This window comes from Lytechinus pictus, chromosome 17 (genome assembly GCF_037042905.1).
Source record: "Lytechinus pictus isolate F3 Inbred chromosome 17, Lp3.0, whole genome shotgun sequence".
Taxonomy (NCBI): Eukaryota; Metazoa; Echinodermata; class Echinoidea; order Temnopleuroida; family Toxopneustidae; genus Lytechinus; species Lytechinus pictus.
In genome coordinates, this window is record NC_087261.1 from 24,993,370 (window position 1) to 25,065,458 (window position 72,089).

The window sequence follows — 72,089 nt, forward strand, 5'->3', positions numbered from 1 at the left end:
CACTGACATTAGTCTCAATCAACAGTACATTTAAACTAGGCATGTTAATCGGGTACTTGTCCAGCTCAATCAAAAGTTAAATGGCCTGAAATAAGACTAACCTTAATTTCGGTCATTTCATTGCCAGAAAAACCGAAACTGCATTGTGGATAATAGAAATTAAATGACATACAAAAATGCAGTCTAGCCTCCCCAAAGGCTATAATTATGAGAGTATCAACATGAATTCTTTCATTTATATTTTGATATAAAAACACTTTGTCTGTTTTTAATGAATTATTATAATCAATAAAATCATGTGATCTTTACTTACGCCTGTCGGCATGCTTTGCGCGCGGATGAATTACTCTCATGTGCCCTTTGTTGATGTGCTTGTGTGAATATCATACGCCTATTTGAAGGGTAGGGTGTGTGTGAGGGTGTATGTATGTGTGCGCGCTGTTGATGTATGAATGAGTCCGTGTATGTTTGATGAGCGAGTGTTGTTAATCTTGAGAGAGAGTTCGAACGTCGGCGGGGGATCTATGATTAGCATACATGTCAGGATTTTAGGGGCGGGGACTGAGAAACTGAAACTGAAACTTTATTCTGTCGACCCCTTTCGGTGTATGAGAATATACACAGTTATACATACATCATACATGTACATTCATACATAGTATGCATACGTACATAAATACATACATAACAAAACGTTAATAAATATAAAAAGCTATAACAAGATGGCAAAAAAGGCGAAGAAAGCCTTGAACACATGAATAACAAAAATAGATAGAAAAGGGATATAATAACATATTAATATACAATAATACAGGTATATACATTTGGTACTTATCTGCGGAACTGTGTCATAATAATATTAACAAGAGAGAGATAGAGAGTGCATGAAAGAGAGAGGACGAGGGAGAAGGGGGGGGGGGGGGCGAGAGAAAGGAATTCATGGAAGCCTTCTGCCTTCAGGATCATGTTCACTGTCATGTTGCAAACGTACATGACGTTGATTTTGTTTATACATGTAAGTCTGAATGCTGATCAGATCGCACTGCACTGACTCCATGCATTTTATGTAATGGAATGTAATACATGTAGAAAATCGTTTTCTTCGTTCTATTTTTTCTCTGTCTCTCTCTTACATGCATATCATGTGGAATTTTTCATCATTATATTCATCACTTTTTTGCCATGAAGGAGCATGCATTTCATTGGTATTATAGTGATTAATAACGAGGTAGGCCTACAATTTCTTATTAGTTCTCAAGAAAACGTTCGACTTCGAAAATGAGATCATGATAATGGGGGTTCTAATTTTGTAAGTGCGAAAAACAGAATGTGCATTTGACAGTATGCAAAATTAGTGGTGTAAACCCGGTCCGAGCTGTGGGGGAGATATTTGGTGGTGATAGGTAATTCCTATATCACGATGCTTCTTCGATGGCCGTTTTGATTGTTTCATAAACTGTTGAATTACAGTGCGGCTGACCATACACATTGGAATGCAAGCGAGTGAAGTGAGAAAGTAATTGGAAGTCTGAATGGTGTCCAAAATTATATTGTTTAACTTGTAGGAACATGTCGTTCATTATGCAATTCAAAATGCATTCCATAATGAAAGTCGTTTCAGTTAAATTTCTGCAGCATACATGTAACATGCAACCTCGGCAGAAATACTTCGGTGCTTCAGAAACCTTCCGCATCCCTGTTTCTCCGGGCCATGGTAACAAATTTGTATACAGTGCGTCCCAGAATAAACGAAACCGAGATTAAGCGATGATTTATCATAACTGTCTTAATCACAAATACAATAGACAAATGACCTACCAATGTAAAGCTTAGAATCTCTTATTTCATCTGATATTACTAAGATTATTCTCCATTCACGCATGAGTGAGCAAAAATAATTTGAAAAAAATGATACCAAAAACTCATTTGGCTGGGGGTATCTGAATTTCAAAAACAAAATCACATGCCTAAAAAGTTTAATATCTGCTCTTTTATTTGATACCTTAATCACACAAAAAATGGTCAAGAAGTAAAAAAGTTATGTTTCCTCTAAATCTAATCTTTTTTCATTACCAGTTTCTATTAGTTGGAACCATGTATTTTTTTTTAAGTTGCATTTAATTGTGGATAATATAATTAGACAATTAAGTTTTAAATTTTTGAACAAGATTTTACCCTCAAGAGAAAATTTATTTAAGTGGCATGTAGTAGAAAACAACTCATGTAACATTTGTGGAGAAGTTGATACCACTTTTCATTTCATACTGTATTGTAAATATGTTCGATTTTTTTGGAAAATTATAGAAAGGTTGGTATTTTATATTTTCAAGATTACTATTTCTATAGATGAAAAAAACATTAATCATAGGTTATGATCTGCAAAGTTCCAGCAATGCTATGTGTAATTTATTTTGTGTTATTGCTCAATTTGTTATTTATCGAAATTACATGAAAAGCATATTCAAAGGAAAAAGATATGATGCGAATTCTTTATGGATTGAATTCAAGCTTACTATGATTATTTATTTAGAAAGTTTATGTAAACAAAAAAGCAAGTTCGGAATTTTGAAAAAATGTGATATTCAAAAAATTATTGCATTATTGAAGTGAATTGATTTTTTTTCTCAATTGTTTGTATATATATGTACATGTTATTGTGAATATATACCTCGATTAAGATGATAAAAGAAAAAAAAATGTTTCCTCTAAACAATGCTTGTATTTCCATAATTTCATTAAATAAACGTGTTTTCAAAGACTTAATGCATGGCTGATCGTCAACAAAACGGAGTGTATTATGAGTTTGAACGCTAGCCTGTAGAACCTCTTAATTTTATGAAATTGTTCAAATTCAAGCCTTATTTCAAATAACTATAACTTTGTTATTTTTTTACCATTTTCTGTAATTGAGGTATCAAAGTAAAGAGCAGATATTGAACTTTTAAAAATGTGCTTTTATTTTTGAAACCCAGATACAGCCCGCCAAATGACTTTTTGGTATTCCCTCTTCAAATTGTTTTTGCTCACTCATGCGTGAATGAGAAATAGTCTAAGGAATTTCAGATGAAAGAGGAGATTCTAAGCTTTACAACGGTAGGTCATTTGTCTATTGTATTTGTGATTTAATTATGATAGATCATCGATAAATCTCGGTTTCGTTTTTTTGTGGGACGCACTGTATATACAGTACATCTTCCTCATATCGTATGAATTGCCCTTTAATGGTTGTACTTATTTAGCATACACTTTATATACATGCCTTGAAAGTGATGAGATCATGATCGTGCCCTTCTGACTCCAGGAAAAAAAAAGAAAAGGCATGACGGCCACTTTACTAACTTCCGCAAACATATTGACATGGCAATGATTTGTCTAGATCTACAACTTATTTCCTTATACTTCCACATATTAGAAACATTCACTTCGCTTTGCTTTTGAGCATGCGCAGTGTTTCGAAAGATGACATTCCTTCTCAGATAATATAACTATTGTATGTTTCAAACGCATTATCATCACTATCACTCACTACGTTTCAGTACCCAGATCGCTTAGGCTCTCTAAACATCTTAATTTTTATTTTCCCTGAGCAATTGCTGTCAGATCGAGCGAATGGATTAAGAATATTGGGGACTGTATGTTGGTCACGTGTGACCTGAAGATAAGGGGATTTTTAGGAGAAGGATGTCATTTTTAACAGCTTCTACTGGTTATGTTAAAAAAAGATTCCCGTAGGTAAAAAAATCCTTTTTTCAAAAGGGAAAATGCCTTTTTTTTTTCTAAATGAAATGTGCCCTTTTGGATATTAAATACTCTTTTTTAAGTACAACATAATACATTTCAGGTGAGAAAATTTTTCTTTTTTTGCCTCAATTATTACGTAGTAAGGAACTCACCCTTTTGCTGGTTATAAAAATGCTTAGAATGTCAAGTTTTCTGGTTGGAATATCATAAATTTTAAGCTAGTGCTTCGTGCTCGCATTAATTCTTTGGTTAAAATACATCTTTTTTCATGATAACGAGATCTGTTCGGAATGTTTAATTTTCATTTCTTAATGAAATGTCCAAAAGTTTGAGCTTGCGATTAGCGCTCGCAACATCTCGCGCGGTATGCCCTTTGAACAGTATGGCCTAATTAACCCCAAAAGCTAAATTTAGAATTTCAGATTTGATTTTTTCCAAACCGCGTAAAAAAGCTTAATTATATAATAATAATAATAATAATCATAATTCACTTCAAAAACGCTTTGCTTACCTTACTACATAGTAAAACAACGACATAACACAGATCATAATCTTATGGTGAAAATATCATCAAAAGGCCCATTTTGACATTATGAAGAGCTCAATTGCAAAAGGGGTTAGATCCAATATTCATCAAATTCAATTATTTATGGTCTCAATGTATAGATTTTTAGTCGCTCTGATGATACCAACGATTAGTTGAAACTCCAATCCTAATGTGAATAAAAATGGCAAAGAAAATAACTTTTTATTCAAAAGTGGTTGGATCCATTTCAGTTTGTTTGCAAAAGGCGCTAGATACACCATGGTAATTTTGTTCAAAAAGGAATATTTTATTTTAATGGAAATATTTCTTTTATACCCAATTTTATGTTCACATGATATAGGTGGTTTATCATGAAAATTTACTTCCGCACAAGAATATTGCAATATGGGTCTCGGTGGGACCTCCATAGTGTCACGCGGGAGTGAATTTGAAAAATAAAATATTTACCTACTGCTGCTTGACACAAAAAGGGAATACGTAAAGCAGATAAATGCAGTTATTAAAAAGATTTAATCAAATCTCTTCACATCTTTCTGTTGTCTTATTTTAATTTGTTTTACAACAATTTTACATGCCCAACTCGGCCCTGGTAGTCGGTCCAGTTCCTAGACTTCGCAGCTTGCGATGTCTCTTCCACTCGGCCTCGGCCTCCGCAGACAGTGTTATCCCTTGATGAGTAGCCCCCAAATCAGATAGATGTGGCCTTTACGAATTAGTGGGCGAGATCGAGCCCCCAAGGACATGAATTTTGACTAATCATGTCGGGCGAGAACCCCCTAAGCTAGAATAGACCACATTATGTAGTGTAGGCAGTCGAAGTTAAAGCTGTGGGACAGGGACCTGGGAAGCGGGGGTGCTGGGGGTGCTGAATCCTGGGGGTGCTGCGTGTATTATTTTCCATAGGCAGCACCCCCACGAAATCAGGTTCCCCCTGTATTTTTTAAAATATGTTATAATGTACATAATTATCACATCCGACAACCGCAAATCATTTACATAGTCTTTCACATATTCCAATAACATCCCTCCTATAACGCGACTCAATCAAGCTCCAGCGGGGCAGCGCTCAGATACAGACGTGGTCGCGCACAATACGTGATAACCATACACACTCTTCGGTAGCAGGGATGGACATGGGGTGGTTGGACTTGAAACTTCCAGGTTTTTTGTCGAATCAAGTGAGCGCGCGTCCGACCGCCCGTGTATTGTATACAAAAATTACAAGTCAGACAATAGAAATCATATTTCACAGTCTTTTTCGCCCTGCCCCATGGCCCTACGGGCTGGGAAGTGGGGGTGCTGGGGGTGAAGCACCCCCAAAATTTGGAGGTGCTGCGTGTGTTATTTTCCATTGGCAGCGCACCTCCTGGAAATCTAGTGGTAGGTATGATAAATGACAGAATTGTAATGAAAATGAACGACGTTTTGTAGAACCCCCCCCCCCCCACTTCAGAATTTTCCGACACATTACTTGAAATAGTGTTTAAATTCACCCTCTTTCAGATCGGAATATCAAATATTTTCTGCTCGCGCTTCGCGCTCGCATGATTGATTTTTATAGTAAAAAAATGTATTTAGAATGCCCAGATACTAGGTCTAACTCTAAACACGCGCACGCATGTTTATTCAGATACGCAGCTTGGTTTGGGGGGGGGGGGGTACTCCGGGCTGAAAATATTTATATCAAATACATTTTATCAAAATAAATAAATTTTATCAAAATCTGATAACGATTAGTTAAGTTATTTAATTCTAAAGTTTAGCAATATTTTATGAAAATGGTGATATGCAGTGTCGTCATGAATATTTAATAGGTGGGCTGATGCTGTCACATCCCCACTATCCTAGCTGTTCCTTGTGGAATCAAAATTCTTTCATTTTTTTCATACCAGAATGAATGATATGTCTCCCTTATAATGAAATAAGTTGCAGCAAAGAATATCTAATGGACTAAATCAGTTGTCAACTGTTTTGGTACTTGAAAGGAAAATATTGAATAAACCTAATTGTATATAATAAAATACAAAAGAACAAGTGGGGAATAATGCTAATCTTTAAAATGCAATAACTGTGATATTCCTTGTCTGATTTTGATCAAATCTTTATTCTTATGTTCGTCTGAGTTTTTTTTATCTGTTTAAACCATTTTACATTCAGTGTGGAGTTTCAGATCAGAATATCGAAAATTTTCTGCTCGCGCTTCGCGCTCACATTATTAATTTAAGAATATATCCAAATACCCGTCATTTTCTGGATTTACGAAACATGAATAGAATATCCCGTTTTCAGGTCTGAAATCTCAATTTTGTTTCCGCTCGCGCTTTGCGCTCGCATCAATTGTATAGTTATATACCTATCCTGTTCATGATTAGACAAGTGCATAAGATGTCTCGTTTTTAGGTTTGAAATCTCATTTTTATTTCCGCTCGCGCTTCGCGCTCGCATCAATGGTATAGTTTTATACCTATCCTCATCATGATTAGAAGAGTACTTAGAATCTCTCGTTTTTTTGGTCTGAAATCTCAATTTTGTTTACGCTCGCGCTTTGCGCTCGCATCAATTGTATATATACCTATCCTGTTCATAATTAAAAAATGTGCTTAGAATGTCCAGTATTTAGGTCGGAATGTCAACTTTTTCAGCCCGCGCTTCGCGCGCATTATTTGATTGTTGATATATGTATCATCTTTATGGGTAACTGCAAACAGTCCTTAAAACACGTCCCTTTCGATCAGGCCAGAGCGTATATAAAAAATATCTGCTCGCGCTGATCGCGCTCACAATTATTATTTGTTACATACGCATCTTGGACCACCGTAACATTGCTCAAAATGTTCAATTTTCAGGACAAAATACATGAAATTTCCACAAAAAATAGCTCGCACTTCGCGCTCGAATTATCTAATTATATATTTATGTTCTTTTATAAGAAGAAAGCTAAGAAGTGATTGATATGTATATTTATATATATAAATAATTTATTGGTTGGATTGCTTAACTAAGCTAGTCGTACAGACTGTTTCACCCTAAGGCTCATCAGCGACTGATTAGTATGAAGAACACAATTTTGGGACAGAATAAAGTATACAGAGCATGTGCATTAGGGTATAACATTGGGTTGACAGAGATGAAAGGGGTTACTGAAGGGGTACATGTGTATTGTTTATTACATCAGGGGTACTTAGGGGTCATTACTACATGTGAGGGGGGGGGGGGCTGGTGGGGCTATCCATATCCAGCAAGGAGGAACTTTTTCTTATGTCTACAGGTAGATATGAGTTCAGTTCGAGAGTTCAAATTGTTGTTTCTGTTTGCTGTGATGATGGAGTATTTCTCCCATAGGCAGAGGTTGCAGCGTTTTGTGAGTGGAGAGTAGGGTTGTGCATGGCGTACGATTCTCCAGGTTATCTTGTGGGGTGTGCCCTCATCTTTCAGTTTCCAGATATGCTTACTGAGCTCGGTGCTGTGCCTCTTCTCTTTATCTTTGAATGACGCTTTGTGAGATGCATGTCTGGTTTTGAATGTGGTGGCGGTCAGTCCGATGTAGGATTTTTCGTCGTGGGGGTGGTAACTTTGGCTTCGTAGATCACGTTTTTTGAGATCACGAAAAAGCCCTGAACGAAGCAGGCCACAATGCTACCCTCACCTACAACCCCAAGAACAACACGGATACAAGGCCAAGCCAACAGAAAAGGAAAAGGACGATAACCTGGTTCAACCCGCCATATAGCCAAAATGTCAACACAAACATCGGGAAAAGATTTCTGGCCCTGGTGGACCAACACTTCCCCAAGGAACATGAACTCCATAAAATCTGCAACAGAAACACCCTAAAGATAAGCTACAGCTGCATGGATAACATGGGCAAATCCATAAAGGCACACAACAACAAAGTATCGACAACAGAAAAAAGCCGAGAAACCGAAAAGTGCAACTGCCGGAAAACAGAAGACTGCCCTCTACCAGGAGAATGCACAACAAAAAACGTGATCTACGAAGCCAAAGTTACCACCCCCCACGACGAAAAATCCTACATCGGACTGACCGCCACCACATTCAAAACCAGACATGCATCTCACAAAGCGTCATTCAAAGATAAAGAGAAGAGGCACAGCACCGAGCTCAGTAAGCATATCTGGAAACTGAAAGATGAGGGCACACCCCACAAGATAACCTGGAGAATCGTACGCCATGCACAACCCTACTCTCCACTCACAAAACGCTGCAACCTCTGCCTATGGGAGAAATACTTCATCATCACAGCAAACAGAAACAACAATTTGAACTCTCGAACTGAACTCATATCTACCTGTAGACATAAGAAAAAGTTCCTCCTTGCTGGATATGGATAGCCCCACCAGCCCCCCCCCCCTCACATGTAGTAATGACCCCTAAGTACCCCTGATGTAATAAACAATACACATGTACCCCTTCAGTAACCCCTTTCATCTCTGTCAACCCAATGTTATACCCTAATGCACATGCTCTGTATACTTTATTCTGTCCCAAAATTGTGTTCTTCATACTAATCAGTCGCTGATGAGCCTTAGGGTGAAACAGTCTGTACGACTAGCTTAGTTAAGCAATCCAACCAATAAATTATTTATACTCAGCTCCTACACAGTCGAGCACTATTAGATATTGCAGTATATCACTATATACTTACCTACCTATTTATATATATATATATATATATATATATATATATATATATATATATATATATATATATGGGTGTGTGTGTTTGTGTGTGTATGTGAGGGTATGTGTGGTATGTGCGTGTGTGTGTGTGTGTGTAATTATGGAAAACTGAATTGTGTCTGCCCCCCCCCCCACCTTGAGAAGAGATTTCAGCACCCCCACTGAAAAAATCGTTCCCAGGTCCCTGTTGTGGGACTACGTCGGTGACGAGATAACGACCCTAGCTGCCGCCGGTTCTCCTTCTTTCACATTTCACCCCATATTTCAACTTTCACCTCAACATTTCAATTGTTTAATCTTCATTTTCTCGTAATTTTAAAGAAAAAAACACGCTTTTTTACACAATTTAGTCTTCCAAATACTGAAAGTTTGCTCACTCGCTTCCCTCGCTCTCATATTGATATGCATGTTCATTCCAACTGTAGTTCAGCAATTTATGTCACAATTCAAACTAGCAACGAAAAGAAAATCCTGATATAGCGCTTCACTGCCACCAGCGAATGTGATAGGTGATGACAATGTGTACATACTAATGTACCCCGTAGAACTTGATGCGAGGTTTGCGCAAAAATTGATTTTTCAGCTCAGGATATTGCTATCATCCCCCGACTGCTCGGACCAGATTTCACCATTGATGTTATGTTACAATAATGTACATGTGTTTCAAAAGAAATAGTAACATGACTTTATTTCGTGGCCATCTTGAAGCCATCTTGAATAAATTACTTATGGCCATTTTTTTTTTTTTTGGGGGGGGGGCATCCTGTTTGTGTCTTGTGGACATCTATGATAGTTGATTTGGATTAGTTTTGGGGTGGAAACAAAGGAATAGTGGGTTTCCTGGTGGTAGCTCTCCTTAAAATGCCCGTTGTTATGGTAATTTTGTTACCTATCAACCGGTACTTAGGAAAGTGTTCAAAATTTTGGAAACACCACTAAAAATTATCAGTATGAGGTGAAGAATGATTACGCCAAGTTTTATTCTTATAGCATTTTCTGAGCATTAGTGGGTATTTTTTTGCATCTTCGCCTAAACTATCATAGACAATATGTAGTGGAAGGCCACTTTTGCCCTCGTTAAGATGGCGGACGCCTGTCAATTCCTCACAACATTTTGACGAAGTACACCCTCTAGTGTCAGTATAATACATCTCTGTGGTGTTGGTGCGTTTTTGGGGCTCACATGAGTATATTACAGACCCCCATTCACTCACGTGTTAAAATCATAGCTAATCAAAAAATCATCAAAACTCAATCCCACGATAGATTCTGCTTTAATTCACTGACATTAGTCTCAATTAACAGTACATTTAAACTAGGCATGTTAATCGGGTACTTGTCCAGCTCAATCAAAAGTTAAATGGCCTGAAATAAGACTAACCATAATTTTGGTCATTTCATTGCCAGAAAAAACCGGAACTGCATTGTGGATAATAGAAATTAAAATGACATACAAAAATGCAGTCTAGCCTCCCCAAAGGCTATACTTATGAGAGTATCAACATGATTTCTATCATTTATATTTTGATATAAAAACATTTTGTCTATTTTTAATGAATTATTATAATCAATAAAATCATGTGATCGTTACTTACGCCTGTCGGCATGCTTTGCGCGCGGATGAATTACTCTCATACGCCTATTTGAAGGGTAGGATGTGTGTGAGGGTGTATGTATGTGTGCGCGCTGTTGATGTATGAATGAGTCCGTGTATGTTTGATGAGCGAGTGTTGTAAATCTTGAGAGAGAGTTCGAACGTCGGCGGGGGATCTATGATTAGCATACATGTCAGGATTTTAGGGGCGGGGACTGAGAAACTGAAACTGAAACTTTATTCTGTCGCCCCTTTAGGTGTATGAGAATATACACAGTTATACATACATCATACATTCATACATAGTATGCATGCGTACATAAATACATACATAACAAAACGTTAATAAATATAAAAAGCTATAACAAGATGGCAAAAAAGGTGAAGAAAGCCTTGAACACATGAATAACAAAAATAGATAGAAAAAGGATATAATAACAGATTTACTATACAGGAATATACATTTGGTTCTCAGGCTTATCTACGGAACTGTGTCATAATAATATTAACAAGAGAGAGAAAGAGAGTGCATGAAAGAGAGAGGACGAGGGAGAAGGAGGGGGGTGGGGGAGCGAGATAAAGGAATTCATGGAAGCCTTCTGCCTTCAGGATCATGTTCACTGTCATGTTGCAAACGTACATGACGTTGATTTTTTTTTTATAAGTCTGAATGTTGATCAGATCGCACTGCACTGACTCCATGCATTTTATGTAATGGAATGTAATACATGTAGAAAATCGTTTTCTTCGTTCTATTTTTTCTCTGTCTCTCTCTTACATGAATATCATGTGGAATTTTTCATCATTATATTCATCACTTTTTTGCCATGAAGGAACATGCATCTCATTGGTATAATAGTGATTAATAACGAGGTAGGCCTACAATTTCTTATTAGTTCTCAAGAAAACGTTCGACTTCGAAAATGTGATCATGATAATGGGGGTTCTAATTTTGTAAGTGCTAAAAACAGAATGTGCATTTGACAGTATGCAAAATTAGTGGTGTAAACCCGGTCCGAGCTGTGGGGGAGACATATGGTGGTGATAGGTAATTATTATATCACGATGCTTCTTCGATGGCCGTTTTAATTGTGTCATTAAACTGTTGAATTACAGTGCGGCTGACCATACACATTGGAATGCAAGCGAGATTCCCAGGAATTGGAAGTCTGAATGGTATCCAAAATTATATTGTTTAACTTGTAGGAACATGCAACTCCGGAATAAATACTTGGGTGCTTCAGAAGCCATCAAAATCCCTGTTTCCCCGGGCCATGGTAACAAATTTGTATATATACATCTTCCTCATATCTTATGAATTGCCCTTTAATGGTTGTATTTATTTAGCATACACTTTATATACATGTTTTGAAAGTGATGAGATCATAATGGTGCCCTTCTGACTCAGGAAAAAGAAGAAAATGCACGACAGCCACTTTACTAACTTCCGCAAACATATTGACATAGCAATGATTTGTCTACATCTACGACTTATTTCCTTATACTTCCACATAAGAAACAGTCACTTTGCTTTGCTTTTGAGCATGCGCAGTTTTTCGAAAAATGACATTCCTTCTCAGACAATATAACTATTGCATGTTTGAAACGCATTATCATCATTATCACTCACTACGTTTCAGTACCCAGATCGCTTAGGCTCTATTTCTGGAATATGGGGAGATTACATACAATGTTATGCATTTGTCTCCTGCTCTTCGTGTCAAGAGTGGCGGCCAACACCTTTCCATCGCAGTATAGTAAGTACATAAGATACGAGATTCCTCTTCATCTTTTAGGATAAAGAACGACAATGTTTTAAAATTCAAAGATGTTCTAAAATAGCTGGAACGGAAATATCGGACAAACTTTAATAATGAAGTTCATTTCTTTGATGAGCTAGTGTAATGTTATATAAATCGTCATATCCGCATCATACTTTCATTGACATTAATAGCATGGGGGTTTTGTATGTTTAAACTATTGATGCACAAACCAGTTTGTTCTTTATTAATCAATCTCACAACTTTCCCCATTTTACTCTCTTCTTATCCATTTGTTTTCACTTCCCTCTTTTTTTATTTTCTTTTATTTTACCTCTTCTCCTTTCCTGATCTTTCTTTACTTATAATATTTCTCCGCCTTCCTTCCCATTTTCCTCTCCTTGTTCTTTAGTTCACTATATTTATTCATATTCCTCTTAGGTCATGTACCGACTTATCTTATCAGCACAGTCAACTTAATATATACAAATGTATTAATTTCAATAAGATTGGGTTATATCTGTAGTGAGATTAACCCAACAATCGTGGTTATAAGCATATGCATACATACTGAAGGTATGCTATATGTTTTTAAATATGCATTTGATTATATAGATTATAAAAAAAACAAATTTTTTTATTACCTGGTAAAAATTATGATTATTATACTTTCGATTTTATTCATGTATTTAGATCGGGTGCCTTTTATTTTGCATATTTATTTATGGCACGGCCTCAATGCAAATCAGACATTGCATTTGTTTTTTGTTTTTTACCGTGTGAAAATAAGATTTATCTATCAATCTTATGCATGAATTTTTTTTTATTTATGAAATCAAGGTCGGAGGTGGCGTGTGGCACATTCACACTTTTCAAACACCCAAAGCAAGCCCCAGCTTCATCCATTAAAAATGTCGTCTTTTAATATTTATGTAAGCTACCCGCGGTTTAATCTGATACATGCAATATTTTAAAGGTAATTTATATGTAGAAGCACTCTTTTCCAATATGATTAATGGCCCTTTAAATCTTATTCATACTTGAGGGAGTCGGTGTAGTATTGTGTTAATAACCCACAGTTTTGTGAAAATGAGTTACATGTATTTACACCATCCTGAATCACTGCTCCATAGAAAAATTTCATCTTGATATTCAATCAATGAGTCGGTCTATTGATGCAGGCATGTTTTCCCCCGCCCCCAAAAATACATCTTTAAGCAGGAATATAATGCTAAACCACACTTTTCAAGACAGCTGTTTGTTCAGACATATGTTTTTGCCTTCATGAATCTTAACCTTAGCATTTATCATGTATTAAAAAAAGGTTTGTTAGACCAAGGGCCGGTTTCATAAAGGACTTGCAACTGTTGTAACTTTTGCCATAATGGCAACTAGTGTGGTAACATGGCTCAGCAGCCAATCATAATCAATGTTCCCATGGTAGTTGCCATAATGGCAAAGTTACAACATTTGTAATTCTCAAATGTAACGGGCCCCAAATAATGACTTTGTTGACCTTTTTATGACGAGTAGCTGAATGTTTGGATATATGTTTTCATTATCTTCATGAATCTTTATCTTAGCATTTATCATGTGTGAAAATTTTTCTATGCTGATGATGAAACATGATGAAATGATGATGAAAATCCATATTTTATTGTTCGAAATAAACATGAAATGAAATACTCCGAAAATTGGCTTTGCCCAATTGATCGTGTGCCCGGCAGCCGCTGTGCAGCGCCAAATCGACGAGGCTCTATCTCTTTAATCGTTGAACGCCAAACAGGGTAGCAGAACTCCCATCTTTTTTTAAGTATTTTGGTCTGACGCTGCCGGGGTTTGAACCCCCGACCTCCTGGTTGAGAGACGGACGCTCTACCAACTGAGCCAACACAACAACATGTTGGACATGACTTTGCTTTTTAAAAGTTACATAATCATGCTTGCTTTTAAGATATTTCTTCAAAAAGGAAGTTACCTAAATATTTATAGGAAGTTAAAGGGGGAGTGAACTGTGGGTGGTCTCTCATTGAATGCATGTTATCAATAAATATTCTTAAGATATGCATTTTCAGATAACTACTAATACTACAGAGAATAAATTGACCTATAATTGTATTTGTATAGAGACACTAAAATGTTTTGAGTAACATAATAATTGCGGTATAAATGTATTGAGTAGTTAATTCACATGTTATCATTCAGGTGAGTCTATATTACTAGACTACACTAGCATTATGGGTCAGGAAACTGATCAGGTATGTGTAGTTGAGGACTCGGAATGGCACTATTGGTTCGTATCTGCTTTAAATGATGATACATATTAAAATGTTCTGTGTAATTTCGTCATCAAAATGACTTATTGCCACAAGTGTATTGTTACGAAATTATTTTTCATGATTAATTAGGAGTTAAATGACTGATGAAGCTTGATACTATTAAAAGCATATATTTTTTTCATATGATATTTGTCATCGTAATGGCTTATAGTGACAAGTGTATTGTTTCTAAATGTTTCTTTAATTATCCATGTGTGGTTTGAAAACGTGTGTATGGGTGAAATATAGGTCAGCTAGCATTGATTGGGTATAATTCAGCACATCGTATTGCAGATTTATAAGGGTTCAGACTTCCTTTTGGAATCGGTCTTTGACTTGTATGGATTTTTTTTTAATTCAAAGTTAGTCATTGCCTCGTCTTACACTGTTGCATTTAAAAACAAATCAGGAGGGATGGTATTCTTTGAGATCTGTACAGCATCCACATTATGGGGGAACGTCATGATAAAAAATGATTGGAATAGTGGTGGTTTTGAATTGTTGATACCGTAAACCGGGAAACAAATCTAAATTTATAATATGAAATGCCGACCACAAAATCATTACCTTTGGTTTGATACCCTTTTACGTGATTTTCCAGATTTAGAAACTATCAAAGCTAAACTCGTATCACATGCATGATGCTGATGAATGGGTCATTAACTTGCTTTCATGTAGTCCTCAGGCCAGCTCGGTGTAAAAATGGCAGAGGAAAAAATGGCAGAGGTAATAATGGCAGAGGTAAACATGGCAGAGGTATGAATTGCAGAGGTAATAATGGCAGAGGTAAAATGGTAGGGTTTATAATGGGAGAGGTAAAAATGACAGCTCTCGGTAAAATATGGCCAGTCTTAAACCCCCATGCAATGAATTGTCAAAAAGCCCCCGCATGTACATAGATTAAATTAGAAGTGCATGTCACGGTTAGGCATTTCATCATATCATTATGTCTTCATCGGCCTAACAATGCTATTTCCGAATTCGTTGGAGGTGTACCGTGAAGGCTTTTTATAAAGAAATCAAACGACAGATATTTTTTCATTCAATTTATCAGGAGCAAAATGAAACTGCACTATTCTCATTCATCATTTTATAACATTCCTTTTTGTCTGGCTGGTTTTTTATATCTAAAGTTTTGCTAGGTTTACCAATGCAAAAAGGAGGAAGAGTAGACATAAGAGGTGGAAAGACATAGATGGTTAGGGGGAGGGGAAAACATGATAACATAGCGGGAAAAGCTTAGACGTTGAAATTGTCATGAATGATTGTGGTTAAATATTATGTCCTTATTTTTAATGTCGTCTGTAATATTCTTTTTAAATATTTGAATGACAATAAGCATGCGTTCCCAGGCTTGGCACTGAATATGTAACTGATTGTGAAAATCAATAATAATCTTGTTTTGACTGGTAAACCAATTTGGGATCGATCGAGGGGGACCGTCTGGTTCAGATTCTTTGCATAAACGAAGACCCTGAACCTTTACCACTGCATCCAATATGATTTAAACGCCTTGATGGTCATAACCCTTCGAAGCGGAGGTGCTGTTGGGTATTTTTTACACCATAAGCAGCACCCTCTTGGTAATTAGCTTGGTATGCTAAAATGTAGAGATTTGATACAAATCTCTGTTATTTTTCAAACATAAGAAAAAACATTGTTTATTATATAATTATTATTTTTGTTGTAATTCTTTTTTCTGACCTAAAAGAACTTCATTTAGTCGAAATAATTTTTATGTCATTTTCCCCCTCAACCAAATCCCCTTTCATTTTGGAGTGAAAACTTTTTTTGCTCGGCTTTTTAACAAACCAGCACCCCATATCTCTTTCATTTTTGCCTCTGCCATCTTTACCTTTGCCATTTTCAACTCCACCATTTTTTTACACTGTTAGAAAATTTATACTTAAAAATACAAAATTATTTGTTTTTTTCTGTAAAACCTGTTTTTTAATTTTTCTTCTGTAGAATCTACTGTTTTTTTCTAATAGTGTACCTCAGCTACTTTTACCCCTGCCAGTATCACATCTTCCATTTTTACCTCTTGTCATTTATGCCTCTGCTCTTTTTACCTCTGCCGTTTTTACCTCGGCCATTTTTACCTCTGCCATTATTACCTCTGCCATTATTACCTCTGCCATTTTTTACTTCTGCTATTTTTACCTCTGCCATTTTTACCTCTGCCATTATTATCTCTGCCATTATTACCTCTGCCATTTTTACCTGGCACCCTCAGGCCAACCCCATCAACAAATTATTTGACTTTTTTGTTTTACAGCGATTGCTTTTTTTTCTTTTTAAGACTTTAATCGTTGAATATAATTTCTTTTTTTCAAAATGTCTTTAGGCATACATCATTTATCCTGTGCATATGCGTGCTTGTTTTTTATGCACAGTGATCGACAAAAGAAATTGTTGTATAGAGTTGCAATTTTAGGTCCCAAAGAGGCTAAATTCAAATCTAACATTAATTCTTCATTTTAAGTGAAAAGGCATTGACAATTTTGTGGTGGATTTACTGTGACGGATTTGGCTGCAATAAAGTAATAATCCAGAAATTCAAAATGTAATTAAAAAAAATCCTCTTTTAAATCCACCCAAATGTTGGCTAATATATTTCTTCAACAGACTATTTAATCGCCAGTAGTTAGAGGTTCCTGTAACAAAAATTGCAATTCTTGAATCTTTAACCTGATTTATTGATTTTTTTTTCAAACTTTCAAAAGCGATTATCTCAAAATGAATATTGCGTGGGTTAGCACTATATTGCATCGAACCCCTCAAATGTACCTTTTGAAATATAAAAACCCATTATATTAACAGAAATAGTAAGTTTTCATAATTGGGTCAGATTTGATAAACACGCAGCTTCCTAACCCTTAACCTGATAACCGAAATCCTCTTGTCCGATATGTTTGTTTTCAATTTTATTTTATCACATAATGAAAATGAAATTGACATGCTACTTCTTTTCTACCATCAACCCTATAGCTTATAACCCTCCTAATAAACACGAATTATTGGTTTTTAAATAATTTTCCCTGCTTGCAGAACCTCTCGAAATTCGCTTCAAAGGTAACCGCGAAAGCAAGGGTCCAGTTGAGATCTTCAATGACGATGACATATGGGTGCCATTGTGCGACGACTACCTGACAGACGCGGATATCAAAGTTGTGTGTCGGACCCTCGGCTACGCGGGCGGTGTTCGCCAAGCTTCCGATGCCAGTGTTGCCGAAGCCAGTGGAAGCGGCGCCATCGACCTTGACTTTCCTGATGATAGACGAGTGCCTTCTTTAAAATGCACTGGAAATGAGACGAACCTGGCTTTCTGCCCCTACAAGAATATCGGCATTCACGAGTACTGCGATATATATGAAAGTGTCACAGTCAACTGTAAAGGAAAAGGTAGGATATTTTTTTAATTATTGGTCAGGTAATGATGCTAGTTTATTCAGAACCTGTTTATCTTGCTTAGTTTCAAATGCAAGGTACTGTGTCATAGGTGTTACAGCATTCCAATAACCGTTCCCGTAAAGATGTCTGTTCGGTGTAAGTTTTCTTTCTTTCTATTTCTTTGATCGAATGATTCTTATTATCTGCATTTTAATGAAAACAATGGGCGAGGGGCACTAGCAGCAGGTAGTATCTCATGTGTGAGGGAGGATCTCACTGGCAGACACTGTCTATACAATCTGTTAGGTTGTCCCTATCAATATGTTGCCTACTGGAATCAAGATGACCCCTTTATTAAAACATAATATAACTCAGTTTTGAAGGGTTTATGTACGATATTAACGGTTGGTATATATGAACAGTCATGACATGTTCATCATATATTGTATATGTCATTTATACATTTGTTTCAAATTATCTAAAATATGCACGGCATAATGTAAATTAACATATATGATCTAAATCAATGCCTCCTTTCGCCAGAATCCGACTAAACGGATGCAATGTGTTGTTCCATTTGCTCCTTTCCTGCAGTCCTCATTGTCATGATTGTTTTGCCTATGTTCACTGTAAGGATTAATAGTCAAAGGTTGCTTCCACGGTTGCTGCGGGAAGAAAGCTTATCTGACTTTTGACAAGGTTTCTTGTCTGATCCGACTTTATTTCCTATCCAATATCTACTCAAATCTACCATGAACCTACTATGGATGATCTCGTGAGATCTTATCTTGGATCTTCTTCTTCTTAGCAAACGTTCGCTTGCAGGACGGCAACTCCACAGAGGGAAGGGTCGAGCTGTTCCACAAGGGTTCTTGGGGTACCGTCTGTGTGCATAACTTCGGGATGTCCGAAGCCAACGTCGTTTGCCGAATGCTTGGGTTCGGGTTCGCTGAACGCTACTACGGAGCAGAGAAATTCGGTGCGGGTACCGGAGACATTGTGATTGGTGGTCTAGATTGCTCGGGAGATGAAGTGAACATTGATCGGTGTTCATCGTCTGCATATGGAGTCGAAAACTGCACTCACCAGGATGATGTTGGAGTCAGCTGTGTAGCACGTAAGTATTTCTAAAGTTATAAACACCACAAAAAGCACACTGTAGATATAATATGGGTTAGGGTTATTACTAGGCTATTACTTTGTAACATGAAATTCTATTTCGATTTCGAATCTGAAATACGAGTAATTAATGCAACTCCACAGACCAAGACCGTTGTGAAACCAATTCAGAGACAATTGAATTATGCTGTTTAGTCTCCGAAAGACATAAACAACTCGATGTGGCCTTGACAGAACATAGAAAATGTTAAAAGTGAATCAGAACTTCAGGAGCGTGCCTTGTCAGGGGCCCCATTACATGATACAAACATGGTAAAGAAGGTCCATTTTCCACTTTGATGGATTTAGCATTCAGCACGGACCGTGGCCCAAAGTGTTATGTGGGTTTGACACTCTTAGACCTTGAAGCGCCTTTTGTTTCTACGTCGTACGTATACCGCGGTGGTAGACTGGTAATATATACACTTTATACTGATATATATATATATATATATACATGTATATATATATAAATATACATAATATTGAAACAAATGAGAAATCCGGGGGGGGGGGGGCAGTAAAATTTATTGCTGTACACATGCGTGGCAAAGAAAACAAAAACTCGTTTAAAGGTTTTGGACGCGGACTGCGCGTGCACTCGTTAAGAGTATCGAAAACATCGATTTTTTAAAAGTGGTTTTGAAGGAGTGGTCAATGGTCAACCGCGGGGTCAAACTTATTTAGGGTATTTTTTTCATTTTTTTTTAAAGACTAGCCAAACGTGTTTAGGGTATGTTTTTCCCCAAGCTTTTTCCCCCGGGGCTTTTTTATCCTCGTTTCTGAAAAGTGTTCGGGTTCTTCCCGATTGTAAGCAACGACCCTGGGTACGGGCCTGGGAAAAGGAAAAACGATTATTGTTCAGGGGCCGCGGAAGGGGGGGAGCTTGAACCCCTCCCCCACTCTTTTCCAAAACCATGTACAAAAACGTAAAAATAACCATATGATTGTGATTTTTTGCATGGTCAGCCCCCCCCCCCCCCCACTTTGAAAACCGTTCTGCGGCCCCTGTTGTTAGCAAGAAGACGATACTTGTTTAGGGGTCATATTTTGGCGACAACTTTTTTAGGGCCCAAAATGTGTAAAAGAAGCCCGCGAAAAACTTGTTAAGGGGGTTATTTTACACAGAGAAAAACTCGTTTAGGGGGTGTTTGGAAATAATTTGGTCACGCATGTGTACAGCAATACATTTGACCCCCCGGTGAGAAATGAATGCATGTATTCAGGCTTGTATTAGCTCGGATCCAACTACTGCACGCGGCTAATCATTGTTCATAAACTCATCTGCACCAAGGACAAGATAATCATAAAAAGGTTGGTAATTTGCCTGCCGGTCAGTTGAACTCTGCGTCGCCTAACTCCTGGCACGCCTCCGAGGTCTAGTGCTTAAGGCATTGGCGTTCAGGGCCAACACTCTCTTTCGGATGTATATGTTCCTTTGGAATACTCGTTATTGCTTCAAAAATACGTGAACGCAATGTTCACTCTTTTTAGCCAATGATCACGATCATTCTTGTCATCATTTCAGTTCCTGTTCGCCTTGAAGACGGGTCTTCACCCAATGAGGGTCGCGTTGAGGTGTACTACAACGGTGCATGGGGTACTGTTTGCGACGATGAATGGGATACGGAAAACGCCCAAGTCGTCTGCCGAATGATCGGCTATCAGGGGGTCATCAGGTCGTACAGTAGGGCGTTTTTCGGTGAAGGGCAGGGCGATATCGTCCTCGACAACTCCCAGTGCAGCGGAGATGAAAGGCACATCGCTCTCTGCGGAAATCCGAAATATTTGAGTCATAACTGTGGACATCATGAAGACGCCGGTGTAGTCTGCTCTGGACCAGGTACCTAAATATTTTGATTTCATCATTTTTCGATATATAAAAATATAATTCTAATTATGTTCGACACCATATTGAGTATTGATTTCCAAAGATGAGAAGACATCTAGCGATTAAAAGTTATTGAATGAACAGATGAATAAATTAAACATATAACGGTAAAGAAGTTTACAAGAGCAAACGATGTACACAATAAAACACAAACAGCATGAACAGTTAGTAGATTCTCGGAGAATCATTAAGTAAGTGAATAATAAAATGAAATAGTTAACGCAAAGCAAAACTGTTTCTGTTTATGGTAACTCCCGTAGGAACTCGGCAGGACAGCTTTGCTGATAAACGACAAGCTATACTAACGTTTACACCTATATTAATTGTAATAATGTATTATTCCCGCTTCGGCACAATTTTTTTTAATATTAATTCATATAATTGTATTCATTGAAATTATTTTATTGGCATTGTGAATACTGATTACTTACACATCCGCATTTTTGTCAGAATTCTCCATGTTTGATTGTTCAATTACACCTTCAAAATGATCTTTTAAAGTGTGTGCTCTCTCATTGACTGTGTGTTATAAATATGTAGTCTCAAAATATACGTTTTCAGATATGCACTGATACTACAGAAAATAAATTGACACATAATTGCATTTGTGTAGAGAGAAATTAAAATGTTCTGAGAGGAAAAGTAATTGTTTTGCTACTTGGTAACATAATTATTGCGGTGTAAATTATCGTTCAAGTGGGTCTATATTACTAGACCACACTAGCATTATGGGTCAGAAAACTGGCCAGGTATGAGTAGTTGAGGACTCAATGTGGCGCTATTGGTTCGTATCTGCTTTAATACCATGCTTTGTAAAATCGCCTATGGTATTGAAAAGGTGGGATAGGGAAGGGTGACTGACACCAGGGGCCCGTTGCAGAAAGAGTTGCGTTTAAACGCAAGTCAAAAAATCAATCGCAAGTCCCAAATGCGCGCTGTTTTTTAAAGTTGCGATTGATTGCAACTTTTTTTGCAACGGGCCCCAGTTCAGGGAGAGTTTAGTTTATGACACATACATTGTAACGTTAAAACCACAGCTACAGCGAATATACGACTTGTTGATGGGCCTGATCCTAGCCAGGGTCGTCTCGAACTGTACCTGTTGGGGGCCTGGGGCACTGCCTGCCGGAAAGACTGGACACACATCGACTCTTCCGTGGCGTGTCGCAAGCTTGGCTACTTCGGTGCTGCGGATACCTTATCGCCACCAACTACCTATGGGAATGGGACGGGAATGGTGTTGCTACGGGAACCCCGCTGCAAGGGCAAGGAAGCAGATCTCTTGCAGTGTAATGTTTCTTACCCCATAGGCGTCACCGACTGCACGCATGATGATGATGTTTGGATTAGCTGTCTGCAAAAAGGTAAAACATGCATTTGATCTGTTAACATCCTTAGTCATTTGGCGCAGGGAAATTGAGCAAAGGACCCAAGTTGTCAAAGTACATGCAGCTAGATGTAAAGCCAAAAACTGAAACAAAGTATAAAGATATTTTGGGGCCTGCCTTTTGGGGGTTTTAGTCGCATTTCGGTGTCTTTCGTCGCAGTATCTGTCTGCAAAAAGGTAATACATGTATTTGATCTTTAATGTTGTTTTTGTTCCTTCGGCGCCTAGAAGTTGATGGAAGGACTCAAGATGTCAAATTAGCAATATAGATTTGTTTAAAGACACATGTGGTAGTTCCTTCTGAATTTTTGTTGGGGGTGTTATTCCGATGTCTTTCGCCTCAGTGACAGACGTTCGTGTTTAAGCACTGTCCTTCCAATGCCACAGAAAACCTTGAAGTACGTCTTGTCGGCGGACCTGCTCCTGATGAAGGACGTGTCGAGGTGCAACACCGGGGCCATTGGGGGACCGTTTGTGATGACAACTGGGATATCCTGGACTCGCACGTCGTGTGCAGGATGCTCGGCTTCAGTGCCGCAAGGGACTACTCTTGCTGCGGACGTTACGGTAGGGGTTCAGAGTACATGTACATTCTCTTGGATGAAGTGCAGTGCAGCGGAACAGAAGAGAACCTTGGACACTGCATGCGGCAGGACTACGGGGCCCACGACTGCGACCATTCGGAGGATGTTGGGGTTTCCTGTATAAGTTATGGTTAGTTTTGGTTACCCTGGCGGCATAGAAAGTATTATGATAACTCATGTAACTAGTGGTATAAGAAGTAGTGCAGTACCAAGCAGTATATAGTAGTAGTAGTAGTAGTATGGGTAGTAGTAATAGTAGTATCAGTCCGCAGCAGTATTTTCTGAAGTTGTTATTATTTATGTAGTTGCTCTGATTATTATCATTATTATCATTATTGGGTTTTTTTTTATTATCATCATTATTATTTTTGTAATCGTTATCGTTATAATTGTTTTAAGTATAATTATACCATCATTATTATCATCATGTGCAGCAGTCAAAAAAAGTAGTGATGGAGTAGAGTTGTTATAGAAGTATTAAAACGTTATTTTTTCTACATTATATCCTTCTTTTTTTTCTTTTTTTAGAATCGACCACCTCCTTACAAGATGTCCAAAGTACGCCTACATCTGAACCTCGCGTGAGCGAACACTCGACGGCCCTATCGTCAACGTTGATAGGTAATATACCTTAATTACTAATATTTCGAAGTCTTCTCGCAATTATGTTTGGCATGGATAAATAACATCGTGAATAAAGCACACGACAATTGCAAATGGTGATACCCATTTTCCCCCATATTGTTAGCTAGGGGTGGATTATGGATCTCAGAAGAAGTTAGGGGAACACATTTTGTTATTATTGACAGGCAAGCTCACGACCTCTACACACTGCAAAAACTCCGGTGTTGATTTAAAACCAGCCCGGAATCTATATATATGTCCATAACAGAGAAGTATTAAAACAACGCCAGTTTGGAATCAAACCAATGCTGTTTTAATACTAATTGGTGTTGTATAAACACCTTTCTGGTGTTAGACCAAAACGAAACTGATGTTGTTTGACACTTCTCTGGTGTGGACATATATAGATTCCGGGCTGGTGTTTAATCAACACCGGAGTTTTTGCAGTGCATGGATCAACCCCCCTCCCCTCCCCCCCAAAAAACAGAATTGAAGATCACGTAGAAAAAAATACTTCTATTCATTAAACATGTAAAAGGGGGCAAGTAATGGCCACACGCTCCCTTTTCTACCATTCTTGGATTCGCACCTGCATTTAGTCCAGGAAGATCCATGCAATTCTGCTTTCAAATTCCAATCTATTAGTGGGATCCGGATCATCATTGCCAGTGTTATTATAATGATAATCATTATAACCGGTATTATAATTCACCATTATCGGTGGTATGGTTATTTGGGCGGGTCATTATCATTAACTTTACTACAACTTGTGCTATCACATCGCGATATCGCGTCAGGTCTTGTAATTGCGTACACTGCAAAAAACACGAGTGTTAATTTAATACAGCCCAGAATCTATATAAGTCCACAGTTTTAAAATGTTAAAGTGTTATAAGTGTTAAACTACACCAATTTGGTTTTGGTCTAACACCAAATAGGTGTTTATACAATACCAAATAGTGTTAAAACAGCATCGGTTTGATTCTAAACTGGTGTTGTTTCAATACTTTTTTGGTGTGGACATATATAGATTCCGGGCTGGTGTTATATCAACGCCTGAGTTTTTGCTGTGTAACACGCCCATTGAAGAAAAGGTCCTCCGAAAGACCCCAAAACGTCGGGCTCTGTTTATCCTACCCTTTGTATATTGGGCCTATAGTTTTCACGAAGCATCTGGTAAATTGGACAAGACCTTTCAGGATTTTCTGGGGCCACTTTCTCGAATGGTCGGGTTACACATTCACCTGACCTTACGCAATAACCCGATAATCATGATAGTGATGGCTCAAGCTCATTATTACTAGTATTACATGTATTTCTATAATCATTATCATTACTTGGTATATCATGGACCCAGTAAATAATACCAAAACCGAACATTAGTTGGGAATCGTAATCATGTTGATAATGTGGTGATGTTGTTCCCAACAACAAAATAATGATATGTGGGCATTCTTTTATCAATTCGTGATGACTTTCTCAAGCTAGTAGTTTTCTTCTTACCCCCTCCCCCCCCCCCTTCCACCATTATATTCTGTAGGTCACTTTATTTGGGTTACCGTTGCACATTTTGAATATCACCATCGTAATTTGAGATTTGTTCTCAGATTTGGAACTCTTTATTTCGTCGAAAAAAAAATTCATTGTAAATCAATTAGGATCCTATTTCAGAGAATATTAAGGAAATTCTTCTTCCTGCACATTCAATCATTTTTAAATAAGCATTCCTATTTTTATTTCATCTAGGTACTGTTGTATTATTTTTATTGCTTTTCCTGATTGCCCTCGCTGGTTTGGTCTATGAAAGGTCCAGAGAATTACATTACAAGTAAGATTCATTTTTAACTTCCTTATTATGCCATCGTACTAATTTATCAACCATACCATTGATTCGTTGTATTTCCAGAATCTAGAAAAACGTGATCATTGTAAAGGCATTAGGGACAATACTTCGTTCGTATCTCGCTTGAGTATTTACGATAAAATTGTAGACTGAACGCAACATTTGTTCTTTCTAAAAAAATCCTCATGTTATCAAACTAATTCACGAATGATTCAATATATTCTTTTTAAAGTGGACGCGCCTCTATATGAGAATTTATGTTCAAGTCTCTTGCATCTTTCGATACCAAGTTTATGAAAATCGAACAGGGTGTCACAAGGTCACTGCACCCTTTGTTACCACATTTATGATAAATATTACCAAGACGCAAATTTTCATCGGTTGAGACTGCCAACTTCACACCCTAAGTTATAAGAATAATGGGCACATGAGAGTAATTCATCTGCGCGCAAAGCATGTCGGACAGGCGTAAGTAAAGATCACATGACTTTATTGATTAAAATAATTCATTAAAAATAGATCAAATGTTTGTATATCAAAAGAAGAACGATAGAGATAATGCTATGTTCATACTCTTTCATAATTAAGGCGTTTGGGGAGGCTAGACTGTATTTTTGTCTTTCATTTTAAGTATTATTACCCATAATGCAGTTCTGTTTTTTCTGGCAATGAACTGGCCGAAATTATGGTTAGTCTTATTTCAGGCCATTTAACTTTTGATTGAGCTGGGCAAGTACCTGATTAACATATCAAGTCTTAATGTACTGTTAATTGTGACTAATGTCAGTGAATTAAAGCAAAATCTATCGAGGGATTGATTTTTGATGATTTTTTGATGAGCTATGATATAACACGTGAATGAATGGGGGTCTGTAATACTCATGTGTGCCCTATAGCGCGACTACACTTCTACACTGTCGTTGCTATGGCTGGGCGTCGTCTGCTAGAAATCAGTGGTGAGAATGCTTCAAACAGTTTTATACAAAGTGATAGGTTATGTTTAACAGCAGTTGATAAGTATATAACTCGGCATTTGGTGCATTTATCGCTTACGATGCTGAAATGACGCTTTCAAATGTATATTCAATGCCTATTATCATTTATCATGCAGAAATGCGAGTTTCTACTGCCAATAGGAGATCAGATCTGGTTGGTTTGAGAGTGTGAAATTAAATAAGTAGGGATTTCAAAATGATACATAACTTCTAATTATCATCAAGGATTCCTATTTTCAATATTTAGAGCACGCCGAGAAAGAAAGATGAACAAAACATTAAAATACATAAACTTGTCTCAGTCAGATGTTATACATCATAGATTGCGCACTTGAATACTATTCACTTCGTTGAAAGCTACGCGGGGGGGGGGGGCGAGCTGAGTCGGGGTACATACCCCATCCTCCTAGCTTGTACGCAGGGCGGGGTTGATGGTATATGTCTATAGCACCCCCCCCCCCCAACTTGTGAGTTATAATGAGGAAGAGAGGCGATATGAGCACAATAATTGCTTACACTATTTGTTTGTTATCAATTTTCTTTTATTTACTTTGTTTATTTGTATGCGAATAAAAAAGGTAATAAATCACTTCGAACAAAATTAAACATGCTAACAAGAAGTTGTAACTCCACACAATATATATTTTAGCCCATTGATTGACATCAAACAAGTAGAACTTGTAGCTGCAATACCATAGCCTATAGGAAGCGCACAAAATATATGAATGGAACACTGTATTTTTACATTAAAATCAGGGGCGTCTAATGAGACGTTTTCTTTTCTTTTAACACGTTTAGTCAGATTAGGTATTGACTGCAAGGTATCAATCTCTTCAGGAGAACCCACTCTTTCTTTTGAGAGCATTATTTTCAACTTTTTGTCATTTGACCCTCAGTATAGGGCACATGAGAGTAATTCATCTGCGCGCAAAGCATGTCGGACAGGCGTAAGTAAAGATCACATGACTTTATTGATTAAAATAATTCATTAAAAATAGATCAAATGTTTGTATATCAAAAGAAGAACGATAGAGATAATGCTATGTTCATACTTTTTCATAATTAAGGCGTTTGGGGAGGCTAGACTGCATTTTTGTCTTTCATTTTAATTATTATTACCCACAATGCAGTTCTGTTTTTTCTGGCAATGAACTGGCCGAAATTATGGTTAGTCTTATTTCAGGCCATTTAACTTTTGATTGAGCTGGGCAAGTACCTGATTAACATATCAAGTCTTAATGTACTGTTAATTGTGACTAATGTCAGTGAATTAAAGCAAAATCTATCGAGGGATTGATTTTTGATGATTTTTTGATGAGCTATGATATAACACGTGAGTGAATGGGGGTCTGTAATACTCATGTGTGCCCTAATATGTATTATGTTCACAACCTCGTTTTACTGCCCATCTATCGGGGAAGGAAAGAGGGCGCTCTTAGACTTTGGTAACCAGCCAAAATTCCCATGTTGTCAAACAAATATTTAGGTCTTTTTTTTATTCGATTTTTTTTGGCTCAAATTGCCCGGATCCCCCGTTAGGATATAATAATTGATTACCTGAATTTCTCTCACATGTGGCATTGGGAAGAGCTCCATCTCGACGTAATCGTTCAAACATGTCTAAGGCTTGGTCAGACGTGTTTGCTCTAGTTTCTATATGAACTGAAGTTATCGAGCAAAATTCATGCAAATGTGCGGGTATGTAAACATGAACATTAAGGTGCACATCATTTGCATGACCTTTTATGCCGGACTACAGACCAAATTCGAAACTATACTGTATAGAGCAAGGACGAAGTTCGACTGAAAGTCTGGATAGAGTCGAGATAGAAGCAGTAATAGAACTGTTTTTGATACCCGATGGAACTGAAATTTAGCTGATCAATTATTGAATATTGAAGAGTACATTTGAAGAGGCACTTAACTGAGAAACCAAGGGGAGAGTAGGTATATTTCTAGACTTGCTAGGTGAGGTTCGATACAAGAATAACCTAAGCTAAGTGTCAAAGTTTGCACGATGAGAAGTCAATCAAGCAGCTTATGATATAGGAAATAAAAAAACACTTAAGAGAGACGGCTAGCAGATCAGGCCTCGTACTTGTCGCTCGTGATATTTTATTGGCGCCATTATGACTTGCACAAGAAAAGAGAGGACACTTGAAATATACTGATGCACCAGAAGTTACTTTGTAACATTATCACATGAAAAAGGGTGATAGTTTAGTCATAGCAATCATGAGACCTGGTAAAAAGTCTAGGATTTAGGGCTATCACAAATCAAGAACCCAAAGTAAATGACGATCCAAATTTCGGTCGAGTTTGTTCTGTCCGAATTTTTATCCCATAAGTCCGTTGGGATAGCCCGACCATGCTACGGACAGATTATATGCAAATCAATAAAGACTTTTGCGTATTGAGTGGGATTCAATTTCCTGGCTTAAGATTCGGGAATTTCTAGTTTGCTAGTGCTTGCTAAAAATGGGGGGGGGGTGGTATTTAGTACGGCTATATGAGATATCTTGCTACTTCTCTAAAATACATGTAGCATCAATATTATTTGCAAAACTCACTTAAATGCTCATTTTGAAGATATTACCTGAACAAATTATATATATATTTCAAGTGGAACATCAGACGATATGATTATATCAGATACTTACAATTTCCTGTCATTATGTGGTATATTCAAACAAACAGAGTCACACTTCTCTGTCATTCAAGAGGAAATAAACACTTCAACTTAGGTATTGAATGTGTTATTTTGCCTTATTATTCTATGTCGTTTTGCGGTAGAAAGCAATACCTAAAAAAGAATAAAGTTAACTATAATAATCCCGTAAAGAAACACACCGAAATTCGCACGCGCTTGTCAATGAATCTAGAACAAAAACAAATCCATAATTTGATCTGTCGAAATGGTCAATCGCCAAACAAGGGAAATGCCTTTGAAAATAAGGAAAACCCCCTTTAAAAACATTGCATGTTCTGTATAAACATAACCTTAATCCAAGTCCTTTGGAAGCGCATAGAGACATTATTCATAATCGTGATATGCGCTATACAAGAACTGTTTATTATTATTATTATTATTAACCTTATATTATTATTTGTTTAAAAATGATAACAGTGTTGTATATGATATCCAACACTGTTATCATTTTTAAACAATTAATAAGGATATCATTTACAATGCATCAAGATCCAAACTTTTTGGTTGTCATTGCGCAGAAAGTGAACAACTGGATTTTCATTGCATTTATTTTCATTTATTTTTTTCACATTCACCCATGACGGTTAGTTCATACCAGAAATGTAAATTTCATGACTTTGATATTCTTATATAATATTTTCATCGTAATTTAATCGAAGATTTAATTGATGATTTATAAATCGATTTCGGGGACGAAACGCAATTTCTCCAAAAATTATTAATCCATGTGCCTGCCATGGCGGGTGCTATAGTAATTCTAAACAATATTTATAATCATAATTATACCTACTGTTTACAAATTACTCACCATTTTTACAGGTTTTTTTTAAATAGATTTCTGGGGGCAACTGGTGAGTGTGGGGAGTATTGGCAGTAATTCTTTCCCCCGTTCTGTCTATCTGAGCAATGCTGAGAGGGAAGTGATCTTTTCCATGATACTTCATTTTAGAGATTCCACATGTTGCAAGTAGTCTCTGCCATGTTAGTTGATGAATTTTTATGGCACAATTCTTTTACAAATTAGTGATTTTTTTTCTTCAGGAAAATGATGATAATGGCACAAAGGGATCTGAATCTCCAACCTGTATCGCGGAAGGGGGAGTCGTCAAACAATAGCTACGCCAAATCCTTCACCGGAAGTCACCGCGACCGGACGGAAACCAGTCCTGGTCCGAGCTGCAGCCAGGAAGCTTCGGCCTCCGCCAACGGACAAACCAATCATACCGTGTACGAGGTTGACAGCACCGACAAGGAGGTTGAAAAGCTCCTTTCTGTCACATCTAAGACTGACCCATCTCCACCGGAGCTACCCAAGAGGGATCCGCCACCACGACCTGACTCACCAGCAACCTACGAGTGTCCTCTGGATGTTTACGAGCCTCCTTCGGACTATGAAGATGTCTTGACTGCTACGTGTAAAACTAATGTCTAGATATATATCCCAGAAGGAAATGTTGCATTGATCAGCATTAAACGAATACTTGTTTTGTGCATGTAACTCTGTCATGTGATGTCCATGCCTTAAAACGCTGTTTTAGATTTTAAGCAAGTTGTTTAAGTCACGCTCACAACAAGTTCTTTCATCTTTAAACGATTGTTTTTTTTAATTATTTAATCTTCCTTTAACAACTTGCTTAGAACTTTAAACAATAGTTGTTGGAGTGACAGGCTGACATGCAACGTGCCTGTATTTTTAAACAGCCTGTTTAGGCATACACATTGCATGACAGAGGTGCACACTGTACAACGCAATGTCTCCAGCATAGCGGACTGAATAAAACTTAAATTTGCTGGGAAATAATGGAAATTCTTAATGCAAAATTTACGTGGTTCATATTCAGTATGTCAATACTGTCTTGCTTATAATATTATCGAAGAATCGTCAGTTTTGTATATTAAAGAAACATTTTTGTACACTTATGAATAATCCAGATAACAACATAACGTGACTAAGGAAAGGCAAGATATTTATAACCAGATGAAATTGTACACTGTTTGATATCCATTTAATCAGTATTTACTTTTTATCATGTAATATTGTATTGGTCATACCGTTATCCAAAGTTATATTTACAGGCAATTAAGATCATAAAGTATGTCACAAGGAAGGGAACGGATGCACCAGATCATTTATTTATTTGAAGCTTTGTAAAATTAATGATAGATTTTTAAATTTTCATTTTCAGCATTAAAAAAATCGATTTTTCTTATTTATTCTGATACTTAATTATTATATGAAAGGTTGGCGCATAGATGACCAAGAATTGTTTGAAAATTTCAATTTCAAATCAAGTTGGGTAGAAAAATAGGTCCTTAATTAGTAAGGATACGACGACCTGGTGTGAGCAAGAGATGCCTATTTAGCATTTATTTCGTATTCTTAGCTTAGAGTTCAACTAATCTCGAATTTGAGAGTGGATCTGGATTCACACTCGAGTGTCCGCGCAAAATAGTACCCAGTAGTTATGAGAGACTTTTCGCAATTGCAGCCTGGACTGGCTCAAGAACACAGCAAATGCATTGAAAATACCCGTCAAAGAACAATCAACGGCTGGGAGGTCTTGTCGAAAATTGATGAACTGGAACAGCAGTTTCTGAGGTGATCAAAGATTGCAAATATGTATGTCGTTTGCCCAGAGTCACGACGAAACAGTCGCTCTGATTCACCAAATATCGACAAAGACTGCTTTGTTATGAAGGGCGCATTTGACAATAGATGTCCTATCTTCTCGAAGGCGTCATGCGCCGTGGAGGCAAAAACTATCTACTTATATGCTTTAGTATTTGTTATTTGTAATCTGCCATTCTTCAATTATTTTGTTCGTTAAAAAAATTGACTTTAAATCATCGAAGCTATAATACTATTAGTGTAGAATCTGTTATAAAAACGTATTTAGTCATTGTTATATTTATATATGTAAACGGATTTAGTTTCACATTTCTTGCCGGGGCACTGTAAAAACTATTGGGTAAAATTTTAACCAGCACGAGGGTACTTATGAGTCCAACCAATTTGTGGCAATATTTTACCTATTGCGGGAAGCATTTAGTCCATTAAGGTTAAAAAAATAGCAGCAATTACTTTAGAATGGGCAAAATTTTCGTCACACTGGATAAATAAAAATGCCCAAAAGAAATGCCCAATGTTGGTTGGACACATGATTACCCTCATGGAGCATTTTATCCAATATTTTTTAGAGGGAGGGGGGGGGGGCGCCCTGGGACGCCCTGGACAACCGACATTCATCGCCCATCTCTACTATGTGTGATATTAAAAATGTCAACCATGAATTTAGATGAATTACATTTATATTACAACAGAGACATGTGGGTTTGTGAACAACTTCATGCTACTGTCTGACTGTAGTCAATTTAGTATGCTTATAACTAAATAATAAATCACCATGGAAGGTGATGGAAAAAAGTGTAACTTCCAAGGTACATTGATGTATGTATGTAGTTGGCTATGCATCAGAAGTTGGGGAAATATAATGATCACATTCAGCTCGCCGTGAAAGTGATACATGCACAAAAAAATGATATTTTAAATCAACTGAAAGGTTTGAGAAGTGACAACCTTTGCTAAATGTTGCATTTTACAATTTTAAATGGTTCGATCCAACACATAAACACTTGGATCTAGCATAATGAAAGATTGGATATAATAATTGTTTGCAAAAGGTATATAATCCTTCAACCTTTCAACTGTTGATATAACATAATTTGTTTGCATCATCACCTGAAATGGGCGATTCTAAGGTTTGTCTACTACTTCTGGCATTAGGAAATACATCATCCCTTTCTCACTTTCAATACCCTTCTCTTTATTATATACTTTATGTATACCTATCATGCCCATGCGTTATTTAGATGTGGATTTGGTACAATGGCATCTCCTTTTTCCAGCAGACATTTATAATGCTCCGCCAACATAAGTAAAACTTATGCCTTTTCTCCCTTGCACTTTTTCTTTATTTCAGAAATTGCATGTATACAAGAAAAAAAAATTACTGTAAATATAATTGATTTTATTTTCAAGATTTGTGCATGGACTTTACTTTGATTTTCATGTAAACATGGAAAGATATTCAAACTATACTGTTATTGTTAATGATTTGATTTAAAGAATATAACCACACAGATTCACACAAGGAAAAAAAACTTTGTCATATTTGTTAAAAAGCATTACACAATTGATTATGCACAACCTGTTATGTGTGAAACTTAGATGTATTACCTAGCTTTGCGGATATTTTGAACGAAATCGTATTTTTCACATTTTGCTTGTAAAAAACATGCCAATAAGAAATTAAAACGGATATTTATTTATACTATGCAAACTAATACTTGTCACCGATCGATGATATATCGGTTAATCAAGATAAAACGTAAAGTTAAGGACGAATATCATAGGACACGGAGATGCTCGAAGCAAAGTGCTTAGATTGCACATTGGGTTAAAATCGAAATCGAATGTTTGCCTAGAACTTTCGGGCCTTCCAATATATTCTCATTTTTTTCCTTCTTTTTACTTAATTTCATTTAATCTCCTTTCATTTACAATCTTTTTATTTCTTTTAAAATTCAAAATTCATTTACTTTCTCCATACTTTTGTTTTTCTCATTCTTTTTGTTCCTCCTGATAGCGGTGACCGAGCGCAAGCCTAATTTTTCACAAGCTTCGTCACTGCTTAAGATATGGTAATTACGCATATTGTGTGTATGTGTTTAAGTGATCATTCGATATACATGTATTATTTGCTGCTATATCATATAATTTACGTGGTGACCTACAGAGATTCAATAAAGCAACGAAGTATAAATAAATACCATGATCACTTCCCTGTTATTTTAATTTCATCACGGGTATCATGTCTGTCCACTAATGACAGTCGATGGCTTTATAAATGTGTTTCCTTGTTCTACATTAATATTTTGGTAGAAATTTTAGCTCTATAGTAAACACCTAAATATCATTTACTCGAGGAAAAAATAATATGTGCTGGAAATGTACAAGTTTGTCGTAGGTTGTTCATTTTAAGGCAGTGATAATGAAATAAAATTGCTGCATGTTCATTTTTGTTCATATATATATAAATATATATATATATATATATATATATATATATATATATATACATATACATTATAGAAAAAGTCTGCTTCGGCATATGGAATAAAATAGTCACAAATAGTTTTGAAAATAAAATCATAGATTTTAAAAGGTACATAGCACTCAGAATGAAAGGTAAAGTCACACTCTTCGTCAGTGCCCATGATGTGAATACAAAAAAAGAGAATATATATATATGTATATATGTGCCTGAGAGAAGCATACCACCGACAGAGGAACATTTCTGGTGCTCTTCGACAGAGGAAACAAGATATTGTCAATACAATTCAATCGGACGAAGCTGTTGACCAATAAGCTGTTTTCCAACATCTCGAAAGGCAATTCACTGCTACGTCGAACCACTGCATGCAACGAAAAAACGCAAGCTGAGTGGCCTGAAAGATTCCACCCATCGCCTGGTAGATGATACACCGTCGTGTAGTAACATTACTACCACGAAAAGCAACGTAGTCAATCTATCCAGCCATCACCTATCCCCGTCAGAGGAAAAGACCCTCAACCTCGGCCTGTCTTTCTGCCCTCCACAACGACTCGATAAGTTACGTCTCTGCCAGGACACTGTGGCATTCAACAGACGTGTGAAGCTCCGGGAATACTTCGCTGACAAAGATGAACTTGGTGATGCCCCTCCTCCTCAAGCTGCTAAGGCCAAGCCACCATTGTTGACGAGATCAAAATGGACCCCGCCAGCGGGAAGGAACTCGCACATCGACAATATCACCTCAACCGTCGAGCGACACCTTGACAACTTTCTTAGGGACGTCAAAGAGAATCCACCAAGTCATCAAGAGAAGGTACGAAAGAAAGCCATCAATTCGCTGAGGAACAACACCAACATCGTCATCAAGCCGGCTGACAAAGGTGGGGCGGTGGTAATCCAGGACGCCGACGATTACATCTCCGAGGCCCAACGGCAGCTCACCGACGAGGCATTCTCCTCTCCTTTGACAGAAGACCCCACACAGGAGTACCATCAGCAAGACCCACAATTTGGGGAGAATCTTAAAACTGTTACTGACTCTAGTAGTACGCTGGTGCCTGATAACCACAGGGTGAGTAAATTTTACCTGTTACCCAAGATGCACAAATTACCTCAGTTGGTTAAGAATATCTGTGGAAGCGACGAATCTGATGTACAAAAAATAGTCGAGAAATGTAGGGAGATTAAGATCATTCCCCCTGGTAGACCCATTGTCTCAAGCGTAGGTTTTTTAACAGAGCCAATGTCTAAGTATGTCGACGAAAAACTTCAGGCATTTCTACCTAATATTAATAGCTATGTGAAAGACACGACATATATTTTGAACAAGATCAAGTCTGCTCCCCTCACATCAGACTCCATACTCATAACCATGGATGTTAAGAGCCTCTATACCAACATCCCCCACGACCAAGGTGAAGAAGCCCTTCGTACATTTCTTCAAAAACAGGGTACTCCCGAGCAGGAAATTGAGGACTTGTCCTCCATGGTGGATTTCATTCTAAAACACAACTACTTTGAGTTCAATGAGAAGTATTACCTTCAGTGCAAGGGTACAGCAATGGGGACAAAAATGGCACCAGCGTATGCTAACTTGTACATGGCTGTCCTTGAAGAGGATTTTATCTCCAAATGTAGTCTCAAACCGTCATTGTACATCAGATACATCGACGACATCTTTTTGATTTGGCCCCATACCAAGGACGCTCTGGCATCGTTTCACAATGCTTTCAATGCCCACAACCCAAACATTCAATTTACCATTGAAAGCTCAAGAGAGAAAATCCACTTCCTGGATGTGAATGTTTCTAAGAATGATAATTCGTTAAAGGAGAAATATATTGATTATGAATATGGCCTTATTATATATCAGTGGAAAGGTCATGATGTGGGGATTATCATTTGGTCATTCAAAAATAACGAAAGTAATACATAAGGTGGAAATCGCCAATTAAAAGCGCTAAAATGCCTCTCCGAAATACGCCTCCCAGCGGTCTCTGAATTGACTCGAATTTGATGACGTGTATGAGTGTACGAGAGACGTGATTGGCTCTCCCACGTCAAGCTCCATTGCATGCAAAACCTGTTGCGAGGGTACTTTTTCTTCACTGTCACTATACTTCGATCACGAAATAAAAGAAAACCCAGAAGTTTATCCAGATTTTGGATTTTCAAATTGATGATTTTGAAGATGAAGAGAATGATGATGAAGTTTCTAGCTCTAGTGACGTGGATGGAGGTAAATTACGCCTATGATGATGAGTCAGACAATTCAATTTGCATGCCGATTCGCTACCAACTCATGGAGCTGATAGTGCTAGCTGCACGTACCGCGGGCCAAAATAAATTCATTAAAATGAATTCCAGCCTGACAATCTAGACAGAGTCTCTTCCCTCATTTACTCTAAAGAAGGAAAATAATGATATAACTGTACTTACAAACAAGTGAATATATCCGAATCTGAAGGCAACTCAACGAATAGCAGCAGACGATATGCACCGACGATAATCTTCACGTGTCTGGGATAAATATCATCCCCAACATGCGTAGCTCGTATGTGATTGTAAGACAGCTGTGCAACACGTGCATCTACTCTCTCAGCTCAGCCAAGGCGAGCAAGCAATGTGTGTTTGTGATGGTTTGTTTACATAAATTGGGGATGATCTTTTACATCTAATTTTAATTTACCTCAACTTTTTGCTTCTAAAAAGGTTTTATCGTAATTCAAAAATAGTACGAGGTGTTACTAAATTTTTATATAGATAAATAATTCCCCGAGTTTCGTAATTTTGTCAAAATAATGAGATAGAAATTATATCTAACAGAACGAGTGACAATTTATCCCAGCCACGTGAATTATCGTCGGTGCATATCGTCTGCTGCTATTCGTTGAGTTGATTTGCCTTCAGATTCAGATATATTCACTTGTTTGTAAGTACAGTTATATCATTATTTTCCTTCTTTAGAGTAAATGAAGGAAGAGACTCTGTCTGGATGGTCAGACTGGAATTCATTTTCATTGATTTACTTTGGCCCGCGGTACGTGCAGCTAGCACTAGCAGCTGCATGAGTTGGTTGCGAATCGGCATGCAAGTTGAATAGTCCGACTCATCATCATAGGCTTAATTTACCTCCATCCACGTCACTAGAGCTAGAAACTTTTTTACTTAAACAATTTTCTCTTCATCTTCAAAATCATCAATTTGAAAATCCTAAATCTAGATAAACTTCTGGGTTTTCTTTCATTTCGTGATCGAAGTATTCAGTGACAGTGTGGAGAAAACGTACCCTCACAACAGGTTTTGCATGCAAGTGGAGCTTGACGTGGGAGAGCCAATCACGCCTCTCGTACACTTATACACGTCATAAAAAAAAACCAATTTCGCTGACGTAATTGTGCGTGTTTGAAGTATTCAGAGAGAGAACTTTAAACTATCAATTAAGTGAGTTTCATCGGTCTCCATGATAAATGATGTACACCATCGTGTTCTTCTTATTTTCCCCTTTAATTTGATATATAATTCTTTATTTTTATGATTTTCAATATATTTCTACTTTAAGTACTAGTGTATACATCAAACCAACCGATTCCCTATTCTTATATTGAGTATAACTCATTCCATCCATCCCACACGAATAAATCGATTGTGTACAGACAACTCCTAAGGTACAAACGTATCGCATCAGACCCCAAAGTGTTTGAGGCTGACGCTGCGAACCTCGGTGAACTTTTCATCAGACGAGGCTACCCATCTAGACTTGTCCACCATGCCCTCGCCCAGGTTAGAAAAAATCAAGAGAGGATATCCTACCTGCAGAACCAAAACAAGGGACTAATGAAAGAATCCCTCTTGTTACTACGTACCATCCCCAGGCCAAAAGGTTTGACAATACCACAAAGAGGGAATGGTCTGCCAATATCAACCTAGACCTTAAACTCTCAACCGCTATGGGCGACCCTCCCCTTCACTCACAATGCCAGCCCCCAAGCCTGAGAAAGCTACTAGTAAGCAGCGAACTGCCCAAGGCTTCGCCCCAAAAAGGCAACAAAAGATGTGGCAAGCCACGATGCCAAGTGTGCACTCACGTAACCACCGACGGCACAGTAACAATTTCTCAGTCCCTTATTGTCCACCCCCCCCCTAACCACACATGTGACGCATAGAATATTCCTGTATTGCATAATGTGTACCAAATGCCCGGGGGTCACTTATATTGGTGAAACCAGCACCACATTTAGCACCAGATTCAATAATCACAAAAGCTCCATCACCAAAACAAAAATGACTTTCCTGTGGCCATCCACTTCAACCTCCCCAATCACTCTGTCAAATATATCAATGTCTGCATCTTCGGCGGAGGATACAGATCGGCAGAGGAACGGAAATGGGCTGAGCTGAGACATATCGTTAAAGGCCGCACTTTTGAAAGCGGCCTCAACAAAGATCTGTCTTGGCTCAACGCATTCACATTCTATAGATAATCATATCTTCCTCCTCTTTGCCCTAATTTCCTTAATTCAGCTATCATGTTTATTATGCTCTCTCTGTGCAATGTGCAGCGTGCGCGATCTCAGCTAGACACTCTTATTATTACGAATTTTTTTTATTGTTACGAAACTTAAATCATACTCTTTTTTATTATTACGTAACTTACGTCATTAATGATTTTTTACCCAAAAGCGCGCTATATACATTCATAACAGTATTTTGCGCACCTAGCAGCAGTTACCGCTGAGATCGCGCACGCTTTAATAAAAACAACTGTCATTTAAACTTGTCAAAATTCACGAATCTTCCCTGAAGAAGGGAGATGTCTACCGAAAATTTGGAAAGTGAATAAAATAACTTGTTGGCATTGCAAAAATTGCATTACTCGTGGATTTGTTTCGCATTTCTGATGTCTTATTATTGCCAATACGTGGAAAACCAAGATGCCTCTATATATATATATATATATACAGTGCGTCCCAGAAAAAACGAAACCGATATTTAGCGATGATTTATCCTAACTTAATAAAAAATAGAATAGACAAATTACCTACCAATGTAAAGCTTAGAATCTCCTCTTTCATCTGATATTATTTAGATTATTCCTCATTCACGCATGAGTGAGCAAAAACAATTTGAAGGAAGGATACCAAAAACTCATTTGGCGGGGGGTATATGAATTTCAAAAAGAAAATCACATGTCTTAAAAGTTCAATATCTGCTCTTTAATTTGATACCTCAATTACAGAAAATGGTCATGAAATAACAAAGTTCTGGTTATTTGAAATAAGGCTTGAATTTCCATAATTTCATTAAATAAACTGTTTTCACCGGTTTCCCACAGAAGCTATCGGATGGTTAACAAAATACTTAATGCATGGCTGATCGTAAACAAAACGGAGTGTCGAGTGAGTTTGAACGCTAGCCTGTAAAACATCTTCATTTTATGAAAGTATTGAAATTCAAGCCTTATTTCAAATAACCAGAACTTTGTTATTTCTTGACCATTTTCTGTAATTGAGGTATCAAATTAAAGAGCAGATATTGAACTTTTAAAAAATGTGGTTTTCCTTTTGAAAGCTAGATACAACCCGCCAAATGACTTTTTGGTATCCCCTCTTCAAATTGTTTTTGCTCACTCATGCGTGAATGAGAAATAATCTAATTAATATCAGATAAAAGAAGAGATTCTAAGCTTTACATTGGTAGGTCATTTGTCTATTTTATTTGTGATTAAGTTATGATAAATCATCGCTAAATCTCGGCTCGTTTTATCTGGGACGCACTGTATATATATATATATATACATTGCTTTGTACGAATTATTTCATTCAGCTTTGAATCGAGCAAGTTCGTCACAACATCCGCCAAAAACTTTAGAAGACATTTTGCAGCATACTCAACATGTTCAAGTAATAGCGAGATCGGTAAACAACAGCAGTTAAATACATATTTTTTTAAGGTAGAAATGAAAAAGGTAAAAATTCTGACAATTCTTCTGCATTTGTGTCTTAAATGTAAAAAGAGCAAATGCAATTAAAACATGCTCAACACAACGACAGAAAGTTACTTTGGCAATCACAAGAGGAATGGGGACGAGAATGATTTTGACGTTATTGTTGTTGTTGTTGCTGATGATAATGATGATGATGATGGTGATGATGGTGATGAAAGAGATGATGATGATGGTGGTGGTGGTAATGATGATGATGATGATGATGATGGTAATGATGATGATAATGATGATGATGATAATGATAATTATTATCATCATGATAACGGTGATGAAACGATAGCAAATATCATAATGACGTTACTGGTAAAAGAGTATGCCATATTTCAGTGTGTCTATAAACATGATAAACAGGGGGAAAAGGCTTTACAATTTTGAGTATTTTTTGTCATAAGGTTGCAAAAAATCACAATTACATGTACAGCAAAACATGAGGTATGTGTTTGGATAAAAATTCTTGCATTTTCTTGAATACATTATTATTTCGGAAACATGGTAAATTACTATTTCAACTTGCTTCGAAAGATTACATTTGGATGGATTCAAATTTGATTTTAATCATCATATGTTCAAACCAGGGCCCCGTCTTACAAAGAGTTACCATTGATCCAATCAATCGTAACTCTATGGAAATCCATCAATGTCATAATTTATTTTGCAGGTGCTTGTACTCAATGACTTTTGTCAGCAAAGAAAAGCACACTAAACTTGCAAGAAAAGGATGAGTACATGAATATACAGCATATTTAGAAAATATTTTGAACCAACATGCATTTCAGATGTTGAAATTGCTCGCTTTCCAAAGTTGCGATTGATCAGATCAATCGCAACTCTTTGTAAGACGGGGCCCAGGAGTTTTTTAATAAGTAAACGTAAAAAAATGAGACAGAAGGAAGAAAAAATGAAGTAAAATGATGTCTTATGTGTTTAGCAAGCAAGCGAAGAAAGAGTAATCTTGAATGATATCTTCAAAACAATCGGGGTTTTTAATGATTTATCCTATAAAATATCATTTTAGGGAAAAGATGAGGAGATTTCTAATTCTAGTAAAATGTACTATTCGAGGATATTATTGCTATTGATTTTTTTTCTAGAGGGATTCTATAAATGAAAAGTTTTGAAAGCATTTTTTTTCTGATAGGCCTTTACCCAGATTATATCAATGTAAAAAAAAAAAATTCAGGCGATCTTCTCCGTTGTCATGGTTGTCCTATTTTCTTTCTCACTAATTCCGTCATGCCCCCATTCTCTCTTTACCTATCTTTGTCTCTCTATCTCTCTCTCTCTCTCTCTCTCTCTCTCCTCCCTCCCAAACACATACACACCAACTAACACAGACATATAAACTCACACATCCACACGCTCGCATCTATGCAAGTACACACACCCCACACACAACTCGACATTTAACCTACTTCCCTCATCCTGTCTCCGTCTCTCTCATTCCCAACCAATTACGTCCTCTCGCCCATCAAATGCACCACACAAGGCGCGCGCTTTAATAAAGACACTGCGCTCCCCGTACTCAAGCAGGAGTAATCATGGTGAATCTTTACTAGTTTCCCTGGCCAGCAATCTGCGTGAACCATCCTCCGTTTCAGAGAGACAAGACGAGAGACGGGAGAAAGAGCTTGGATGATAAACATAGGGATCATTATCGTTCACTGATGCGGGCAACCATCATCCCTCGGTGCTCCGGCGTTTGATCAGCATCTGGGTAGTACAGCGCCATTGGCAGAGCGCTTTAAAATCCTCTTGGGGCAATACTAAACATCGTCTGAACGCAGAAAGAATACGGTGAACTAGCATTTGATTCATCATTAAGAGTTGTTTTAAACATCAGGCATTGCAATTTGAGGCCAGTGCATTCATAAACCGCTGATGCCGTACAGGTAAGTTTCTGTAGATCCCATTGCATTTTAATGAAGATACAATCTCAATGTGAAGGACGAACGTTCCATTATTTCAAGGTCAGGGGTAAAATCGTTGCCAATGAGGAAGTTGACTGAACCCACTCGTGTGTAATCCGTGTATAGTCACCCTCCTTATTTTACAGGCTTGTTGTTTAGTTTTATCTAAATTTATTCGCAATTTCTATGTGCATTTCTTTCACGATAAATTCATGCAGGCAGAATCGTCATTTGACTATATTCTTTCTTTTTTGTTCATTTTCAAACATCTTTTCTAAGTTTTATCTAACTTTATTCGGAATTTCTAAGTGCATTTCTTTCATGATAAATTTATGCAGGCAGAATCATCATTTGAATATGTTCTTTCCTTTTTTTTATTTTTAAATATCTTTTCTAATGTTTTATGATTCACATTTTGCTGGCAGTGGAATGAATGACGTCATAAAGCCCTATAAATGTATCTTCAAGTTCTATTTTAATCCATTTTCATTGAGCTTCGACTTTCTTAAATTTTGTGTTCTACCAACACTCCTAATTTATAGGATATAAAATGATTTAAATCAAGAGTGTCTTCGAATAGTGACGAAAGGATTATTGTATCAAAATGGATCCTAATAATACAAAGTCATTTAAATTCAGAATGACATGTAAATAAAATTGAACCCTTTCATCCATCGCCCATTTAGTTTGATCGGGCACTTGATCCAAGAAGGTGCCGTGGCCGAGTGGTCTAAGGCGATGGATTGGAGATCCGAGGAGCGGGGGGTTGATTCCCGGCTAGGCACCTCTTCCCTTTAGCCAGGCATTTTATCCACATTGCTGTTTTATCGAGCATCATATAAATGAAATTGCTATATGCATCATGAATACCGATGTATGGTCTTTTTGAGAAAAAAAGAAATAAATAAATTACATTTTGTGAAATATAGGTAAATTGATTGTGTAGAGCACATTTTAAGATTATATCCCCCACCACAGTTGTTTCTGGGCGCATGTATGAATATATTCTAGTAAAGACATGGAATAGTGATTTGTACTTTAGGGCATGTTAGAAGGATTTACCAAACCCATGAAGACGAAAGTTCGGCAAATGCAAAACATCTTTCCGAGAATCAGGTACAAAACACGTTTGTGACGAATTTAATAATCGAATTCACAATCTTCAAAGTATGCTTAATCCACCCACGCTGTGTTTACACATCGAACCTCTCTACGCAAGGCCCTCTCATCAAAATTCAATTTCCATGGAAAATGGCGGAAACATGTACCTGGTGAATTATCTCTGAATACGAAATCAGAACCCCAGATCCCGTAAAAGGTTTGAGATGGATAGCAAATATCAAAGAACAATTCTGGTTAGTTCCTGGTTAGTGTTCTGAAAGAAACACGCATGTAACATTGATCTGGATTGGTCATCGTTTTGTGGAGATTGGTTGCTAAACTGTGTCGCCGAGCGCTTGATAATTTTCTTGCAAGGTGAAATCACTTCTCAGGTAAGTGCGTCTGGCCACCTGAGGCAATTCCACTTTTGATGGAAATTCGGCTACGTACGGTTTTATCACGAAATGGGTATATGAACTGGTTTAATTTATTGTAATAATGGCCAGCACCTGATAAGATTGGCCAACGGTATAACCATTTTATCATTCAAGAATTCATTGCATATTTGGGGATATGAAGTTCTCTTCACGCCATTTCTTGATATCGCATACTAAGTATATCGTTTACCTGCACCTATGCTATATCATGACATCAACCGATTTTCACATTTGCCTTTACATTTCCTGAAAATGATTGAATATACAAATTGCTTAAGGAGTGAAAGTATGAAGACTGCAAAGATACTTAACTCATCGTTTTGTGTTTTATTTTATCACCAGTAAATGGGCACATTCGGCTACTAGGTCACCAACGAACCCACATTAAGCAATGCACGAACTTATTTACAACCCTTTATAGGCTCTAAACCCCCCCCCCCTCTTAACAAGCTATGCTTTTCATGATAGAAGTTCCTATTTCATTTCAAAGTGTTGTATTACATTTCGTCTTCTTTGGCATTTTTTGTTGAACTTGAAATGTAATAAACCCCTTATATCAATAAACCCTTCTTTGACTGAAAAACTTTAGCTGGCTTTGACTGTAGAGCGGGTTTTTGTGTGTCGCCTTCGGGGACACCTTTACCGTATTGGTGTACAACCCGAACTTGCTATATAATTGCACCCAACTTGAATGTGCAATGCAGAACACAACAACCTCTCACCGGAATCTTGGTTCTGTACTCACAAGAACCCTCGGAGATACCTTAATCGATCGTTAGAAGAACAGTGTCTCACTTTGCTCAAAGTGACGTTGAACATGTTGAACATGAGGAAGTCCCTGAATTATTCATCGGAGCTAAGGCTACATCTTGCTGAATTTCAAGCACAATTAATTTCACTTAGGCTTTAATTTGAACTCGCAATTAACCAATTTGCAATCGGTTGACTGTGATGCATTTTATATGCATGTATCATGACTGTCATCGCATTAACCTACATGTATCATGGTGTGCATGCCCGGACAATGTGTTTACGCATGAATATTTTATCATGTCATTCTTTCGCGCTGATAAAGCTAATACCTTCTAGTTCAAAAAATAATGTTGATTTTAATTCAATTCCTCCTTGTTCACATCCTAGGAAATTGAATCTGACATTTCCATATAGCTTTACATAGATATGAATGGATCATTTTCCTCAGATTTTTTATTATGATCCCATTTTGACCTTTCCCTTGTCAGGGTCAATTGTAACAGGAATAGCTTTGGAATACCCAAGAAAATATATCGTAATGTTGTTGTCACCTTTACATAAACCTGAACTTAGATTCACGAGTGCATCTTTTTGTTAACCTAAATATAAGACATATGTTTAAACTATTAAAATCAATATTTTTTAGATGAAAACATGAACACGTATTGGTAAAATAATCCCACATGACTACACTCGTTCGAAGAATCAATCGTGGAGATACACTCTACCTATAATGTGGTAATCATGGAAGACCGTGTCCAATTATGCAGATAGTCTCTACGTCAAGGACTAAAATGTCTCTATCCATAACTGTCATATCTGTATGATTGTACCGTAGTTATAACATCAGGGCAACGGTGGTATTTTTTAAATCGTGTTACTGGAATCGCCACTCGATGAATCAGAAAAAACGGCATGTTGGCAAAGTTCGCTTTAAAAGATACACCAATCATGCCAACAATTATCGTGATTCTTGTGATTGAAAAAGTCTCGACATTTCCCTGATCCACTCAAGTAAGGTTTCGCTTCGAAACGGGGGCCAATATCAAACACTACTCCATGCAATATTCCCAATCTATTTCTAATTTATTGTCATGTATATCTCGTAAACCTTTGGGGAGTTGGGAGCAACGAATTACATAGATGCACGTTGCCATGGGCCCGAGATGGAGGTCGCGGTCGAAGAGAAATTTAATGAATATTGATTCAACCCCCTCAAAAGGAGCAAATGCCAATATTGTAATAAGAAAACACATGAAGTAAAAGCAATTTGGAGGATTTAGGGATAAATGGGGACCCGTAGGGGATGTTGCCATGTTCACCTTGGATAGTCATGTGAGGTGAATAAAATGCAGCTGAGCAGAGTAATGGATGATAGTTCTAGATTTTTTTAAGGATGAACAGTGTGTGTTTATCCAGACTCTATTTTCATCGCTTCAGATAGATACCGTCCATCACAGAGTTGTGCTTTGATATGAAATGGATCGTAAATGAGGCGATGCCTTTAGTAAATAGTTTAGCTATACATTTATATATTAAAAAAACGTTTAAGCATTAATCTGAGCCAAAACACTGAATTTAGGCCAACACAAACCGAATGACTGTTCTCCGTCATTTGTAATCCCAAACTCATTTTCCTCCCCACCCCTCTACTCTACATACACATAAACAAACACCCTTCTTAACACACACACATACAAACGTAAACCCACCCACGCTCGCGCACGCACAATCTCACACACTCACTTCAAGCCAATCAAGTTTACAAATCTGCTTTTATCTTAATATCTCTGGAGTAACGCATGGTCGTGTGTATCCAGAGGGCTAACGTGTGTAATTAGATCCACAACCCTTAATTTTGTCATGTACACATCCTCTATGTATTTTTTTTCAAATTTATCTTCTGTGAAATGCCTATGAGTCCCGGGTGTCATATTAGGAAGTTTTCGCAAACACTACGGTAACGGATTCAAGAACACTCTAAATATATTGGAATTGTCCGTCAACTGACAAAGAACATGCGGGTTGTATTTGTCGAAAATGGGTGAACCGGAACAACAGCTACGTCCTAAGTTTCGGTGCTGACGAACAAAAAATACAAATAAGTCGGGTTTTTTTTTTTTTGCAGAGGCTACGACGGAACTGCTGTTTTGATTCACCAATGTTCGACTAAAACTTCTTAGGTGTACTTTGTCATGCAGGATATATATGACAATACGTTTTCTATGTTTTTTAATCAGTCGTGCATCGCCGAAGCGATAAATCCCAATTGTTGAAGTTTCTCGTGTCTTATTTGAACATTAGTACATGTGTGTGTAATTTGATTTGCATTTTACATGTATTATGAATTTAAAAACGACAAGTCCGCCTCTTTGCCAAATCGCGGTAAACATGGAATATTGTTGCTTATACATGTTCCCATCTTGTGTGTAATTTGTATGCCGGAATTTTCCATAAAAAATTGCCAATTGCCAGAAATTATTTAATTTTTCTTGTTTTACTCGAAATGGACTATCATAGGCTTGAGTCGTTGTTGTACTTATATAGTCATACACACATACTATATGTGAGTTTAGCTTAATCAAATGTAGCTAAGCTTTTAATTGAATGTCCCTCTTATCATTGGAACTGTATTAAAGCTTATTATCATGGTTTTCTTCCCCTTTAAATATGGAGGAACGTTAACTGGTCGTCGCAGATTAATTACTTTGCCCCAGTCGCTTTTAATATCCGCCCTCATGAGATCGAAGTCATATTTGCTTTATTCGGTGGCGCTTTGTCCTGATGTTAGTATCCCCCTGATATTTTAGAACAAACAAAAGTAGTTTTCTAATCAAAAGGTCTCCTCTTTTTATGTACCCAGTGATATACTTTTTCGTGATTTTTTTTTGTGATTTGATTTTCAGCTTGATCAGGGTTAATGAATTATCATATAACAAACAACGATTGTGACCATTCTTGTGGCTCATTTCTATTAATATTAAAAATTACACTTGACCCATCACTGTTGTTGATTTTAGTAATACCTACCAAACTATTTATTTTCTTCTATCCCACCAAAGTCAGTACTCCCCGAACCCTACACGAGTATCCTCTACTCCTTTTCTCATTCTCTCCCCTCCCCCCTCTCTCTCATACACACACACAATACATATGACCTTATTCGCAAATAGTTATTCCTAGGGGACGAGACGCGTAAAAAAATCGGAGAAACTAGAAAAAGCGAAGCGACCGAACTTGCCATAGGGGCGCTTTTAACATTCAAAAGTGCAATTGAAGGATTTTACTAAAAAAAATTTCAGTTAAAAAATGTAAGTTTTCAAAATTACTAAGAAAGAACTGCCCCTGCCTCCTCCCCACTGCATACGACAATGCTCTCTCTTTCTTTCTTTTTATCTCTCTCTCTTTCTCTCTCTGTTTCTTCTTCTTCTCCTTCTCCTTTCTCTTCATCTATCTATACTCGATTACCTATTTGCAACTTGCAAATAATCCATCCTTCATCTTAGAACATAATGACCATTTCAATTTTCATTCCTTCGTTGTCAATGACAGAATTTCTTCTTTACTTATAGTTCTTCCTCCTACATGTACGTCAACAAATCTCTTGAAATTTGGTAAAAATTAACCTATCCGTTTTATATGCTTCTCCTTTCAATTCTTCTTATTTTTATATTCGCTATTACCTTTTTTTCTTCTTTGTCTACTTCTTTACCATTCTCCTTTTTGATTTCTCGTTCTTGCTTCTTCAATTTTCTAAATTCAATTCAAAATTTATTTCAATCAATCAGTCATGAAAATACAGGTATATACACATTTTAGAAAAACATGGGATTGGGAACCCCTGGAAGTCTTTATTTAAAAAAACTTGTAGGAGGGGTACCACCATGATACAATTAAATACAAATAAATATGCAACATACATAAAGAGTAAACAACAAATAACATGGAAATGTGATGCAAAAAAAACGGGTTCATTTATTTTAATCCTTCCATTTACCTTCACCCCTTTATTTCTCACATCATTCCCATGTTAACTCTATAAAAACTTTTCCTCTTTTCTTTTATTCTCATCTTCCCCCACGACACTGGTACATACTGAGACACCCCAGTCTGATTGACAGTTTCTTATATTCAGGCATGCATTATATTTTTTTAAGAAACAGCTTTCAAAATTCTAACTTGCATAAAAGAAAAAAAAAATATATTTTTACAGGGGGAATGCACGTTTTTTTTCGCCCAATATTAAGGGGTAAAATCGTTAAAAACACTAAAATCCTAATGTAATGGTTACGATAGCTTACATACCTCAAAGGTATACTAGCATGAACATTGGAAAGACAGAGTTGCCAGGAATATTCTGTGCAGACACTGTTAATTTATTGCAACTTGCTGCTAGACTTTTCGCCGCCACTTTACTGGTTACTCTTAAAAGCTAAATTTCACTGGGTTTTTTTAACGGTATTTTCATTGTAAAAATTGTACCCAAAAATACTGCTTCTCTCGTAAAAATACGGTGTTTTTTAACAATATGAAATTAGTTCAATTGTCGAAAACTATTTAAAAAAATACGATTTTCTTTCACGGTTTCTCCATACCTGTGTAGGATGTTTATCCTTCCTTTTGCAAGGGGCTGCAGATTTCCCCTATTCCTTCCTCTCTCGCTCTTACCAGGTAGGCAGGCCCCCATGTGTCCACTTCTCCAATTCCGGCCATGTCCTAACCGTCATGGCCGTTGACAATCAAACAAGTCAGTTACCTTCAGTACTTAGTTATTATGGCTTTAGAGTTTCTGTTAGCTTTGATTCCCATGGACCTCACCATAATGGATTTCTCATGACACCTGAGCTGAGTAATAATTGCTGTGAAATAAGACTGGAGACGTTTTCTGAGTGAACTCAAGGACTCAATTTTCCTCGATAAAGAGAGATTCAGCTTCTCGGGATAATGAAGCTATTAGAGTCTGTGGAGGATATGCTACGTTATCAAAAGGAGTTGATCGTAGCCCAATGCCTCATGCAGCCACACCATCGAATCCATCTCCTAATCAACCGATAATATATAATTGGTCTTAACGTAGTAGCTTTTGTTTGTCTGGAGTCCGTTTCGACGGTGTGGCTTGGTCATAAGCAATGAAGCTGTCGTGCATGATGTTCGAAAACATATATTAGAGGATCCATCAGCAATACCAAAAAGAAAAATGGGGATTTATTTTTAAATGATAATGGCCATGAGATCCATTTTCAAACACGTTGCATGGGTTGCAATAGAAACATAGACCTATATCAAATATGGGATTTTATAAAACGCAGTTTACTGTATGAACCTTATAGTACATGCTTAGTAGTCTAAACCATCACTTGTGTGTACATTATTTGTAACTGAAGTGACTGTTATGACGTTTATTCTGCTTTTTATATTACTTTTGTTTATATGTTTGTTGTTATGTTTATTATCTGAAAATTGAAAATGAAATAAATTGAAATTGAAATTTGAAATTGAAAAATGTAATGTACCCTTTAAGCCTTTATGAACGCTATACTCTTCTCTGAATATTCAGAATGAAAAGGATGGTGTACGCAATGCAAATTCCTTTTCTCTTCTCTCTCTCTGAATTTCGCTGACCCTTCAGAGAAATCTTCCACGTCTGCATACCACACTAAAAATGAACACACTTTGAGAAATGTCATATCGTACTGTCAGACCTTGTCTATCAGTTTATACGCTCATTGTATGGCGTTTTAGGCTCCAAGGCCGCATCTAAAAGCATGGGCAATTCGTGAGTATTCGTAAATATTCCCTTTTAGGTAATAAATGCGACATGTACTACTTCACCTGTCTTCTCTCTCCTAAGAAATATGTGGGAGGATACATTAGAGAATGATCTGGATAACGTTTATGTGTATTTAAATGATATAAGAACTTCTGTAATTCTTAATGGAATGAATGTTTCATTTTTTTCTCATTTCTTTTCAGAGTAGTATTAAAAACGTTAATTTCTGGAAATTCATTTCTGGTTATACAAGATGTACTAAATGGTCGTTACTCTGTATATCATAAGGCACCCTGAAGCGGGGGCGACATGTCTAGAATTATATGTTCCAAGTTCTTCTGCCATTTTCAGTGCGATAATTATTTGTCTGGTTTTATATTTTAATACGCCAAAATGCATTATTAAATCATACAGGATATACATGCCTCAAAATTTGATGTCTCAGATAAAGTTTATAGCATAGGCCAGACGCGGATATTTGGAGTAAGTGAATATAAATCACTCGAATGAAACCGACTCCTCATCAACCGATATCACGTCATAATAGTTTTGGACAGTCTTTAGTTGATTTACTTGGTAATATTACCCAAAATGATCTACGTTGTAGAGGAATCAAGCTGTGGAATGATTTAAATAATGATATTAAACAAAGTAAAACCCTCAATAAGTTTTAAAAACTTTTGAATGTTGAATTTTTCTCTCAGTATAAAAACTCCTGCCAATAGCACACTGTAGGTCATTATGATTTATAATTATTACTTAAAAAAAATGTACTTCAATGTTATTTGTTGTTCACTCTTTATGTATGTCTTATATTTATTTGTATATAATTGTATCATGGTGATGCCCCACCCACAAATTTTTTAAATGAATACTTCCAGGGGCTCCCAATCCCATTTTTGATCTAATTTGTATATACCTGTATTTTTTATGATTGATTGATTGAAATAAACTTTGAATTGAATTGAATTTAATATGTGAATGCATACCGTGTATCAAATGGTTGGTAATAACCTCGAAGACGAAATATCCTGTCTCTGTAATTCACCATTCCTATTCCTTCTCTTCCCCTCATTGATTGCAGATCTCCATTCACACATCTTTCCGGGATGCACTGCTGGTCGTTAATCATCCTCACTATTGATCAGGACGATACTTACGTCATCCACCCTCGCACTTCCAGAAAACGAGCCGCACATCATCCTTTAAGCATACACCACCTGAAGCCGTCTGCATCAAAACGACTCTGAAATAACTGTGGTCTGACTAAGACACTATAGAAGGAGGAAGACTGTGGTTTATCTCTACACAAGTGAATTGATTTACGAAAAGGACTGACGTAAAGGGATAGAAAAACGATGTATTTATCGTCTGCTTGTAGTGCTTTATGAAATTGGCGCCTCGACACATCAGAAGTAGGATTGCCGCTTCATCGTGTGTCATATGATAACAAGCTACCTTAGTTATAGAAAGCTAGTCTCATTCTGAAAAAAAAACTGACCTCGAACATGCTGAATACTTCGTCATTCATCTCCTTACAATACTTTCGGATGTGGTGAGAGCATTCGAAATGAGAGCACTGTATCCTTCCCGGATCTACTTTCCATGTGTGATTGTTCTTCATGAGAGTAGAAGCCATTTACCATTACATTATGCGTTCTACCGGGTTTCAGATTAATACAAATTGTAATTTCGTGATCTAAAACGATTCTCTTCGATTGCTATAGGAGTTGTGTATGATTGCTTTTCTTCATATTCATCAATCTACCTAGATATGATTGAAGCTTGATTATGCTGATACTATATTCAACGTTAAGGTATTACCATGGTGCTTGATGCAACTTAAGTGCAGAATTAGCAATTACTTAACTGGAATTTATTTGTGATTACTTGACCAGAAGCAAGGCCTCACTAACCATATTTCAAGTGCCATCTCTTGTGTACGTCACTCACTGATGTCATTTTGCTCGCTGGAACATAATTTGAAATTCTGAATTGATTTGTAGGCAACCCACGCAAGAACGGTGTGTGATTTTTTCTTTTTCAAAATATCTTGCTTCGCAGGATACATCGATTCATTCAAAATATTATTCCGTGCCTTTGTATTTTCAGTTTGGATTAACTGCGGAATATAGGAAATTTTCTTCTAAGTGGAAACAACCAAATTAAATAGTCAAGATGGAAGGCCACGACGAAAGTAGCAAAGATAGTCCGGGAACATCCCTTGGCGATGAAAGCAGCGGATCGCATGGTCCAAACAAAGCCCCGCGACATGTGCCTTCAACGTCAAAGGAAAGTCCAGTTGTAGCTAGACGGAAGATAACACGCCCACCACGTCTTGAGAGCGTGTCAGAGAGCGAAGTCAGCTCAAATGTCGAATCCCCGTCGTCAAGTTCAGAGTGGGGTGTCAGGTCCTACCTTCATAATTTCTACGAGCCCGAGAGAGGGATGCGAAGCAAGGATGATCTGTTCCTTGGGGCTGATCACCAATCATCCATGAAGGACAGTCGCCATGATTCCTGCTCTACTCAGTGTTGGAGAAGACGGTGTGCCTGTGCTGCACATTGGTGGAAAGCGGGCGTTTTTGTCGGTGTGAATATTCTAATCCTAGCGGTGCTTGCTCTGTTGATTGGTTACCTGGTAAAACCAAGACAGGATATTGTGGACTATCGGGCTGACGTCGCCGTGGTAGATCAGGAGGATGCAGCATTCAATCGCAAACTCGAAGCAGCGAAACTCGCAGGGCTTATCATGCTGTGTGTTGGAGGATTCATTGTCGCTATCTCTCTGCTGATTCCTAGTGTGCTAACCTCTTCGTCCGAAAGTGCCGGGCATCCAAGCGGGATAAATATTGATCCTGATGACAACTTCCCACCGTACCTGCCCTTGAAGACTACAGACGACCCAACGGCCGAAGATGGGATACCTTATACTTCCGAACTGTCCAACGTGCAACCGCAAAGGTCAGGGACAGAATCAGTAGTAGCCGGTAAAGGAATGATTAAAGTTCAGGCCAGTTGAAACTTTGCTGTATTGCGAAAGCTGAAACAGGCCTATGCGGCTAAGAATTAAGTTAAGTTGTAAGTAAAAAATTGCTGTCATTACGACGAAGCATTGGAATTGGTCAGAGGTTCCCAGAATGTTCAAAACATTCCTTTAAAGTATACATGTATTCTTCATTTCATTATGAAAATAATTTCATAACTCAGAGTGAACTGGAAATTTGTACAATCGCTTTTATACAGTATTATTCTTTAAACCATAACGTATTATTGAATTCGAAGTGTTTTAAAATTGTTGGTAATGTACCATGACTTGGGTTGATTTAGCAAAACTTTGGAAAAAATTTTGAAGGATCTTAATGTATTCACATATTGAATTAAAATCATTATGTTGGCATATGCTTACGCCAGTTGTAACGTTTGGCTGAATGCAAAACAATGTCGATGGTTTACAGGTTTTTCCCTAAGCAGAGGCAAACGGTTTTTTATTAAAGTTTGTGCAAAAGAAATGCACGCAATCCCATAAAAATAATGTTCTGAAAATATTTTTCTGTTCATGTACCCAAAAGTAAGCACGAGGTTATGCGCAAGTACATAAAAGGGAAAACAACAGACGATTCAGATAGGTGTTGAGACATTTAATAAATCATACTGGCGATGCTTATTCCAAAATGTCGACATCAAACGCGAATCAGAAGATAGTGAATACTGAAGCTGACAGTAAAAAAATAAAAGGTGTCGATATTTTAGAGGTTGCTCGAAAATGTGTTTCAGAGCATACATGTACGTTCTTCTTACTGATCATGTTAGACTTTAAGAAAGATCGTGTGGTATTGATGGGAAGCAAAGAAAGTATTACTAAAAATGAGGACAGCATGTGATCCTGTCTCCATCAACATATCTCCCACGATATATTGAGTCAAGTCCAAACTGTCGCTCAAGACAAAGCGAACACTTATATTCACGAAGCAAAGCATTTTCATAAGTAGCTTATATTTACTTTTTGCTTCCAACTCACCTCAAGCGAGCATTTGATTTTGGTTTCAACAATAAGAACCATGTTGGTGTGAACATTGTAAGAGAAATGCAATTAATCTAATCATAGATGGGGCATTTATATCAAACAAATATATCATATTTCAAGCAAAAGGTTATCAAACACCGGTGGCTAAAAGGGTTTCATTTGCAACTTCTTATGAGTACAGCGCAATGTTCACTGGTCCATTGTTAAAAGGGACAATCATCAATTTAATGGTCTTTTTGACAATTAGTGTGATTGTTCAGATGGCATAATGTTTCTTTAATTAGACCCCCTAGGATTTTTTTTGTGCAACTCGAACACCGTCCATAGAAGATAATTTCATCATCAAGTGGCTTGTTGCCATGGATGGGAGTCAAGTTGATGAATCCTACGGGCGGGTGCCTCTCGGGAAACGTTTAATGAAGAAAATAGTCATGGATTTTCACTTAATAATCTGCTCTGAGCCAATCAGATACACAGATTAAAGTAGCTTATAACAGTTTTCTGTGCACATGATTGACTCTTTCATCTGTTCCATGAAGTACTCTCTATGCCTATTATGTGCTATGATATACACCAGTATTGATTTATTGATTGTTAGAGCAGAGATTCTGTTACTGAGGTCCACGGATTGAATGGAATGACTGGACAATAAGATGAAGATGTGATTATGAAAGGGCATCGCTTTTGCTACCTTTACACCAACGACCAATGGGAGCACTTTCTCATTGGAAATAACGTTATAGCTTATCATTCAGTTTCGTTAGTGTGAGTGATCTGTTATTGCGAATGGTCGATACAATTACTTAAATAAAAAGGAATCCACGAAGTAATGACTGTTTTATTTCTAACAAAACTGCTACGATCTTTTTATTTCAAAATTTGTAGTAAAAAAAAAATCTTATTTCTATACCTACGGGGATTCCAAATTTTACAAGAAGGTAATGTGATTTAGGTACTGGCAATCACTTTATTTCTGCAAATAAATAGAATGACTAAACTGTCATCTATTTAAACACTTAAAATGTTCATTGTGTTGGGTAATGTATGTTGGTAAATATATATTCATATATTCTGGGCAATTATTATCCGATCGAGCAAATTCATTACCCAATTATTAGTTTTTATATCCCAAGTCGGGCAGATTTTAACCAATATTTGTGTGGGCAGTATGTTGCCCAGGGTTGGTTAATAGTTGGACATTTTTTTCAGTGCACATAAGCTTCTCTTAAGGTTGTATATTAAAATCGACCTCGTTTATTCCCCAGAACACGTTAATCTGACTGAGCTGTCCATACTTTAACATAGGGGAAAGAAAAGGAAGGCTTCGATGAGCCAAATCTATGCCTGTGGCAATATGGCGTTCTACCTCTTTGGGCAGTCAGAGATATTCGGATACCATGTAAGTAATACCATGACTATACGATGGACGATAAACGATGAAAAGGAACATGGTTTTACCTCCCCCCCCCCCCTCACTCTCTCTCTCTCTCTCTCTCTCTCTCTCTCTATCTCTCTCTCTCTCTCTGTATTTTCAATATTTTACTCTCACTATCTCTAAATTCACTCTTTGTCACGATTGTCGTTTCGGCGCTAGCGGTTTGTTTACGCTAGCAATTATAATGGAAGAAGAAAAATACAGCTTGGCATCCAAAATCTATTGATTAAAATCTCGGCATTCAACGGCCAACTACACTTTAAATCATCCATAGGACCTTCGTATCTTGTCATCGCTTGTGCTTAGTCGAGCGGTCCATGGATCACTTCATGTCGTGGGCGCCAGCGAACGAAAAATGCGGAGAACCGTCATCCGCGTTCTCTTTCTCGGTTTCCATGGTTATGTCGAAGAGCTCTTTGGAGCATGTGGAGATGGGAAATTTCGAGATCGACAAGTGGGTATCTACTCGTTGTTGTCAAGGAGGATGCTGGAGGCGTAATGATGACAACATTATTCTTGTTTTATGGGATTCGGTTATGTTGCATGGCATTTCCCCCTTGCCTTTGGATTCGATCCTTTTCCTTTATACCATTTATTTTTGTGATTAGTTTGCGTTGACAATTAGTCATACGGTATAAAGCAAGGCACCCAAAGCAAAAACAATACTTTACCTTCGAATAAACGTAATGCAATATTTCTTAAATACATCCCTGTGCAGATTTATTTTGCAAGGTAGTATACGAAACGTATTTCTGTCATCGATTTTCAATAAAGCCTCATTCTTAAATACACAAACATCTTTACTTAATATCACCACAATCGAACTCCTATATAATTCTAAATCGTACACCACATCTATGTTTTGAGCATTTTTTACGATTAGTGTTTTTATTTGGTGGAGTGGTTTGTATTCTTAGATTACATAGAATTTCATACTTTTTTGAAAAATAAACTCCTGACAATCATTTAACGATCTTCCATTCAAATACCTGAACAAGGCATATCCCATTCGAATGTGATTTAGGAGATTGCGTGTGAATATAAGTTGTAGTATATGATATGCGATCATTTACGTGGAAACAGAACAGATAATTGACTTCAAACTATGTAGAGCTCGAAGGCAACCCATCTTCCCTTTTGTTTTATCAAGACATATAAGGCTTTATGATTTATTCATTGTTATCGCTTCTTCAAGCTGTTTTCTTGCAGTTGTTTCACGTATTCACCTGGTTCTTATCATAATTATTTATGTTGCCATGGAAACAACGGAAATGTGGTCCTCCTTTTTACATGGTTGTTGTCATGGTATTTGAAAAATGGCATCAAGCATTATAAGATAAAATTCATTTCCTGTATTACATTCATGGAAGAAACACGTTATATGCATGTTTAATAAACGGATAAAGTTCATGTTATATATATATATATATATATATATATATATATATACACATATAAAACTTTCCATGAATTATTGTTTTTTTTCCGCTTTTCTGGTGCTGTTCCGAAGACCTACTCTCTTATCATAATTATAATGATAATAATAACAATAATATTGGTAATGATTATAAATGATAATTCAAATATTGGTGTCTATTTTTAAATATTCCATTAACAGAAACTCAAGACAAATATAAAGTATAAGAGAGTTTGGATGAGTTTCATAGTGCTAAGAACAGGTATTGTTAGAACAAAAATACAGTCTCTGATGATGTTATACTTCTTAAATGTAATGGCAGTTTATTCCAATGAGAAAGTGCTGTGTCGGTAAAAGCATGTTCCGCACGATATGGTGCCCGTGTTTTGGTTGATAATCTCTGGCCACGCGACTATCACGACTTTTCTTCATTCTCACTCTTTTTATAAATCATTATTCAACTTGAATGTCAAAATGTCATTTGTGTATGTATCCGTGTTATGAGATATTGAATGTACAATATCATGTGTTTCACGAAATGTTTCATTGTGGCAATTATTGTTTATATCATCATTCCAATTGAAATAAATAACGAAACAATTGAATATACATTGTTGGTCACATTTTCGAAGTATTGTTTTAATTTGCGTGGAAACATTTCAATTGAATTTAGTTCTTTGCAGAGAAATATCCTTGTCATACGCAAAACGTGATAAGCTCTTACTATATATCGAGTACTTAAAACCGTTACCATGGTGTGAAATGACAGTGTCTGATGAGTTGATCAAATATGACTTTGTTCATAATTACTGATGATCTACAAAGGAACATACAGTAGAACGATGGAAATAACCAAGAACAACAAGGACGCTGTTTCTGTTTCTGTTTAACTCGGCAGGACAGCATTTTGCTGGTAAACGCCAAGCTGGTATATAACCAATTACCTAGGAAACAATTAACGTCTAGGTTAATCAGTCATTCAACCCACTACCTTAAAAATTAAACTACACTGTTTGACGTCTCTCGTTGACTGCGTGATATTAATCTATATCTTCTTTTTTAGATTACTATCAAGTTTTCAAGTTCAAATTTCAAGTTTATTTATTCAAGAACAAAAACATCACATTGTAATAAAAACAAATATACATACAATATAAATTGGCACAAAGCAGGTTACATTATAGCATAGACGAATCGGTTTTATGACCACTTTAAAAGCAAGGCTTGTGAGCGGGGTCCTGGAATAACTTAACATGATTAGTAACAAAATATAAAGGATATGCTAATCCATAAAGTACAAAAAAGTGAGAAAAGGAATTTTATAGTAAGGTTAAGATGCTAAACTAGAATAGACAACTATTCACAAACACACATAAACGCACACATTCACACGCACATCCACAACCACCCACACATGCACATACCTAACATTAATTATTAGGTCATCCACTTAAATCGAGAAAGGTAATTAAATACATACTAAGAGAAAATAATTCAGAGAATAATACAGTGAATTAATTATTATATAGTTTTTATTTGCTTGGATAGACTAAATAGATATCTTTGGAAAGTACTTGTTTGTTTGTTTTTTCTTCAAAGCGACATAGTTACTGAAATATAAATGCATCGGGTAGTAAATCAGTGTGTTATCATTCGAATGAGCTGGCCATGCTTGACGTGTTTATCAAATGTGACTATGTTCATATCTACTGATGCTGTACACATAATAAACAAGAAGAAGAGCGATAAAAGTAACCAAGAGTATCAAAGACGGGATCAAAGTATCTATTTTCCTTATATCTCTCTATCCTTCTTTCTTTCATTGTCTCTCATTCTGTCTCTCTTTCTCACTCTCCCCCTCCTCCCCCTCTCCCTATCCCTCTCTCTTTGATATTTCCATATTTTCATATCTACTGATGATAAAAAGTAGAGCGATGAAAACAACCATAGACAACAAAGACGCAATCAAATAACCCATTTTCCCTTTTTATATCTCTCTCTTCCTCTTTCTGTTTCTCCCTGTGCTTCTCACCCCTCCTCTCTATCTTTGTTCATATCTCACTGTGTCTACATCTACTGAAGATGTAACAAAGAACATGAGAGTAGATCGGTGAAAATATCCAAGAGCTATAAAACGCTATGACATCGACGTAGCCATTCTCCCCCTCTCCCTATTCATCTTTGTTTCTCCTCCTCCTCCTCTCTCTCTTCCTCTATTCCTCTCTCTTAGCCCACTATTTCTACATCTACTGATGATATACCAAAGACCATGAAAATAAAGCAGTGAAATTACTAAAAACATCACAGACGCAATCAACGTACTACCATTTCCCCTTCTATATAATATCTCTCTTTCTTTGTCTCTACCTCTCTCTACCCCCTCCCCTCCTCTCTCTCTCTCTCTCTTTCATATATCCCTATGTTTACATCTACCGATGATGTAGAATGAAAACAAAAGGTAGAGCAATGGAAATAACGAAAGAAAGACGCAATTAACGTACCCCTTTTCCTTATATCTATCTTTCTTTCCATCTCTGCCTCTCTTACTCTATCTTTCATATCTCACTATGCCTAAATCTTCTGGTGATACAGTACACCAATGTACATGTACCTGAAAGTGGGGCAGTGGAAATTGCGCAGACCAACAAAAAACATTTATCTGCCTCACTCTCTCTTTCATATTCCCATTAAATAAATTTCTAGTTACATGTACTTGTCATCATACTTGTCATTAACAACTTAGTGTCATATAGTGTGATCAAACAGTGTTCACAGTGGCTTCACTTTATGTGAACATATTTTATTCACACTGTTGAAACGCTCAACTTTACCAGTGAGAAGGTGATTTCACACTGTGTTCCGCACACACTGCATGTGGTAAACACTGTGGGACGCTGTTTTCTTTCCAGTAGGAATGATGAACACTCTTCACTCTCCGTTAAACACTTGATTTTGCTCCATTGTCATAAAGCTTCAACTGGTGTATTCGTTCCTTTAATCATGCCTGTTTCGTGATTATATCCGTATCTAATAAACAATGTCTCAGCGTTCATGGATGCGTGTACTCTTGTTGATGACAAGCACTCCGGCAAGCACTTTCTTCATCGATCGATTGATCGATCGATATTAAACTATCAATAGCAAAGCACCATGACACGAGACACCAACCATTGAACGGGTTATGACAAGGGTATATATAGGGTTTCATTGTACAAAAGGCGACTGATAATTTCTGAACTATATAGCGCTCAACCTTCTTTGACGGAATGCGTGCAAACAGGAAAAAAAAAGGTCCAATACGATCATAGTGACACGTTACTTTGACTTCTCAAAAGAGAGACAGACAGTCATACAATCACAACGATATCATAATTTTGATCAATTTCATGCTTACCTCCTGCGGGGTCAGCATGAAATCTACAAGCTTTTCGATCAAATTATGGAGGAGCCGTGGTGTAGTGATTTTGACTCTCGACTTGTAAACAGAGGGTCGTGTGTTCGAATTCCACCACGGTCTGGCGTCCTTAGGCAAGGCGTTAAATCCACACGTTGCCACTCTCGACCCAGGTGCTAAATGGGTACCCGTTAGGATGTGAAAGTCATTGTAGCTTGTCCAGTACTGTGTGCGCCTCACCGGCGACAGGCTGGAATACTCCCCATGAAGTGGAGGATGTGCACACATTGTGCGCGGGAATGACTGATTGGATCCGATGACCGGGTAATAATAATCTGTAAAGCGCTCAGACACGTCGTTTCGATGTATTAAGCGCTACATAACAGCGGATTAGTATCATCATTATGCGGATCGCTCATTTCTTTATAAGCATCTTTAAAAAGAAATAACGAGGCTCTTTTCAAAGCATGTGAATACGGATTGGGGAATTGTTAACTCGTGTCCACTTAAACATCTTTCTAACAGTTTGATTTGATCTGATTTATTTGTTTCCATTCCAATAATAAAATTATATACAAGTGTAATATTTTTTTTCTCTTAGCATAACATATCATTAAGCAAATGACATAATGAATAACATATGCATACATACATTCATACATCGTGAAATGTGGGATACCTCCATCTCAAGCTTAGAGCTTGAATTGATGGAGGCTTCGAAATGAAAGGGGAAAGAAAACCAGACAAACTTTGATTGAAGTGCGCGATAATCTTTTAAAAGGATGCCCCATCGGACACCTGTTACAATTCGTCTAAACATGTTACAAGATTTCGATTCTACTACATGCTTATTCCACATAAGACATTGGTTTTTTTTTTAAGAATCGAAAAAAAATAATCCCGTTGAACTGTTTAACATCCTTGATAGGATCCCCCATTTGTCTTCATTGAATCCTTCCTTCCTTGATTTGTGGCAGTCTAAGGATGAATAATTCTCATCTCTCATTTATTCTACCTTGTCTAATCAGATAAAATGACAACCGTTTATATTAGTCGCATTTTCAAAAGACGTTTATCATGTTATTTACATCATCATCTGTCAAATGATGCGAAAATATCAGATACAATTGAAGGAATTATTGTTGAAACGCTAAGTTGTATTGTGGCAGACACCACAAAAAAAACACTCGAATGTATTTCATGGAATGATAGGAATGAGGATCTTATGTGATATTCTCATGTTGAATTAATTGTTATTTCAAACTAAAGTGCCAAGTTTTATTCATGCGATTGATAATGCCAGTACTATTTCGGGTCTCAGTCAAACTGCAACAAAAGGGAAATTTGAGTAACGTGGATACCGTATGGATTTTCATCATTATGTTCCATTTATTTACTTTTTACAAGACGGTTACATATTGAATATACATTTTTTTCAAATATGTTGAATATATTTTTTTTTCAAAGGGGGGAAACGAGTGATATACTACATAAGATATGTCAGAAATATTTCTTCTGAAATTTGAAATGAAAAAATATTATTTTGTTTACAATAATAATATTTCTTAATTTACTGCTAAATGTGCAACATGCATATCAAACAAAATTAGAAAACAGTTACAAAAAAATATATATATTCTTAGAAACATTGAATAGAAGACCACCACGAACGCACATTCATCCAGCTCATATAATACGCAAGAACGCATACGAAACCTTCCCCCTCAAAGCATACACTATCAGAACAAGGTAATTCAGCACGTTCAATAACAAATATGATGATAACATACGTTTTATCAAACTCGAAAGTGCGGTGTTATCTAATTTTACGAAAGCATGATTGATTATATATCTATATCACCTAGGACATTTAAAACCAATCAACGCTTTCCTAACCAAGCCGTAGTCGAACTAAACGGTAAAAGCATAAAAAGATAACACGATATCCCACATAAAATATATATACATATCAGAAGCGAGGGTAATTATTAGAGTGCATTTCGGTTTAAAATGTGGCGTAGAGACACCTGCTTATTTCAAGGATGATTAAAGGGTTATTTAGTTTACCCCAGAGGGTTCATTTTCTTTCTGTTTTCGTCTTCGGAAAAGCGGAGGCCCCTCTTTAGAAATACAAGTGGTTATCCGTACAGTAGACTGTGGTTAGCCATTCTAAAACTATAGAAAACTAAAACCGAGAAAAGATTGCCCGCACGTTATGACAGCCATGGTCTCTAGTGATTTGCTAGAGCATATGCCGTAAATATGGTATGTAAGATATCATTTTGTCTCTTTTCATCTTCACTTTGTTCTGATCCTCCTTCTTTTCTTTTTCTTCTTCCTCTTATATTCCTCCCTCTTTTCTTCTTCATTTGTTGTTGTTGTTCTTCTTTTTCTTCTCTTCTATCTTCTTCTTCTTTTCCTTCTTCTTCTTCTTCTTGTTCTTCTTCCTCCTCCTCTTCCTCTTCTGCTTCTTCTTCTGTTCCTCCTTCCTCCTTCTGGTACCTCTTGTTGTGAGAGTTTATATCGTTCGCCTGCTTCCTTTTCCTTCAAAAAATTATTACAATCGTCGAATTCGAGTTTGATCACTTCGCATTTTCTCCATTATTATTTCTTTTCAGATGACTTTCAAAGCAAAAAAACGATATAGCTTAACTGAATAATAGAAACGTCTTGTTTATTTAAAGTATGAAAACATGCAATTGTCAAAAAATCTATCACAAATTATGGTGTTGAAGTCAGGAGTATGGATGCAAGAAGAGGTATCCCAAATATAATACAAGTCTGCCTACATGGCCTAGCATCGAAAAGAATCTTCAAAATATTATCATTGATTGATATCTTACCTGCAGCGAGAAATTAACTGCATCTCATGCAAATCAATTAAAATTCACAACAAAACATTTCATACCTTTCACCCGAATGCAATTCCATGCCTCATTACAATTTTCATTTCGCGACAAAGCCCGTGCATTTTACTTGTCCAATCAATGCATTCAGTAGCACGCACCTGTACGTTGTTTTTCAATACATCAAGGTCTTTTTTTCTTCGGATTCTTGAATATTGACTGCGTGACCTTCCGAAGTGATGCATATTTGGTTCTAGAAAAGGAGAGTATGACAATGCCCTGGGGTAGAAAACAACGCGGGTCATCTGAAATGCTAAGTAAGGTAACGTGATGGTAATCGTATTGGCATCTTCCCTTCAATATCCTAATTATATTTCCAATATAGTAACCCGTGCCTGGTAGCTAGGAGGTAAATACGGTCAACTAGTCGGATGGTAAACGAGAAAAAGGGTGGATGAAAAGAAAGGATGTGCCCAACAGGTTCGGGGCTTGTGCTTCACCCCATCCCTTCTCCCAGCCCCCATTTCCCATTCATCAGCATCATCATCATCGTCGTCGTCGTCATCACCACTACCGTCACCATGACCACCACGGAACAGCCATTGTTTTGCTGTTTGGGGATGAAAACACATGAAGCCATATTTTTATAATGAAATGAATGCGCGATAGCTCAGTCGGTAGAGTCGGGGTTTTGTATTCTGGTGACGCGGGATCGATTCAGAATTGGTGCGCTAATGCCCTTTGGTAAGGCATTTAAATCCTCTTTACCAGGTCCTTCGGAGAGGACCTCATGTCGACGGTCCTCTGGTTGCTTGCTTACAAGCATTCATGCTTTCTCAGCAAACAAAAATCACTACCATTTACGATACTAATAATGTATCACACACCCAGGGTAGCCATGTTATGAAACTGCTCTTTTTTTCATGCGACGATTAAAGTTTAATATAAACAGCAATCCATGCGTAGCATGAAACGTCATTAGTAACTTTCTCCAATCAAAACGCTTTAAAGCACCTTACAAGAAGGAGGGATGTCGTTGATATGCCTCAACATATGCCTTACGACATTTTTTTCCCCTTACTAATTAATGTCTTTTTTTATCCTGACTATTGTGGTAATTATGGTGCCGGGTAAAAATGGCAGAGGTAAAAATGGCAGAGGTAAAAATGGCAGAGGTAATAATGACAGATGTAAAAATGGCAGAGGTAATAGTGGCAGATGTAAAAATGGCAGAGGTAAAAATGGCAGAGGTAATAATGGCAGAGGTAAAAATGGCAGAGGTAAAAATGGCAGAGGTAAATATGGCAGAGGTAAAAATGTCAGAGGCATAAATGACAGAGTTAAAGATCATGACATGCTTCATCAACAAAGAAAATACAGAGCCTTTTCAGTTAATCAGTCATAATTATTGAACCTGAATGGACTCCTCTCGACGAAATGAGTATTATGAACTGATTATATATCGTATGGATTTTTTGTCATCATTTTAGGTCTATACTTTATCGTTGATATGATTAAACTCAATTTTCATGCCAAAATGATTTCAATTAGTGATTGATGAAAGGATTTATCTTGGCCAGTTCGTATAGAAGAACAGCACTTCATTCCATACATACCCAACAAATTTTAATGTAAACACCAATGTGCGCTATCATTAACACACTGAAATAGACAAGTTCGGGATTTCTTTGCACCACTTGCATAACTTGGATAACATAAAAATTACAAAACGCTCTGTAATAAACGTAATTTTTATATTTCAACATCATAATGGATCCGAATAGATATTGATATGATACACATGTAGTTTAATGTAAATGGTGTAATAATAGCAACTAGTGTTCAGTTTTTCAGAGCAATGCCTCATTGCACCGAGTCCAAGTGGATGTCAGGTTCCTAAACTAGTTTTTTATGGTTATGGTTACCGCATGAATTTTGAAATGTGTAGCGAATCAGGGATTTAAATTTATAGGTGTTTCTTAGGTACAATTCTATTGACCTATTTTAAGTGGAAATTCACCCTGACAAATGGTTTACTGTAAAATTAGCAGAAAAATATATTGGCGGTTTACGGAAAGTCCATCAAATATTATTATTAGAAGTTTGAGTTTTTTATCTGTGACGTCATTTACTAGCAGCTGCCCCGTATTTTACGCACCAAAATATATACTTTTTAATTTTTTAATCAGTGGTTCATGATTGCCACAAAAATTCTTTCAGGAGCGGATGTGAAATGATTTGTATGTTGATATACTTAAGGTACAATAAAAACCATTTTCATTTTTTTAAAGAAAATGACATTTCATTTATATTTTTATTACACCATATTTGGAAAAAACTGCTCGGAAATGACGTAACCTTTATAATGTTAAGTTCTAATACCTTTTTAAATCTTTGATGGATTCCCTAAAACCCCCACAAATATAATTTCAATTATATTCTGCTATTTCTACAATAAACTCTATGTCAGTGTGAATTTCCCCTGTAATGAATTAAGTATAATACGTGGGATCCAAAGTGTGCTTCAAATCTGAATATAAGAAGAGCGATTTGACATGAGAAGGCCGTGCATGTAAGTCCAGGAAAAAAATAAGAAATACCAGCTCAAGTGTTATTAATTTGATGCAGAAGATCTACAGTATCATTTAAAAATGTTACCCTTTCCATTAGTAAAACATTACAATTCCAATTTTCTTCTCAGAACCTTTCTTATTTAATCTACTGTATGCATGGAGGGGATTTTGGATTTTTTGGCATGGGGGTTTAAGACTGTCCATTTTATACTCTGTCATTTTTACCTCTGCCATTATTACCGCTGTCATTTAAACCTCTGCCATTTTTACCTCTGCCATTTTTACCTTTGCCATTTTTACCTCTGCCATGTTTACCTCTGCCATTTTTACACCGAGCCGGTAATTATTGCAAATGTTAAATTATTATTCATACATTGTACGCACTATGGTACTTTTTGTTTTCAGCGCCTCTAAATATATATTATTGTCCTTACTAACAGGGAAACTCGAACCCACGATCTCCTTCCTTGAGGCGCACACTCTGACACTGAGCCACCATGCCCGTTGTTTTTTTAATGTTCTTGGAACTTGTGGGGTCTTTTAATACCGAATCACGACAATATATCATGTTTGCTTTTTCAAAAGTATTATCAAAATAGTGAAAGACTAATTTATCATTTATTGATTTGTACTAGCATTGACTGTGTGCATGCACAGACGTGCGTGTGGAGGAGGGTGGATGTGTCTGTGTAATATCGAGAGTTGTGCGTGTGGAGTTCGTGCATCTGGTAAGTGTACATATTCTAAATAAGTGCCTTGGGCTTAGCTGCATTTCTGTCAAATTGCATCATCATGTGCATTTTATGTACATATCAAAATGTCCAATCATCCCCTATGCAAGTATGTAAGTTGTAATTGACTACATTACGACGGTAATAACACATGGCCTCATTTAATATTTAAAGAGACGCAATGTCTATCAGTGATGTTAGGGAAACAAACGCATGAAATATATCGGTTTGTGCGATCTGAAGACATTGGAGCTCGTCTCCCAGGTTTGAGATAAGGTTGCGAAATGAATATCACCAAAAAGACAAGTGCGATGAGAACATTGGGGTCATATAATACCGTTTACACTTGCGGTATTATTTATGTGTTTGGATTGCCTGTCGTTCTTTATGCATTTCATATTAGTGTTCCTGCAAACAAGACAAGTGTCAGAAAGGTCCCAAGGATAGACTTCTCATGGATTGTTCATTCTTATTTTCCCCGTTAGGCTAGCAGTCCCATGACTTTATTGACGAAAAGGTGTTAGATGATGACATCAAATATGTCAAAGATGGAAGTTTAACGCGGTGAAATTGCTCTCATTCGACGCTTTAGGGAGAGTATCGTTTTCACACCCAGGTTTAGGTCATATGGCGAAGTTTATCTCAATGTTGTAGGTTTAAGATCACTTCTTTGATTTTGTGGAAATATCCCGCCAAAATTGCAACTGTTGTCATTCCCTCTTTAACAAAGTATACTTTGTTAATATTATGGAACAATTATGCATCACATGCGAGATGAAAAATACATAATAAACATGGTAAAACTACATTACACATACGTGCACAGACTCTTACGTAGGTGGATTTATTCTTCTCTTTAAGAATTTGCCACTCTGAAGAGTATATACAAAGAAACTTGATATGAAAATATGATGCTGAACAAAGTCACATTAAAGGGAAATAATTTCAAATCTTTCTAGACATTGTCTTTATCAACATGATATCATATAAGGACTGCTCACTCCAACATGAAAAATTAATTCGAAATGCAAATTTGGTTTCGACTAGTACATGCAATGATTTTGATATCAGATCGAATCGTACTGGAGCGCTGATTGCTATTCTCTGACATGCAATAATCTTATTGAATAAATTGCTTGTAAATTAAATTCAATACCCCCCCTCCCCCACATCAATCATGCATGACCTTTTTTTTAATTCATCATATTGTGTTCTTTGGCATTTCCGGGTGACTGAAATGGCGAAACCGCGGTTTATAAACAAGACGATGAGTTGAAAAAAAAGGATCGAAAGAAAAAAAAAAGTATGATGATAGATGATAATAATAAAAGAAAGGAAGAAAGAAATATATATTACTAATAAATAAACGAATAAATGAAAAGATAAATGAATAGATAAATAAATAAAGTAAAAAGGTTAAGAAAGAGGAAAGGAAGGGAGAAATAAAACAAATAGGGAAGGAATGAAAGAAAGGGAAAATGAGAATAGTTGCGATAAAAAAACGTTTAGAAAAAGAAGGATGATGATCGAAATAAGAAGGGAAGAAGAAAGAAAGAGGGGCTAAAAGGAAAGAAAGAAAGAAAGAAAGAAAGAACCGAAAAAAGAGGAGAGAGCACTGGGTGAGAGGGGGGGGGGGGAAGAAGGGGGAAAATTTCCTTTGTGACGCACAAACGGCATTAACAGTACATTCGATCTTGACGCCATTTTTTTTATTTATCAAAGGTTGTTTGAAAAAGTAGGGGCCAATGCAGATGTGCCGCGGTCCTGGAGGAAAATGCATGTATATGTTTTGAAAAGAAATGGGCCCTAGATGGAGTAGTAAAAAGGTTATATAATCGGAGCAATGAATTATTCGCGGCTGCTTCTTCAAACATTAAGATGTCCAATGATTTGAAGGTTCCGATCGATTAGTACACAAAAATATCAAATTTGAAATTGAGTTCTTGAGTAAATCATCATCACTAAGGGAAAATTTACTCAATATGCAAAATAATCAAAATAATTTACCGACTACAAAGCAACACTGGATCGTGTAAGAGGTATTGTAACATACCTCCATGTTCTTAGCGCATCTTATCATGTGCACCTTGCAATGCTGACTTGTAGGGTCTGTTTACAAACAAGGAACTAATATTTTATCATGTCCTGTCTATGGGCCTTTTCACACGTGAATGTTGAATCATCATTTTAATAATGATTGCCATTTTAATCGTGATTGTGATTAGAGTTCATTATTTTAATCATGTTCTAGTTTGGTTTCACACGTGCTAAATATTCATCATTAGCCTTATTTTTCACGGGAATCATCATTCAAATTACGATTCTGTTACCGTGTGAAAGGGCGGTTTGTCACTTGAAATACAAATAAGGAACCTTGTTTACATTAATATAAATATCCAATTACACCAACTCATATGGTTTTACTGGATTGCATTTTGCTTGACGGGAAAATGGATTGATATACAAGAGCGAACTTGTACAAGGCTTTATGCTTGTCTGAAGATGTAAGTTTAGGGGGGAAAAAGAGAACGTCCTGTCAAGAAATTTGTGATATGGCTTTATCTCGAGGGCAAACCAGCTATCAAGGTACATTTCCCCATGGATATTATGATAAGATGATTGGAGTGGAGAAGGCGTATCATCTGAACGGAAACACGGTCCATCGTCAGGTGGATTTTCATTTTAAAAATAATCGCAAATTAGGAATGGCATTAGCACTGAGATGAGTAAGGGTATTTCATTAAGACGCTCAATAACTACAGGGAATGTTCACCCTGACAAAATACTGTACTATAGTGTTGCTGTAGCGTGTTTGTGGTCTATATTATGGTTGTTCCACTTTATATGTTTGTCATTTTGCCTCCGACGAAGATTCTGCTAGGATCGAAAGCTTAGGCCCCCTTTTTGACTTTCTAAAATACTATACTGTAAAAGTCGCAAAAAAAATCTTAAACAATATTGACGAATATTTGGGGAAAATCTATTAAAGAATGTCAAAAACGTAATTAGAATTACAATTATTTGATTTGTGACGTCATGTGCGAGCAGCTTTCCTACAAATCGTATGACCAAAAAAAAAAATCCTTGAAATGTCATTTCCTCAGAAAATTGAAAATGGTAATTGTGCCTTCAGTATATCAATACACAAATTATTTCACACGTGCTCCTGAAAATAAAGTTTTAAAAAAAAGTTATCACGAACCATTAAAAATCAAATTTATGCATTTTATATTACATAGCATATGAGACCAGCTGCTCGTTTATGGCATCACAAATCAAAAACTTGAAATTTTAAAAACTTTCATAATATTTAATGGACTTACCTCAAACCTTCACCAAAATCTTTCATCATATTTCTTGTTATTTTTACAACAAACTTTTCGTCAGGGTGAACATCAAAAGGTCTTGAGATTAAAGAAATTTATGTTTAAGTAAATTTGTATTTATTCCAATCTTGGGAGAGGATGGTGACGAACAAATGGTTTAATGAGCTGAAGATATATTCATTGTTTGATTTTGTATTGGGGAATTTCCATTTTTTCATAGATGCGTCGGTGAATCTTAACCTCGCTTGAAAAAAAGTTAATCGTTTATATCACACTTTCTGTAAGAACCCAAATATTGTTTCTGAATAAAAGTCTTCATGCTGCAGAAAAGATGTTGGAATATAATCGGTATATTGAAGTAGTAAAGAACAAAAGGACTGGGACACCATCGCCGTACTTATTAGAATAAATCCTCTTACATGGAATTAATCCCAAATTGAGGATTTTAAAACCATTAAAGTTTAGGTGTTTCAACTAGTTTGCATGATTGGTATCACTTTAGGCATGCTTTTTTTACCTAAAACGGAGCATAAACACGATAGAGTACTCTTTAAACCCAACGAAAATACCTAGATAGCGACAGGATGCTGATAAGCGGAAAACAGTAGTAAAATGAATACAACAACCATTTGCTATTTCATATGCGCTGTCATTTATGACCGTTATCATGATCATGGCGGATGGTTTTCCAGCATATCCAGATGACGTACTCTAGTGTGGTGCAATTTTGAAGTCGTTTCGTGTTTCTTGTTTCAATATCAGTAAAGAGCAGGTGCGAAGTATGATACCTCTTTTTCACGCTAATGGGAAAACGGGTTATTAAAACTTTACAACTTCGATACCTCAAGGTTTTTTGTTTCAGTTATCTTTAGTTTCTCTTAATTTTGCCTTTGTTTTTATTTGCCGTAGTTAATATAATTTTTGGTGCCGTTGTAGTGTAAGTACGTATCAACTTCGATTCATTTCTCTTTTGCTAGCATTTTTTTGGGTCTCGCTTCGTAATCTAACTTCGGCATTGAGCGAATACAGGTGTACAATGTGAACATGGATTTTTTCATTCGTTTCATAATCCGGTTTTTTCTCTGTTTCTGTATTTCGTTTTCTCTCTTCTTATTATCTGTTATTTCTGTTCACCGTGCTGTTCGTCTTCAGGTTTTGTAGGTTTTCTGTAAATGCGCTTGTTGCTTAATGTGGTGTGGGCGTGTGGATGTATGCCTGTGAGGATGCGTGCGTGTGCGGTGTGGATACGACGTTGGCGTATTGGTGTGAATATTTTTGTTTCGCGATTCCTATGTCTTTTTATTTCTCCTTCTTTATCTCTCCCCTCCCCCTCCTCTTTCCTCTCTCTCTCTCTATATATATATACAGTATATATTTATATCTCTCTCTATCTCACTGTAATCTTACACCTTTTTATTGAACAAATCAAAACAAATCACAAACAATCACAAGCAATCAAACATTTACAAAATATTGTATCATTAAACAAAAAAAGAGAAGGAAATAAAAGAAATAAAATAATAAAATAAAAAGGCAGCCTTTTTATATCAAATCTTACATCAGCTCTAATCACTTATGGTTATCATGTAGGATTTTATAGATAATATCCTATATCCTTATTTTTTATTAATTTGTATCGTTGGACAAAAATGAATTCGACTTAAATCCTTATTTATTCACAAGTGTAGCTTTTGTTCGACGGAAATGATTGTCGGTATGAAAGATAATTGCAGTAAATGAATTATCGTAAATGAATATCATGAAGCGTTCATTAACTATTTTTTCCATTTGTTTCAGCATCTGCATTGTCATTGCTACTTCATCTGTATAATTTCATATCCAGGGCTCCTTTTTATCGCCCGAAGGTATAAACAGTGGAGGAAGCATGTACGATTACGCTATTATCATTTCGGTTTAATCGTCATTTCCAGGGAAATGTTCACAAGGGATAAACTCCTCAATCATCCGCAATCTAAAATTCCATTCGCAACCCTGGTTGCACTTTC

At 36.8% G+C, this 72,089-nt stretch overlaps 2 protein-coding genes across 2 annotated transcripts; both read left to right on the forward strand.

Moving 5' to 3' along the window:
- Positions 1-12,231: 12,231 nt before the first annotated feature.
- Positions 12,232-33,235, forward strand: LOC129281091 (deleted in malignant brain tumors 1 protein-like). The gene is made up of 9 exons (XM_054917079.2): positions 12,232-12,340; positions 17,713-18,066; positions 18,863-19,171; positions 20,741-21,055; positions 22,141-22,467; positions 22,878-23,204; positions 23,603-23,695; positions 25,445-25,526; positions 30,288-33,235. Exons 1-9 carry the CDS (start codon positions 12,256-12,258, stop codon positions 30,676-30,678), a joined length of 2,283 nt encoding a protein of 760 aa, XP_054773054.2. The 5' UTR covers positions 12,232-12,255; the 3' UTR covers positions 30,679-33,235.
- Positions 33,236-41,846: 8,611 nt separating this feature from the next.
- LOC129280609 (neurensin-1-like) lies at positions 41,847-55,373 on the forward strand. The gene is made up of 2 exons (XM_054916613.2): positions 41,847-42,256; positions 51,420-55,373. The coding sequence occupies exon 2, from the start codon at positions 52,514-52,516 to the stop codon at positions 53,354-53,356; it is 843 nt and encodes a 280-aa protein (XP_054772588.2). The 5' UTR covers positions 41,847-42,256; positions 51,420-52,513; the 3' UTR covers positions 53,357-55,373.
- The last annotated feature ends 16,716 nt before the right edge of the window (positions 55,374-72,089 follow it).

What these genes read in the sequence shown, in the direction of transcription:
- LOC129281091 (XM_054917079.2), top strand. Translation starts at nt 12,256, where the DNA reads ATGGGGAGATTACATACAATGTTATGCATTTGTCTCCTGCTCTTCGTG. An exon ending in GATTAGCTGTCTGCAAAAAG is followed by an intron (nt 22,468 to 22,877) that starts GTAAAACATGCA and finishes CCAATGCCACAG; the next exon opens with AAAACCTTGAAGTACGTCTT. An exon ending in GGTTTCCTGTATAAGTTATG is followed by an intron (nt 23,205 to 23,602) that starts GTTAGTTTTGGT and finishes TTCTTTTTTTAG; the next exon opens with AATCGACCACCTCCTTACAA.
- LOC129280609 (XM_054916613.2), top strand. Translation starts at nt 52,514, where the DNA reads ATGGAAGGCCACGACGAAAGTAGCAAAGATAGTCCGGGAACATCCCTT.